Raw genomic sequence first — 72,089 nt, forward strand, 5'->3', positions numbered from 1 at the left:
TGGCCACCAGATGTCACTGTCTTGTCTGAGCACATGGGTTTGTGTTGTGATTGTTCCATGTGTTCCCCCGGCTGATTGTTTGACCCCGCCCTCCTTGTTATTCCCTAATTGTCTCAGCGTGTACACCTGGTGCCTCCTCGTTTGTCTCCTTTAAATGATCCCGGTGTTTGCAGTCCTGTTCGGCCACGTTGTCATATGTTCTTGGTGCAGTAAGTCTTGTGTGTTTCTAGTCCTTGTTTTTGCATTGCTCTGTCGGTCTGTTTTTCCCCTCGGGGTAATTTATGTTTCTGTTTTGTTTACTTTTATAATTAAAACCACCATTTCCCTGCACTTGAGTTCTCGCTTCATTTGCACTGCACGTATCATGACAGTAAAGGATATGTTTTTTTGTTTTTCTCATTAAAGTTTCATGTTTCTATCTTACGCCACATGTCCACTGATTCATTATTCAATTAACTGGACAGGTGATATGTGTTGTCACATGTGCTTTAGGTCAACCAAAATTGTCTCTTGTAGCGGTTACAAAAAGATTTTCCAAGTTCATAATTTAGACTTTAGTTAGAATTACTTTACAACGCATCACATAACTTAACAACTCATTACATTGAAATAACAGCTCAATGTAAGTTACATAAATTTGTTTCCAATGCACTTGGCAACAGCATGAATATGCATATTATCATGCTAGTAATACACTTGTAAAAATAATATATGACATAGACTTTGAGTACAATTATGCAGATAAAAACATTTCAAAAAGCATCAGTTCATTTCAGGAGATTATTATTTTCTTCCTGTCATTGCCTTTACTTATTAATAATCCTTTGGTCTGGATGGTCCTGTGGAGTTTTTTGCCTTCTTCTAGTCTGAATCATGTCCATATTCTTGACAGACTTGGCAAAAAGTTTGTCAACAGAATGTATTACAAGTTCGCTAGAAGGAGTTAACTATGGAAAGTAACATATAATCTATGTATGTAAAATAAATAAACCAAAGCTGATGTTAGTGCAGTCGCAGCTCTGGAGCTGTGTAGGTGAAGTCTTTAAAATTGTCCTGGTGGAAAGGATAAAGACTGTCCTCAATGGGTGTAAGACAGGGGTCCTCTTGAGTGAAGTCAGGGTCAAAATTGTTCACATCTTCAATAGAATCCTACAGAACAAAACAAAACATTATTTTTGACCAATATTCACACTTACCCAGTTCTGTTTTCTATTTGTTTATTATATAATATTTTATAATATATTTAACATTGTTTACACACACACACACACATATATATATATATGAAATGAAATATATTTCAAAGTTTTGTATTTTGCATTCTAGTTTGCTTTCTATTTAATTATTATATAATATTTTATATAATTTATTTAACATTGTTTACACAAACACACACATACACACACACACACACACACACATATATATATATATATATATATATATATATAAAATGAAATATATAAAATTCTAAAATGTTTGCGTAAATACAGAATCAGAATTAGCTTTATTGCCAGGTATGTTTGCACATACGAGGAACTTGTTTTAGTGTCAGTAGCTCCACAGTGTGACAGAATGACAGCGACAGGAGTCACAGGACAGGACACAGATAATAAAAAAATTATATACAAATATACAAAATGGACAATATGCAAAATAGCACAAACACAATATACAAAATAGACAATTCAATATGTACAGGTATGTTAGGTATAAATTTGAAATGTAATAAGTATGTGTGTTAAATAAAAAATAAAAAGTATGATAGTGTTGTGTGTTTCATGTTTATTGTTAAGAGTTCAAATGTTCATGAGATGGATTGCCTGAGGGAAGAAACTGTTCCTGTGTCTGGCTGTTCTGGTGCTCAAAGCTCTGTAGCGTTGCCCAGACGGCAACAGTTCAAAGAGGGAGTGTGCTGGATGTGAGGGGTCCAGAGTGATTTTACCAGCCCTTTTGCTCACTCTGGATGAGTACAGTTCTTGGAGACTGGGGAGGGTTGTACCAATGATTCACTCAGCAGTCCGGACTACCTTCTGTAGTCTTCTGTGGTCAGATTTGGTAGCTGAGCTGAACCAGACAGTTAATGAAGTGCAGAGGATGGATTCGATGATGGCGGAGTAGAACTGTTTCAGCAGCTCCTGTGGCAGGTTGTACTTCCTCAGCTGGCGAAGAAAGTACAACCTCTGCTGGGCCTTTTTGACAATAGAGTCAATGTGAATGTCCCACTTCAGGTCCTGAGAGATGGTGCTGCCCTGGAATCTGAATGACTCCACTGCAGGCACAGTGCTGTTCATGATGGTGAGTGGGGGGAGAGCAGGGGGGTTTCTCCTGAAGTCCATGATTGTAAGAGCCAATTCAATATGTCAATAATTTGTATATTATTATTGTTGCTTAGAGTATTTATTTGCATGTAATAAAGTGTAAATTTTTTAATTTTCTTTGAGAGGCAATATTGACATTTCCTATATATATGTTTTCGTATTATTTCTTATGTTTCTGATGTATAATTTTGGTTCTGTTTCTTTAACGGCCACGCACGTGTTGATACACAAGAAGTTTTTTTTTGTTTTGGTGCGGGCAGAGAAATAAGGGAGAAACAGTTTTCTTACCATCTTGCTGTCTGTATGGATAAAACTTGTGTTTAAGCGTTTAAGGGAATACAAGTTAAAGGTTTAACAAGTGTAATAGGACACAAGGTCCAACTGAATTTTTGTCATTTTATGTTTGTGACGAGTAAGAACCCATTTTCTCTGCCGCTGTATCGCCATTTAAGTGAATACAGGACTTTGCATCTACAATGATCATCTCCACTGTTTTGAGCGTGTTGAGGTCCAGGTTGTTAAGACTGCACCAGACAGCCAGCTCCTTAACCTCCTGTCTGCAAGCAGACTTGTCACCGTCCTGAACGAGGCCGATGACTGTGGTGTCATCTGCAAACTTCAGGAGCTTGACAGAGGGGTCTTTAGATGTGCACTCGTTGGTGTAGAGGGAGAAGAGCAGTGGGGAGATAATGCAGCCTTGAGGAGCTCCAGTGCTGATGGTGCGGGTGTTGGATGTGAATTTTCCCAGCTTCACTAGCTGCTGCCTGTCTGTCAGGAAGCTGTTGATTCACTGACAGACGGAGGTGGGGATAATAAGTCCCTGATCTGTCCAGGTATTGCATTATGTAATGCAGTCCCATGTTGACTGCATCATCCACAGACCTGTTTGCTCTGTAGACAAACTGCAGGGGGGCCCAGTTAGGGTCCTGTGATGTCCTTCAGTTAAGCCAAAAGCAGTTTTTCAAATGACTTCATGACCACAGATGTTAGAGCCACAGGTCTGTAGTCGTTAAATCCTGTAATCTTGGGTTTCTTTGGGACGGGGATGATGGTGGAGCGTTTGAAGCATGAGGGGACTTCGCACAGTTCCAGTGAGCTGTTGAAGATCTGTATGAAGATGGGGGCCAGCTGGTCAGCACAGGATTTCAGACAGGCTGGTGTCACACTGTCTGGGCCTGGTGCCTTCCTTCTCTTGTTCTTTTTGAAGATCTGGTGCACGCCATCTTCTCTTATCTGCAGTTCAGGTGTGGGCAAGAGGGGGGTTGCAGGAGGTGTGAATGGTGTTTTTTTTTAAACCTGCAGTAGAACTCATTCAGATCGTCTGCCAGTTGTTGATTCTCCACAGTGCTGGGGGATGGTGTCTTGTAATTGGTGATGTCTTTCAGACCTTTCCACATTGAAGCCATGTCACTGGAAGATAATTGGATCCTTAGCTTATCGGAATAATTCCTCTTTGCCACTCTGATCTCCTTTTCCAGTATGTATTTAGCCTGTTTATACAAGACTCTGTCCCCATTCCTGTAAGCATCTTCTTTGGCCTGACAGAGCTGTCTGAGTTTTGCAGTGAACCACGGTTTGTTGTTGTTATAAGTTAGATGAGTCTTGGTAGGAATGCACATATCCTCACAGAAACTGATATAAGATGTTACAGTCTCTGTGAGCTCGTCCAGATCGTTTGCAGCAGCTTCAAATCAGTAAGGTCGAGACAGGTTTGTAAAACCCGCTCTGTCTCATTAGTCCATCTCTTTACAGTCCTTAATACAGGTTTAACAGATTTAAGTTTCTGCCTGTAGGTTGGAATAAGATGAACCAAACAGTGATCAGAGAGTCCTAAAGCTGCCCGTGGAACAGAGTGATATGCATCCTTTATTGCTGTGTAACAGTGATCCAGTATATTACTGTCTCTGGTGGAACATGTAACATGATGTCTGTATTTTCCTGGGGTGGTGATGGCGCAGTGGATAAGACACATGCCTTTGGTGTGAGAGACCCGGGTTCGAATCCACTGTGAGACACCAATGTGTCCCTGAGCAAGACACTTAACCTAACCCCTAGTCGCTCCAGAGGCGTGCGACCTCTGTCATATATAGCAATTGTAAGTCACTTTGGATAAAAGCGTCAGCTAAATGTAAATGTAATGTAAATGTATTTTGGCAGTTCACGGGAGAGATTTACTTTATTAAAGCAACAAGATAGGTCCCTGTTCACCATCCGCAATGGGGAGGGCTAGAAGGAAGATAACCTGGGCTCTAAACAGAGTTGAGAGCACCTTCGGTACATAGCCACTGCACATCTGAAGAACGACTTACAGTCATTGAGTCCAAACTCAAGACAGGAAGCACTGACAGACAGGGCTTGCAAGTCACCTACTCGCTTGACGGACGCTAGGGCCAAAAGCAGAGCAGTTTTGAGAGTCATGACCCTTAAGCCGGCTGTTGAAGCGGTTCAAAGGGAGGGCCCTTGAGGGTCCCTAAGACTATGGACAAGTTCCAAGTTGGCATAGTCTTAGGGCAAGGAGGATTCAACCGCCGAGCGCCTCTAAGGAACTTAATGACCAAGTCAATTCTGCCAATAGTCCAACCAGCCTTGAGAAAATGATTCGCCGCGATGGCTGCCACATAGACCTTGAGCGTGGAAGGGGTGCACCTCTTATCCAGCAGCTCTTGTAGAAGGGTTAGCATGTGGGACACATCACATGAAACCGGATCTTGGTTATGTGCTGAACACCAGTCACTGAAGACTGATCACTTGAGGGTGTAGAGGCGTCGTGTAGATGGAGCTCTAGCCTCTTAAATGTATTAGTGACTCCCACTGGGAGTTGACTAGATTCCCGTCGAGCAGCCAGACATGAAGGCTCCACAGTTCTGGCTGGGGATGCCAAATCTTGCCCTGCGCTTGCGAGAGAATATCTCTCCTCAGTGGTATTGACCACGGTGCTGCAGACAGCAGCTGGATTATCTCTGGGAACCAGACTTGGTTCCTCCAGAGGGGGGCCACGAGGAGGAGAGAGCATTTTGTTTTCCTGATTCACCTGATAACCTGAGGTAGCAGGGCGATCGGAGGGAAGGCATACAGACGGGTGTTGGGCCAATCGTGGGCCAGAGCATCCAGCTGCTTTGAAAAATAAGTTGGGCAGTGACAGTTGTCTCCGGAGGCGAAGAGGTCGACCTCTGCCTTGCCGAAAACTAACCAAATCATCTGAACCGTCTGGGGATGTAGATTCCATTCCCCTGGAGCTACATTGTTCCTTGACAACATATCCGCTCCTTGGTTCAGTCTGCCCAGCACATGAACCGCTCATAGCGAGAGGAGTTCTTTCTGTGCCCAAAGCAGGAGACGTCGAGTCATCCTGTGAAGGGGGCATGACCTGAGGCCGCCTTGGTGCTTGATGTAGGCCACCACCGTTGTGTTGTCCTAGGACGAGATGCCCTTTTAAGGCTGGCAAGAAAGTCTTTAGGGCCAGACAAACAGCCATCATTTTGAGGCAGTTGATGTACAGGAGCCGCTTGTGGGTCGACCAGGAGCCGTACGCCAAGTTGCCCTCGTACAGAGCACCCCAGCCTGAGCTGGAGGCATCTGTCATGATCACCTTCCTTCTAGAGGTCGTCCACAACTGTATGCCTGATTGAAACAGGCGAGGAGTTGTCCAAGGGGCCATAGCTTTGAGGCAGCGATGGGTTACCTTGACATAAGCATGGCCCAGGCACCAGGCATGGGACGAAACGCGGGCTTTTAGCCAATATTGAAGGGGCACATGTGTAGCAGGCCCAGGAGAATAACTGAGGAGGCGCAGCCATGATTTCGAGGTAGTTGATATGAAAGCGTCGCTCGTGGGTCGACCAGGAGCCATTCACCGGGTTGCCATTTTTTTCTCCGAGGTAACTGGGAGAAGAGACACGCGAGAGTAGCGGGGCCATCTTCATTGAAGAAGGGGATCCGTGAGCGATGCAGGGACAAACTCACACTTTTGCCTGTGAAAGCGGCCTGTCTCAGTGAGCGCAGCCTCAGCGACGCACACACAAATCCGAAGCTGTCAGCGATCTGATATTGGTGACAGCATTCTTATTCTGATTCGCCTAGAGAGATTGAGCCGCTTGATGTAAGAGGGGAGTTAATCTCATTTGTAAAACACACACCAGTGGAAAAAGGTGTCGGGGGAGAATGAGCACGCGGGCTCTTGCCAGCGTGGGATCATTCAAACCTGGTTGCTCAGCTCCGTGACTGCACCGTTCCTTTCTCTGAGCTCGCTGAGAGAGGAGAAACGAGAGAGCGGGGCTGCCTCATTTAAGGTGATTCGCGAGTGGAGAAGAGCGAGACTCATGGTCATGCGTTTAAATGAGCATACAGTCTCTGCATGGGGGTTGCCCAGACAGGTGACACACTCACTGCCCGAGCCACACTCGTGACATTTGCAAAAACGTAGCAGAGAAATTGCTCAGGAATTGCTCTTACGAGCCGGATAGCCGCAGGGGAAGGCTTCACGCTTCTTCCGCTGCCGGGGGCTTTTTTCTACTTTTTTCCCCTGGAGCTACATTGCTTCGGCTACTTAATTGCAGAGTCAGCGAAGAGATGGTCTCGTCGCTGAAGGAGAAAATTCAGATGAACTGTAGCAGTTGGCTCTGCCCCTTCTGGCGGGCTTGGGCGCCATTGGTTTGTGGAGCTACACAAACGTTAACAAATCAGGCTTCAGTAACAGAGTAAACCCATAAGCAGTCGTCAAAAATGATGACACAACGGGAGTCATCTTTCAATAGGGAAGCCGAAAACGCCCGTGGTCATGTAAACGCGGTAACCCGTTTTCTTTTATTGGAGTAAGGTCATATATGGCTTAAGCATAAACTGGTCGTGACAGGTAGTTTTTGTCTCTTACTCCGATTTCGCACAGCATGTAAATGCACTTTCTGTCGTTTTATTGAAGTGTGCATGTGTGACAGGACAATGTTGCCAGATTGGGCGGGTTTCCGCATAACTTACTGATACAGGCAATTCACCCTAAATCCAGAAGGGGGCGCCCACAGTAATGTAACGCTGATTGATAACCGTCAACAGAAGAACAGCGAATGCCATGAGTTGCGCATTTGAAAACAAAGCCAGTGACCATATGCTGATTCTGAATGCGTCTCTCACATAGACTGACAAAGGAGTATACTTTAAAGGCTTGTGCACTCAACTATTGTGCTCATGTATCCTACCTCTCTCATTCGGCACAAATCCAAATATTCCATATTATTTCCATATTTGCGATGTAATGTATCTGAATACTAAACTATTATTTATTATGTAAATTATTGGCTTTGTACTTCAGAGGTGTTCCAACGGTGACACAGAGGCGCGCGCGCTGATGTTTGTATTTTATTTTGATAAAGCACCAACTTTAGCAATGCTGGAACTGATGTGTTTCGCGCGCGTGTGTGTGTGGTGTGATCACTTCAACTGTTTCCTTATACCAGCAGAATCAACTTTAAACACTTATTGTCTTAATAATGCATCACTGTATAAAGGTCTGCTTTTATTTGTGTACACTCACAACCGTATCGAACCGTGACCCCCGAAGCGAGGTACGTACCGAACCGTGACATCTGTGTACCGTGCCACCCCTGATATATATATATATATATATATATATATATATATATATATATATATGTGTGTGCGTAAATGAAATATATTATATAAAATTCTAAAATGTTTGCGTAAATACAATGGATACAACTAATAAAATTAACACCAACAACATTAATATTAACAAAAGATAACCTAGACTATTATTATTAATAATATTAAACGAGTCATAATTTATACTGTTTAATTGTAGTAGTTGAATGAAAATACATTATTTTATCAAATAAATTAAAATGAAATTAATTAAAAGAAATCAGAAAATAAAAACAGTTCTTGTATATTCAATATTAATAAAATCTCTATCAGTATCAGTCATGAATGGCACAATACAAATATGGCACAATAAACAGTATAAAACAGAAGTGGCGATGAAGGCTTACTATTCGAGGAGTGAAAGGTGGTACGATCTCTCGTCTGTTCAGCTTCTCCCAGTCCAGTCCTGTGAAGAACGGGTGTGCAGTGATGGCCTCTTCTCCTCCATCTCTATCCATGCAGCACAACCGACACGCTGGATCTCTGGTGAGTAACTGTGTAGAGAGTAAACAGAAATCTTCATCATCTATAGCTTTTGAACACAGTACTTGAAAAGTGCACTTGAGCTACAGTATCGTTCAAATAAATGCCACTTGGATTCTTATGCAAGAACATGACTATATTTTAACTCCAATAAGTCCAAATATTTTTAGGGGAAATTTGTGTTATACGGATAAACTAGAAGTGATATTTTGTTAAGAATTACTGGAAAAATACAACTTTGTCTTTTTACACTTTCACAATGGCCATATACCGGTCTAGAAAGTTTACTACCCACAATACTGCACAGATCACTGACTTAAGCCCTTGGAAAGGAGACAGAGTTATTAGGGATTTTACTCCATAATGCAAGAAGACCTCTTGCATTATGTTAATCCTTCTACCATGACACAGCTCTTTAACCCTTCATGGGGCACAATGGAGCTTATGTATTGAGGCACAATGACAGGGACAGTCTGTGATCCTGAGATCCTGGTTCTTTTGAGGGATGAAACAGCAGCCCACAGACTGTGCTCTCTGCAAAATATTAGCCTCATGTTTACTGGTGCTTACATAGGAACAGCTGGCCAAAACCCACAGAAAAGCCTCTCGGCTGCATTAACCAAGAAACAAGTTCACTTGGAGCTCTTAAATGAAGCCAGTTTTGAGTTTTTTTCTGGTGAGAAAAGCTGAAGACCAGTACAGAGTCATGTTTCAGCATGAAGGCGTTTGAGTAGTTTTGATATAAATGTTTTGGCAATGAGTGATCACAACAGAAGAGGAAGAGAGTTGTTTAATGAGACGTCACTGCCAGGAAAGTCACAGATTTCCCAACATAGCTGGCTGAGAGTCAATACACTGGGGTTGTGTCCTTAGTGTAAGAGTAAAGCAGTTTGTCTAGTAAAAGTCAGACAAATGTACTTGCTATGCAAAACAATGGATTTCATTAAATTAAAGTGACGTCTGTGAGTGTTTTACATTTGAAGTTATAATCTAGCTACAAGGCTTTTTTTGTGTAGTTGAGCTACAGACTTCATTGCTCTGGTTTTATTTTAATTTAGTATTTGCACTTTGCCAAACAGCCCTGGTTTCACACACAGTTAATGACATGTAGTCATAGACAAGGAGATGAGGAGATTATATTATTTCTGTGGAGACATGTAGAATATAAAATTAAATATTTGAAGGTTAAATACATGACTAATACCTCTGTCTTTTAAAATCCAATGCTGGATGAAGTCGAGCTACAATCGCATTAAGTCTGCTTTTTAAAGACGCAAACGTTTAATCTGACTGAAATTAAATTTTAAAGTGCATGTAAACAACCTTTGATTAATCAGTCTGATATTTTGACTGTAGATCAAGGCCGTTTCTCAATACCAAGTTCGCAGAGTCTGGACTTCCGTCCTTTCGAGTTTGGACTTGCCAAGTTCGACTCAGAAGAACGAACTCTCGAGGACGGGAGGACGAACTGAATTCTGGGTTATGGCCCGTATCAATTCAGCACAAGTCACCTCTCGATGCATCCTCGGTAAAAGGGGCGGATCAAGAACACATCCGGGGATTTGAACTGGACTTGGCTAGATGTGAACTTTGAATTGGAACAGTACTTGGCAGCGACTGATGACGTTTCACAAGTCCACAAGAACACAAGTACAGACAAGTACGCATATTGAGAAACGGCCCTAGACTCACTCCTCTAAGGATGTCCTCTGCCTCGTTGCTGAGCCAAGATGAATAACTGATCTCATCTTTGAGGATGCACTCAAACAGCTCGTCCTCAGTCTCTGCTTCAAATGGAGCGTGACCCGACAGCATCTCGTAAAGCAGCACACCCAGAGCCCACCAGTCCACTGATACGCCATACGGCTCATCCAGGATGATCTGAGAGAGACACAGCATAAAACAGCTATACAGGAAGAGAACACACTCCCACATATTAAGCACCATCTTCTTTTAAATGATCTTTTAGTGATGATCACCTCAGGTGCAATATAATCAGGAGTCCCACAGAAGGTACAAGTGAGTTTTCCTTCACGTATATCCTCTTTGCACATGCCAAAATCTGCCAGTTTGCAGTGGCCATCTCTGTCCAGGAGAATATTGTCCAGTTTGAGGTCCCTTTGATAGAAAAACAAAACAGGATGACATTTTTACCATGCTCTAGTAAGTGATCTTACATTAAACGCACTACTTGAAATCAAACTGAAGTTGAAGAATTAAAATATAAAACCACATAACAAAAATACTAAAACGTAAACTAAAATGGAAATGAAAACTGGAAATATAAAAATAAAAACGAAAATACTAAAATGATGTTAATAAAATAGCACAGGGTGTACCCATCAAGTAAGTGGTAATATAATTTACATATTTTCCTTGCACCTTGAATACATTTTAAATATATTATTTATTTATTTATTTTATGACTAAATACAGAAATCGTATGGATTTTCTTTACTTAATCTGTGTAATTCCGCTGAATTTATTTAAACATGTTAAAATGCATTCTATGCAACAGAGAATACTCTTACTGGTAGCTAAACGCTAAATGGACTGAAGGATTTGTTTAATTTTATGAATGACAGGTACTACAACTCATGCGTGCCTAAGAATTAAGTCATCAATAACAAATGGAACAGCCTGTAGTAGCACAAAAAAATGTAAACAAATATTGCAAACACATCATAAATAACAAACGGGGTTCACAGAGTTCAAATAGTATTATCGACACACAATGACAAAATGAGCATGTAGTGCAATTGCTTGCATGCTTGACACAAGGGTGAAGAGTGATCAGCACAAGAAGCAGCATTCAGTCTCCTGTCATCAGAGACGGAGAAGCAATATTGATCCCGTGGAAAAGAGAGTGACTGAATGTAAATTGGACTAACAGCTTGTTGTGGTCGAAAGAAATTTGGTCTGATTTCATTAGAACACAATTAACAGGAGACATTGAGAGGTGACCTCTTTACTTTGTTGTTAAAAGCGTGTGACTCTGCCGCATTACCTAGTAAACAACAGACTGTTTTAAAGCAAACGCTCTCATTCCATTACTCACTACTTCCTTCCGTGAGGGTATTAATGCATCAATATATGGGCAACACTGTTAATGATATAGGAATGTTTGTGTGAAACATTCATACAATCCTTCTACTTGAGAATAGTTGAATCAGTCAAATAATAAAGGAAATTTCCTTGCACATCTGGAAGGATATTGGCAGATAAGAAAAACATGAACTACTACGAAGAAAAAAGTACTGCTCCCTACCACTGCTTGGAAAGAAAATCAATATATATTGTGTTTCGGTCATATTAAGAAGCACAATTGTTTTCAACATTGATAATAATAAAAAATGTGTCTTGAATGGGAAATCAGCATTTTAGAGTGATTTCTGAAGGATCATGGATTTCTGAAGGATACTGGAAATTCAGCTAAATAAATTACATTTTTAAATATTTGTGTCTTGTTGTTTCATCTCAAACAATTTATACAAAGGTTATTCTTGTTTCATGAATCAAGTAAATGGCACAAATGGAAGAGAGGGAGAAAGACAAGCAAATCAAAGAGATATCTTTATTTGCTGTACTTTAGCCTAATGAACAAGAACAGAGACATGCAGAGCCTCACGCTTGCAGTGTCGGAGAGTTGGCACTGGCAAAAATAACAGCGTGGCAGACTCACCAGCCTGGCCATCAACCACAGCCCAAGTCTTCAGCTGGAGAACTGGCAGAAATATTTCAGGCTCTGTAAAAATGGACAAGTCTCTCATCTGACCAACCATCAATGACGTAACCGCATACTTTCTTCTCAACAACCCAAGTCTCTTGCAATGTTGCAACAAAAGTCTTCAAGCACCAACTATTCTGATAAAAAATAAATGGTTGCTTGGCACCGATAGCCTCGTGGTTAGTGTGCCGACATATAACACAACTGTGCTCACAGTGACCCGAGTTTGATTCCTGTCTCAAGTTCCTTTGATCCCACCCCCCTCTCTTCACTAATGCTTTCCTGTCTGCTCTCTACTGTCCTGTCAAATAAAGGCCATAATCCATAATAACACTTCTTCCAGTGAAAAAGTACATTACATGTTGTCCTCTCAATTCAAAATCCACTAACATATTTGTTCAGAAATTTGGACTGTGCTTGATCTGTGCATATTTCTCTCAATGTTATATATAGAGGACTCTCAAAAAATGGATTTGTTTATAAAAAAAACATACAGCTTTTCACTTAAGATTTGAATTGATGGACTGGAGTTATGAGGATTACTTGTGGATTATTGTGATGTTTTTTTAACTCTCATTCTGACGGCACCCATTCACTGCAGTGAATCCATTGGTGAGCAAGTAATGCTAGATTTCCCAAATCTGTTGAGATGAAGAAACAAACTCATCTACATCTTGGATGGCCTGAGGATGAATACATTTTTAGCAAATTTTCATTTTTTGTGTAAATTACAGTTGGGCAAAAAAGTATTTAGTCAGCCACCAATTGTGCAAGTTCTCCCACTTAAAAAGATGAGAGAGGCCTGTAATTTTCATCATAGGTACACTTCAACTATGAGAGACAGAATGGGGGGAAAGAATCCAGGAAATCACATTGTAGGATTTTTAATGAATTAATTGGTAAATTCCTCGGTAAAATAAGTATTTGGTCACCTACAAACAAGCAAGATTTCTGGCTCTCACAGACCTGTAACTTCTTCTTTAAGAGGCTCTTCTGTCCTCCACTCGTTACCTGTATTAATGGCACCTGTTTGAACTCGTTATCAGTATAAAAGACACCTGTCCACAACCTCAAACAGTCACACTCCAAACTTCACTATGGCCAAGACCAAAGAGCTGTCGAAGGACACCAGAAACAAAATTGTAGACCTGCACCAGGCTGGGAAGACTGAATCTGCAATAGGCCAGCAGCTTGGTGGGAAGAAATCAACTGTGGGAGCAATTATTAGAAAATGGAAGACATACAAGACCACTGATAATCTCCCTCGATCTGGGGCTCCACGCAAGATCTCACCCCGTGGGGTCAAAATGATCACAAGAACGGTGAGCAAAAATCCCAGAACCACACGGTGGGACCTAGTGAATGACCTGCAGAGAGCTGGGACCAAAGTAACAAAGGCTACCATCAGTAACACACTACGCCGCCAGGGACTCAAATCCTGCAGTGCCAGACGTGTCCCCCTGCTTAAGCCAGTACATGTCCGGGCCCGTCTGAAGTTTGCTAGAGAGCATTTGGATAATCCAGAAGAGGATTGGGAGAATGTCATATGGTCAGATGAAACCAAAATAGAACTTTTTGGTAAAAACTCAGCTCAGCTGAGTTGCATCCAAAGAACACCATACCTACTGTGAAGCATGGGGGTGGAAACATCATGCTTTGGGGCTGTTTTTCTGCAAAGGGACCAGGACGACTGATCCGTGTAAAGGAAAGAATGAATGGGGCCATGTATCATGAGATTGAGTGAAAACCTCCTTCCATCAGCAAGGGCATTGAAGATGAAACGTGGCTGGGTCTTTCAGCATGACAATGATCCCAAACGCACCGCCCGGGCAACGAAGGAGTGGCTTCGTAAGAAGCATTTGAAGGTCCTGGAGTGGCCTAGCCAGTCTCCAGATCTCAACCCCATAGAAAATCTTTGGAGGGAGTTGAAAGTCCTTGTTGCCCAGCGACAGCCCCAAATCATCACTGCTCTAGAGGAGATCTGCATGGAGGAATGGGCCAAAATACCAGCAACAGTGTGTGAAGACTTACAGAAAACGTTTGACCTCTGTTATTGCCAACAAAGGGTATATAACAAAGTATTGAGATTAACTTTTGTTATTGACCAAATACTTATTTTCCACCATAATTTGCAAATTAATTCATTAAAAATCCTACAATGTGATTTCCTTGATTCTTTCCCCCCCATTCTGTCTCTCATAGTTGAAGTGTACCTATGATGAAAATTACAGGCCTCTCTCGTCTTTTTAAGTAGGAGAACTTGCACAATTGGTGGCTGACTAAATACTTTTTTGCCCAACTGTATACCTTTAATTAAAAACAAATGAAAGCAACAATAGAAAGATCTTAATTTCTGATGCCCTTTTGGAGACCACGTATACTTTAGCAACAGTGGAACAGTTTGAGAGGTCAATAAACACTCTGCATTTGCAGTTTCTCCAAGCCTCCGGATAGAACCTGCTGAAGTGAGACTAAAACACTAAAGACATTAATGGACTCCTCGTTTCTGTCATGCACTGTCCGATGTTTTAGAATGAACCCGGTATAGTCCAGTCCTCAGATTAGAGCAGAGCCAGATTACACGGCATTACAGCTGCGTCCAATATAGGATCGGGGGTAAGTAAGGTAAAGTGGAGAGGAACAGCTTGATGACTCAGAGGTCTACGAATCGTTGTACTGCTGGATTATAAAAGAGCTGTGTTACAGGTGGTCCCGTAAAATTTATGCTGAAATGCTGTAATGGGCATGATGAAAATCATTTTTAATATATATTTGGAATAATCTCTGTGCATACTATATTGCACGTCGTAACAAACAAAATCATGTGATATACTCAGAGCAGTGCACAAGCCGCTCACGCTCTCTCTCTCTCCCTCCCTCGTGCTCTCGGTTTCCCCAAGTAAACAGCTTATGTAATAATAGCTCCACTGCATGCTGGGCAGGGCTGTAACATCAGATCAGGTCCTCACTCAAAATCTCCCCACAATCCTCTTGCACTACAACACTGCCATCTTTCCCAAGAGTCAATATCATTCCCCCCTTAAGCTTCACTTAACAGAAGCGTTATAATTACCCTAAAATAATTAAAGCCCAATAAAATCAAAAGGAAAGGCGAGAGTGGCCGTAAAAGGGGCCATACGATTGTAAAGATGAAAGGGGGTCAGCAGAGTTCGCAGGCATTCCTGTAAAGGTCCCGCAGGGAAGCTCGTAAATGCCACAAGCCTTATTTGAATGGGAAAGCAGTTTGTCAAATGTGTTTATATTTGGGCTTGGCTCTACAGGGGTGATCAGGAAGCTTACTCGGGTAGGCAAAGGTCATGTGATTACAGCCAGGAAGAGCACAATGTCCCGTCATGGAAAAGGAAGACTAAGACAGGGGCGGAGACTGTCTGTAAAATCTGTGTGTCAGTCAGGACATGCGCAGACAAGATTTCACAGGCGTGTCAAAGCAAATAACAGAGGGCAGTGGCATTGGAGTGTGAACATCTGCAGTATTTTCAGATGAACATTATGAATTTCAAATACTCTTTCTTTTTAAAAATAGGGAATTACATGTTTTATACATTAAACCAGTGAGGAAATTTAAAAATGATCCTCAGTATTCCTCACCTGTAAATGATGCCTTTGGAGTGAAGGAACATAAGGGCCGAAATAATCTCTGCGGCATAAAACCGTGCTCGTGGCTCATCAAAACGCCTGCACTTCTGGATGTGGAACATGAGGTCACCACCATTCACAAACTCCATGACAAAGAATAACCGCTCCTGAGAAATGAATAGCACAGGTTATACACATGGAAAAATAACATGGAAGAACATGTTATAAAAGTAAGGAAATGTATTATTTTACTCCCTCCAGCCTTTTTAAACTGGTAATAACTACAGTATGTGAACTTTGTTCTAAAACACAGTGATGAAATTAAAGTACAAAACACTGCCATTCAAAAGTTTGGGATCAGTAAATTTTTTTACGTTCAAGGCTGTATCTATTTGATCAAAAATACAGAAAAAAACGAACAGTTATTTTATTTTAATATACTTTGAAATATAATTTATTCCTGTGAAGCAAAAGTGAATCGTCAGCATCATTACTTCAATCTTCAATGTCACATGATCCTTCAGAAATAAGATTCAAGATTCAAGATTCAAGAGTTTTATTCGTCACATACACAATTATACAGAGTATAACCAGCAGTGAAATGTAGGTCAGGTCCGCTCCAAGGACAGTGCAATTATAAAGTATACAAATATTAAGAGAAGAAAAGTAGAAAAAAATAAGATAAAATAAAAAGAATACAATAAAAAGATAGATAAAAAAATATAAATATAAATGTGCAGGTCAGTATGTTGTTGACTTAAATAGTACTAAGAGGAATGTGCAAAAGAATGTGCAAAAAAGTTGTACAGGGTATATAATAGCAGCAATATGAGGTAGAGAAAAATTATGAATAGCTTATTGATATGGTGATATTTACATGGAGTCAAGTGATGTTATGACACAGAGTTAGAGTTTAGGAGCCTGATGGCCTGGGGGAAGAAGCTCCTCCTAAGTCTCTCAGTTTTTGCCATCAGGCTACGGAAGCGCTTACCAGAAGGAAGCAAAGTGAATAGCTGGTTACCAGGGTGATTTGAGTCCTTGATTATTTTGACAGCTCTATTTTTGCAGCGTTTGAGGTAGATGTCCTGCAGAGAGGGGAGAGCAGACCCTGAGATGCGCTCAGCTAAGCGCACAACTCTCTGTAGTGCTTTGCAGTCCTGATTGGAGCTGTTTCCATACCACACTGAGATGCACTGAGTCAATACACTTTCTATGGTTCCTGAATAGAAAGTTTTCAGGATTGCTGGTGAGACCCTGAATTTCCTCAGCTGTCGCAGATGGTACAGTCTTTGCCTGGCTTTCTTTACCTGAGTTTGGATGTGTGTAGTCCAAGTCAGGTTCTCGGAGATGTTTACACCGAGGTACTTGAAGCTACTCACCCTCTCCACAGGGGTCCCACTGATCATAAGAGGTGTGTAGGGCTGCTGCTGTCTCTTCCTGAAGTCCATGATCAGCTCTTTAGTTTTGCTCACATTCAGAGAGAGACAGTTGTCCTGGCACCATGATGTGAGTCTCTCTACCTCGTCCAAGTATGCGGTCTCATCGTTGTTGGAGATGAGGCCCAGAACCACAGTATCATCAGCGAATTTGACAATAGATGTGGAGCTGTGAGAGGACACGCAGTCATGCGTGTAGAGAGAGTAGAGCAGGGGACTCGGGACACAGCCCTGTGGGGCTCCTATGTTCAGAGTGATGGAGTTTGAGGTGAACTGGCCAACTTTCACCACTTGAGGTCTGCCGGTGAGGAAGTCTTGAATCCAGTCACATAGTGAGGAGTTTAGGCCGAGGTCTGAGAGTTTAGATGCCAGTTTGATGGGGACTATAGTGTTGAAAGCTGAGCTATAGTCAATGAATAGCAGCCTTACATAATTTCCATTGTTGCTATCCAAGTGTGTGAGGGAAGAGTGGAGAACGTGAGAAATGGCATCGTCCGTGGATCTGTTTGGGCGATAGGCAAACTGAAGAGGGTCCAGAGTATCAGGGATGGAGGAGCAAATGTGGCTCTTTACAAGTCTCTCAAAAACCTTCATGACTATAGATGTGAGGGCAACTGGGCGATAGTCATTCAGGCAAGAGGGTTTATTGTTCTTTGGCACAGGGATAATGATGGATTTTTTGAATGAGGTGGGAACCACGGCGGTAGCAAGGGACTCATTAAAGATAGAAGTGAACAAACCAGCGAGCTGATCGGCGCAGGACCTCAGAACACGGCCGGTTATCCCATCAGGTCCGGCTGCTTTCCTGACGTTCACTCTCTTTAGCGCCCTCCGAACCTCATCCTCCGACACGGTGATTACAGGATCATCGCTGCTCTGCCTGCTGCTTCCAGACGCGCTGGTCGGCAGAAACGCGCCACCGCCGTTGCCATCGAAGCGGCCGTAGAAGATGTTTAACTCGTCGGCCAGCAACGGATCTGCTCTCACCTCCGCGGAGGATTTGTTTCCGAAGTCACAGATGGTCCTCAGTCCCTGCCACATCCGTCGAGAGTCGTTGAGCTGGAAATGAGACTCAATTCTCTCTCTGTATCTGTGTTTGGCGGCTCTTACTGCGCGTCGGAGAGCATAGCACGATGCTTTGTACTCGCTCGTATTCCCAGACAGAAGAGCCTCATTGTAAGCGGCGGTGCGTGTGTTAACCGCGGCACGGATTGTTCTGTCCACCCACGGTTTCTGATTGGAGAATGTCCTTATCGTTATTGTTTCTGTAGCTTGCTCGGTTAGCGTGTTTACGAAGCTTAATGCTACATCCGTGAACTCGCTGACGTCAGAAGAACTCGCCCGGAACATGTCCCAGTCGACGTCATCAAGCGCCGCCTGCAGCATAGTCTCTGAGTGGGAGGACCAGCGCGTCACTACTCTCTGCACCGGAGGTTCCTGAACGAGCCTTTGTTTGTATCTCGGTGTTAGAAAGATGGCGGCATGGTCCGATTTGCCAAAAGCCGGTAGTGAGCGGGCTTTGTAGGCATCCTTGAACTGAGTGTAGCAATGATCCAGTGTGTTTGGTCCTCTAGTTGGACAGGATACATGTTGGTAAAAGTTCGGCATGACCTGCTTGAGGTTGGCTTTATAATATGCTTATAATAATTCTAATATGCTGATTTATAATTAATTTTTGAAACAGTTTAATATTTTTTAGGACCTGTGATACTTTTTTCATGATTCTTTGATAAATAAAAAGTTAAAAACAACAGCGTTTATTCAAAATAGATGTGTTAAATGGATAAAAAGTGATAGTAAAGACTAATATTGTTGGAAAAGATTTCTATTTTGAATAAATGCTGTTTTCTATTTTGAATATTTTTGAACAAATGTTGTTTTCATATTTTGAATAAATGCTTTTTAACTTTTTATTCATTAAGCAATCAAAGAAAAAACTATCACAGGTTCTAAAAATATTAAGCAGCACAACAGTTTCCAAACTGATAATAAATCAGTATTAGAATAATTTTTGAAGAATCGTGTGACACTGAAGATTGGAGTAAAGGCTGATAAAAAATTCAGCGTTGCGTCACAGAAATAAAAAATGTTTTAAAGTATTTTAAAATAGGAAAACAATATTAGAAATTGCAATAATATTTCACAATATCTTTTTCTGTATTTTTGATCAAATGGATACAGCCTTGATGAGCATAAGAAACTCCATTAAAAACATTAAATATCTTACTGGTCCCAATTTTTTGAATGACAGTACACAAATTTCTATATATAAACCTAAATATTTTTATATGTTTTATATATATATATATATATATATATATATATATATATATATATATATTTTTTTTTTTTTTTACATATGTATATATTTTAATTATATTATATATATTTTTTAAATATATAACATATAGTATATAATATAAAATACACTATCTTTCAAAACATCAGGGTATGTGAGATTTTATGTTTTTGAAAAAAGTATTTGGTCTTTGCTGCCTGAGGCTTCATTTGTTTGATACAGTAATAAATACTCTTTAAAAAAATCTATTTACTGTCCCTTTTGATCAATTTAAATTGTCCTTGCTGAATAGTAGGTGTCACGGTTCATGGGTCCGTGTGCTCATTCCTGTGTGCGTGTTATGTGTTTTGTGTGGTTGTCTGCTGCGTCTGGCAACCCCGCTTCCAAATCAGGTGTTTCACCTGCAGCTTATTACGCTGCCTATATCTGGGCCGCTCTTTCACGATCCTTTGTCAGTTTTTTGTCACCTCTGTTTGTTCTCTCCTTGGCTTCTAGTGTGTTTTCTGTGATCGTGTTCTGGCCCTGCGCGGGTTTTGTTCCCTCCGCGGCTGGACTTCTGTTTTCACGGACCTTTGCTCTACGAGCTAGGACGTCACTCTTGGATTATTTGAAACTGCTGTTGTTTCCACATTCTGAGAAGTCAATAAACTGTTTCTTCACTCGCAATTGGATCTGAGTCTTTGATTTCGTGACAGAACGAACTGACCAGAAAATGGATCCAGCGAATGCCGCTGAGCTAAGAAGCTTCTTAGAGAACAATAACGAAAGAATGACGGTGAGCACTGGCCGCGCCGTTCAAGCATTGGTGTCGCAGGTCTCTGAATTAACCTCCCAGTCTCAGCGTTTTAAGGTGGAGCCCACACAACAGCCCGCTGCGTACAATCCACCTGCTGTTCCAGATGTATCTCGTACCATCCACTCTGCTGAATCTCGGTTGCCGCCTCCCACTGTCTACTCTGGTGAGCCTCACTTGTGCCGTCCCTTTTTGACTAAATGCTCTTTGTACTTTTCTCTTCAGCCTTCATCATTTCCCACAGAGGAATCTAAAATAGCGTTTGCTATCACATTACTTTCTGGACTGGCCGCTCTCTGGGGCACTAAGGTCTGGGACAACAAGCACCAGTGTGTTTCCTCGTTCCAGACTTTCTCGAGTGAACTGAGAAAGGTTTTCGATCGAGCAGCATCCGGAAGAGAGGCGGCACGGATCTTGGCGGAGTTACGCCAGACTCACTGAACAGTTACAGATTATTCTATCGAGTTCCGTACCTTGGCAGCTGAATGCAGCTGGAACGCCGAGGCTCACTAGGACATGTTTTTGCACGGACTGGCTCCTCCTATCCAAAACGAAATCTATGCCCTGGATTTTCCCATCTCTTTGGATGGGCTTATTGACTTGGCTATCCGGGTGGACGCTAGGTTGTGGCGGCGAAGTCAGCACAGACCTCTTCTCTCGGCTACAGATCATCTGGACCGGTCTACATACAACCCCTATGAGGCACTTGACGAAGTCTCGGATTGTGAGCCCATGCAAATGGGACGGTCTCGTCTCTCTCCGGATGAGAGGGAGAGACGCCGAAGCCATGGATTATGTTTATACTGCGGGGAGGCGGGTCATATGGTTGCACAGTGTCCAGTAAAAGCTGGAGCCCGCCGGTAAGCAGGAGGTTACTGGCAGGCGGGTTTGCTATGGAAAAGACCTCCCGCACTGTTACCCATCTCCCGATCAAGATTCAGTGGGTCTCGGACATATACAGCTGTCAAGCTCTCATTGACTCAGGAGCTGAGGGTAATTTTTGGGATTTTACTCTGGCCCGTAAGCTTAAGGTTCCTGTATTTGTCCTTAAGAATCCCATTTCTGTCGTTGCCCTCAGCGGTCAATCATTGTCTCCTTTTACTCACACCACAGGATTGACTGGTCACCTCGGGCAATAATCAGTTCTCGGTCATCCCTGGTTGACTTTACACGACCCCCACATTAACTGGGGTCACGATTATGTCCTGGCCTGGCGTGATAAGTGTCACGCTTCTTGTCTGTTGTCTGCCTGTCCTTCTGTGTCTTGTTCTGTTTTTCAGGATGAGCATGGGGACCTGTCAAACGTGCCCAGTGAGTACCTCGACCTGAAGGAAGTGTTTTGTAGGTCTCGAGCTGCTTCTCTTCCTCCGCATCATCCCTATGACTGTGCTACAGACTTATTGCCAGGCACGTCTCCGCCTAAGGGCAGATTATACTCACTTTCCGCTCCGGAGAGGGAGGCCATGGAGAAATATATTTATGATTCTCTTGTTGCTAAGATCATCTGCCCCTCTTCGTCCCCGGCGGGTGCGGGGTTCTTTTTTGTGGAAAAGAAAGACAGTTCCCTGCATCCTTGCATCGACTATTGGGGACTGAACAGCATCACGGTAACCTTTGCCGTTGATGTCTTCTGCCTTCAAGCGTCTGCAGGGTGCATTGTTTTTCACGAAATTGGATCTCCGTAACGCTTACCATTTGGTCCGCATGAGAGAGGGGGATGAATGGAAGACCGCTTTTAATACCCCCAGTGGGCACTTTGAATATCTTGTTCTTCCGTTCGGTCTTTCAAATGCTCCCATGGTCTTTCAGGCACTCGTCAATGACGTGTTGAAAGATATGCTCGATCAGTTCATTTAGGTCTACCTGGATGACACATTGATTTTTTCTCACTCTCTCCAGGAACATATTCAGCACGTCAGTGCTTCAGAGGTTGTTAGAGAATGGGCTTTATGTCAAGGCGGAGACATAAAGACCTTTTTGGGGTACATCGACAAGGTTAAGGCTGTGGTGGATTGGCCAATCCCAGATTCTCGTAAGGCCCTGCAGAGGTTTCGGGACTTTGCCAATTTTTACCAGCGTTTTATTTGCAATTTTAGCCAGCTAGCTTCTCCTCTGACTGCCATAACCTCCACCAAGATTGCGTTCAGGTAGTCTAACGCAGCTGATGCTGCGTTCACCAAACTAAAAGGCTGCTTTGTTTCAGCCCCTATTATCGTCGCCCCTGATCCGTCACGTCAGTTTGTGGTGGAGGTTGACGCTTCAGAGGAGGGAGTTTTTGTTTCACAGAATCCGTCCTCCTGGAGCCAGCATCTCTCATGGGTTTAGTACGCACATAACTCTTTACCGGTATCGGCTACGGGCCTATCTCCGTTTGAGGGTAGCTTAGGGTACCAGCCACCTGTTTTCCCCAGTACGGAATCTGAGGTCACGGTTCCCTCCGCTCACGCTTTTGTCCAGAGGTGCCGTTGCACCTGGAGCAGAGCCAGACAGATTCTCCTCCGGGTGGGGGCGCACACCAAGGCCCAAGCCAATCGCCACCAGTCGAAGCCTCCCGTCTACGTCGTTGGTCAAAAAGTGTGGCTTTCATCTAAGAACATTCCTCTTCGCACCGTTTCTAATAAGCTTGCTCCAAAATTCATTGGCCCGTTTACTGTCACCAAGATCATTAGTCCGGTGGCAGTCCGCCTGAAACTTCCTCCAGCGTACAGGAGAGTTCATCCCGTCTTTCATGTTTCTGAATTAAAGCCTGTATTTAATCCTGCTATTAACCCGCCTGTCCCGGTTCCCCCATCACCGCGTCTCATAGATGGGGAACCTGTCTATTTGGTGAAACGTATTCTGGACTCAAGATGGAGGGGACGAGGATTTCAGTACTTGATGGACTGGGAAGGTTATGGGCCAGAGGAGAGGAGTTGGGTGCCTGCGAGAGACATACTAGATCACTCTCACGCGCTCTTAGGAGGAGGGGTACTGTCACGGTTCATGGGTCCGTGTGCTCATTCCTGTGTGCGTGTTATGTGTTTTGTGTGGTTGTCTGCCGCGTCTGGCAACCCGCTTCCTAATCACCTGCAGCTTATTTCGCTGTTTCTTCACTCGCGATTGGATCTGAGTCTTTGATTTCGTGACAAGTAGGCATTACTTTCTCTCTCTCTCTGTGTGTAGAGGTTTATATGGTTTATTAGGACACAAATGTGTATAATGACATAGGTATTACAATGTGACCATGGTTTATGAGGACACTTCCTGTGTCCTTGTAAACCAAATTACTTTAAAAAAAACAATAACATACAAAACAGTGTTTTTTGTTTTGTTTTTTTAAAATCTAAAAATGCAGGGGTAGGTTTAGGGTAAGGGAATAGAAAATACAGTTTGTACAATATTAAAACTATTATGTCTATGGAGAGTCCCGTAAACCTCATACAAATATGTATGAGAGAGAAAGTGAGAGAGAGAGTGATAGAACAATTTAGTGTTGTAGTGTTTGAGGTCAGGAAATGTACAATGTGTAAGTCATCTGAAATCTTGCATCACTTCCCTTTAGCTATCCTCCCACTTTCACTGAGTGTACTGGTATGCAGAAGATACTTCTCCTCAGCAGGAAGTGAATACTGTACTGCACAATGTTACTCTAAACGAGAGGCTCCATCTACTGTTTACATTTGATATATTGCAATAGTCATCATTCATTTTGATTATTTTTAAAAGATTTTTATTTTAAATTATGCTTCCAGAAAGGGCAGTAATCTTATTAAAACAAACTATAGTGTATATTAGTGAATAAGTAGCATCTGATATCACTTTCTGTAACTTTTTTTTACTGAATTGACTGCTATTCAGCTGTCAGATTTTTACCGCCAGGTAACATTCTCAGGTAACATGAAAAATACAATTTCAGAACACTAAAGGTAAAATCCAAGGCATTTAAGGAATTTAAACACATTTTGTTGATATTAAGTCAAGGGTTTTTTGTCAAATAGCATAGTGTTTCCTGGTTGAGTGAGGGACATTAAGTGTCTACATTCAACAAAACGTTTTTCCCGGTTTGTCAGTCAACATGGAAATCACAGTTACAGAAATGAGTCTGCTATGTCTAGCGTGATTTCATCTGGGCTCACATTACAGATTATCTACATGATAACACGTAAACACATCTAACACTGCATTGAGTTCACCCCTGACCAACTATGATCGGCATTTGCTCTGGTTGTTTCAGCTGTATGAGATGCATTCTAGATTCCTCTGTTGTCAAAGAATGTGCCTTCTAAGAATTAATTTCTATAATTCATACAGAGTTCAAAGTGCCCTAAAAGTAAAAATAAATCTGTAAAAAGAATCTGTAGTAACTTTCTGTACAGACATTAACTGTTACGTTACTGAACCTCAAAACACAACACAATGCAACGTGTAATTCAAAATATGGGTAAAACACTTGTAAAAAAAAAAAAAAAATTAAATGCAGAAAGTTACTACATGTTAACACAGTACACTGTACACAGACATTTCTTAAGAGTGCACTATAAAAACAAGTTGTAATGTCCAGAGCTCAATATTAGTCCAAAGAATTCTTGTAATTATTTATCTCTATACATGATACGAAATGCTATATAGCACCTTGAAACTATTTGTGGACTCTTACCGCAGTCTGAAAGCAGTAGTAGAGCTGTGTAAGAAATGGATGCTGGTGAGCCAGAGTCAGCACTCTCTGCTCAATCATGGTTGCTTCCACATCATCCTCTTGCAGAATGACATCCTTCTTCAGCATTTTTACAGCAAACACTCTGTGGTCACTTTTTAGACGAGCCAACATCACCTACGTACATACATATGCGATTATAGAATTCTGAGAGTTAAAAGTGCATGTCTGGTTTACAAGTACACTTTTAAAAATACAGGTTTCAAATGGGGTTTTGCAGCAATGCCACAGAACATTTTTCTTCTTAGTGTGACAACAGCTAAACTGGTAATAGAATAGACATAGTGAGACTTGATAAGAATCAAATGCTGCAAATGGTACTGTGATTTTATCATAAAATTCTGTCAGATAACTGTTGCAATGCTGCAAAACAAATAACTTTTCACCAAAGCAAGAATAGTAATGCACAGTGAGCAAATTACAAAACTTACAAGTCAATGCTTTTACAAATAATTGCAACTGCATTTAAAAAATGGTAACACTTTAGTATAGGGACCAATTCTCACTATTAACCAGTTGCTAATTAGCATGCCTATTATTAACATATTGGCTGTTTATTATAAAGCACATATTCTGCATGACCTACATCCCTAATTCTCCCAATACCTAAACTTAAAATAACTATCTTACTAACTATTAATTAATAAAGGCAAATGTCATAGTCATGTCATAATGGTTTGTTAATGGCGAGAATTTGACCTTAAAATAAAGTGGGACCAAAAACTGCTTAATTGTGACAAATTATATTCTCTACTGTCCATTGCTATCAATTATGTCAATTATTGCAATTCAAAATTATTTAGATGTCACTCCCGAAACTTTGCTGTACAATGTATGTAGCCTTTGGCCTTAGCTGCTCAAATAAAAATAATAAAAAATTAAATACAACTTTTATTCAAATTCTGAATGGATTATGTTTAGCCTACAGTGTGCAAATAGACAAAAAGCTGCCACTCACTTCAGTTCATCCCCATGCCACAAAATTTTATTTGATAGTTATAATAAATAAAGCAGATGAGAGGATTCGCGAGCATGCAAAACTCTGGAGTCTTAAAAAATCCAGAGTGTGAGCATTGAGTGAATTCTGACTAGCTTGAACACAATGGCCAATCAGAGGTGTTCAAGAAATCAACAGCTATATCTGTGATTGGCTACATTGCTCAACGCTACAAAAACATGTTGTAAACAAAACTTGTGACGCCGTCCAGAGCGCAAACACAAAAACACACTGGAGAGGTTGCCAAATCTGTATCCAATTAATATCCTATTATCATAGTTTTTACTGAACTGCTCTTGCTTTCATTTGAGTGTGCTTTTCACTGCGTGAGAAAATGATTGTGCCGCATCAGAGTGTGAAAACAGTGGTATTTGCATGAGTTTCACACTGAATGCATGAGAGTTGGCAGGCCTGCCAATATGTCTCACCTTGCCAAAGCTGCCTTTTCCCAAAACCTGCAAGAAACTGAAGTCTTCCAAATCAACTTTAACAGTATCTTCAGGCTCTTCAAACGTTGGCTGTACGCTATTAACTGAGTTCTGACCCTTTATTCCTGTCATGTGCAGAGAACTCTGTGGAAAAAAATGCAGATATGTAAACAAACACAAATGTGGAGAAATATCTCACATTAAAAAAATAAATGTGCATTTAACAAAACCAAACATTCCCTGATAAAGGAGGCTTTTTGAGACAGTTTTTATGACATTACCTGAGACTCATTTTTAGAAAGTGTGTTGAGCTCTGACAATTTGCTGGCCAGCTCAGCACTGTTCACCCCGCAGTTAAGTGCAACATTCTGTTCACAGCGTTTGTGGATGTTCATCTTGCAACCTGGATGAATTCACACCACACAGATGATAACAACAATCTTGCCCCTATTGCATTTCAATGTTTTTCAAGTCGAGTAAATATGTGCTTACTCTTGCATTGGAGTCCCTGTTTCATCAGGCCGTAAAGTAATGATCCACAGTGGTTACAGTATGTGGGAACTTTATAGTTGTGCTCTCCAAACTGATGGGGTAGGTTGATGCTAAAGCCCTGTCTTTCGCCCTGTACACAAAATAATATGTATGTGGGAAATTGATCCACAAGACAAAATTTTGTCATCACATATGCATTTACATACACACACTCTTACCTCATTTGAATCTTTCTTCATAAGTGTACACTCACTTACAACCAAATCATGACACCTCTTGTGAACCACACACGCACACACTAGAATAATGAGGCATAAAAGTGAATGTTGTTAATCCTTGTGCATGCAGTATGTTAAAACATATGGGGAAATTATCATTCCACTAATATTAGTAAACACACTTACCTTGACACTGATAACCTTGCTTTCCAAAAACACCCCTGGGGAATGATTATATACTTTTAACCACTTGGCATAACACATATTATGCTAGTCTGGTTTGTTGATTGTTTTATGCGGATGAAGGTGTGTTTTCAGTGCAAGTCTTACCAGATGAAGTTTTTGCAATGGCAGCAAAAAGTAGGCTGGGGAAGGAAGGTTGCCATAAACTTATGTCCATAGACTTGGTGGACCTTTCTTTTCTTCAAAGCGTTTTGTCTTTTTCTTGTAAATTTTTTATGGCGTCTCAGTCCATTCACAGCTTCATCTGTAATTCACGGTAACACTCAGTAAGCACAGTTAAATTGCTTACAAAATTAAGCATAAAGTTAAAACAAAGCGTTGTGGGTAAGTACTAGTTTAACTGTTATGATCCTTATAGATTTTTAATACAATAAAACTTGTGTATCAAGTATATGTATATTGTGTAAAAAGGGAGCTTGTGTATCATGTTGAAAAACAAAAATACAGCACAATCTTTGTTAAGAGACAAAAAATGGTGAACAAAACATTCCCTTCATCAAGAAAAATAGCACTCCAGGTTTCATTTATAGCTTAACTGACTACCATAAACGTTCTAATTAATAATTAGTAAATCTTCATAGCAGACAAACACAGAAACACACAATCAGCATAATTATATTAAAATTAAGAAACTATAATTACACACAATATAATTGATTTTTATACAATAATAATAAAAATAAACAGACATGGTTAAAAAATAAAATAAAAATATCTATAGTTATCAAAAACAGCTAACCATCTGTGAAGGAGCCGGTGAGAGTGATGGAGATATACACACTTCCCTCTGGTTCCAGATTCACCTGGAAGAAGATATACTCAGTGAGATAACACTTTAAAAGCTCACTAAAACTACTCTAAGTGCTGACAATATGGTAACATATCACTTCCTAACACTTAGCAGGCCTGGTGTCTGAAGGACATACTTTATTTCCTTAACAAACAAACTAAAAATATATATATATTTTTAAATCCTATACATTTTAAAATACTTTTTAGTTTACAGTGTAATTATATTGCATGTAAAAAAATATTGTGTTAGCATGAACACATAAATATTTAAGAAGTTAAAAAGCACCAGACTTTTAACTAAGCTGTTAACCCAGACATTAAAAGTGACACATTTAGGTAAATGGAAATGTTTTTAGAGTGAAGGATGTGGTTACCACTTAACATAAAATAAAAATGATGTGAGCTCTTATTACTATGAGTGAAAGCTTTTGGCTTAATGTGTGACACAACATAATTTAACATCTTATTTAACTTAACATCTTATTTAATCTTAATTTAACATCTTATCGTCACACTAACTTCTAGCACAGTCTTAGTCATTCTATCTTGCCATCTAAGTCATTCTCTCACTTATTATCATTTAGCTTGCCCTGCCATGTGGGAGGAATTCCTGTAACACGAGGCAAGACAAGGAAAGCAGGACGAGCTGGTTCAGGGAGTCAAGTCCACAGCACGCACCACCAAACCCAACAAGCGCTTCAGGGATCGGAAGGTTTAAGCATTGACCCAACCACTTCAATCGCATTTAAAAAGCATACAATTTAAAGAGACCAACCCAGCATCTGATAGTACACTTTTTAAAAAATATAAAACACACTATCACTAGGTTGTTAGTAAGCTGCACGAGAGATGGAAAGATAACTAGTATTTCCTTGACCAACTCTCAGCTGTGAAGCCGAAGCAGGGGTTTACCCACAAGCCAGTAGAAACGTTTGGGAGCTGGCTTTAAAATTACACTTCAGACCACGCAACAAAATGGAAATGCAAGATGTCAATTTAAGTTCTGATAACTATTGCAAGTCATCCATGTGGAGAACGTTAGATGTAAAACACAGAAGAGGTTATAAGGGGCAAAGAGAGGAATCCAGCTAGTTTGGTTGCACGTGAGTTTGGAAGCACGTCCTCCACAAACAGAGTGAGAGAACCACATTTGCAAAATAACCAGCACATTTTCTGCAACCTACAATGAAACTGTGACCATGAGGAATATTCTAAATCTCTAATACCATCCAAATAAGGCCTAATGTAAATACTAAAAATAATGGTATCATGTTCAGTGTCAAATTCCTGTAACCTTGAAAAATGTTAAAGTGTAATTTTTAAGCACGTTTTAGCATGAAACATAACATCCTCACCATTAGATTTCAAGACTTAAAAAAACTTCACAAGGTCTCATTTGATCTGATTTTATCACTTGGACCAAAGGAAAAGCAGAACATGAGTATATCAAACTGCACAACCGCAGTTACCCTACAGATGCAAGAAAATGTAACGCTCTGAAAGTTTCCGTGATGCATAGTGGGGTGCAACATGTGGTTTTGAGCACAGCCTAGTTATTGCACAAATGAAAGCAACAGGACCTTTTTACAAGAACCCTGATAGGCCTGTAGTCGGGAAAGACTAAAAGTGCAAAGAAAAGAGGTCAATGGTTTTCACATCTCTCTTACTTTGTATTTTGCGTTTTGTCTGTAAATTTTTATCAAAGTTTTTATATCAAATGTAAAGGATGTGAAATTTGGGATGGGGTAGTTGGGGGGTTTCCAAGAACATAGGCCAATTCTTCTCCTTCTTTTTATTATTTAAAAAAATAAAAATAAATTCAATATTTTTTTTACACAAAAGTAACAAAAAGTTTCACAACATTTCAATAAGTCAAAAAAGTACACAAAAAAAGAAAACACCTGTGCTAAAGGTAATCATAGCTGGCTGTTTTGCACTTTACATTTATAAAACAAATTATTTGTCATGTTATTATACATGTATAAATCAATATACCGCAAAAAAATATGATCATCAAAGTGTTGATCATATCAACATTTCCACCTCAAATTAGTTATTGTAAAACCCCTCAAATATTGGCCAGCAGCATTAAGTATACACTATGTTTAGTTTGCCCAGAAATGAAAATTCTATCATTTAAATTTCTCAACCTCAAGTTGTTCCAATCATACGAGTTTGTTTCTTCTGTTGGAAACAAAATATGGTATTTTAAGTAATGTTGCTAACCAGACAGTTGACGGTAGCCATTGACTTTCATAGTATTTTCCCCCTGAGATTCTATGGAAGTCAATGGCTACCGTCAACTGATTAGCAGAATTGACATTAATGGGTGTGCTATCTCTTTAACGCGGTCTATAAAACTAGTTTGACCAACTAGCAGTTAGCCAAGGGATAATAAATCTTACTATTCAGAATTAAATTAGACCAGCAGTCTACTTTTTACTAGTCTAAACAGTCAATGCAAATGGTCCTGATTCTGAAACTCACCCATCCTTCAAACGTTTGTCTTGTGTTTGACGACGTTATCAATTTCTCAAACTGAATTCTGTAATTGGCGACAAAATCGTCGTATCCTATAGGAGTGTTATGGAAAACAGCCAGCTCCAGCTCTTTGCCATTTGTGATGTATGGGCAAAAGTCATCATTGAAGGTTGGTTTGTTGGTCTTTGCTTTTGTGGCGGTCTGTCCAACTTTCACATTATCAACTTTAACAACGATATAAGGATCCAGGACGATTTTCTTATGAAAAGTGTGACGAGTTGAAAAAGTTGTTGGTTTTAAATCCACCGCCTCCCCAACACGGAGCCTCAAATATCCATTGAATTTCATATTGCAGCTCCAATGTTTAATATTCGATGCAAAAAAAAAAACAAACTATGAAATAAATCAAAACAAAACAGTCATATAGTAAAAGTTTCAGCTAACACGAACTCATAATAAAGAACAAAACAACACGTTCAAGGAAAAGTATAAATAAAGCAAGTCTTTTCGTAAGATAGTTTTGTATAAAAACTAAAAGAGCAAACCACAGAGAGCTGAGCTACCGTCCTCCGCAGGAAATCGTATTCTGTCTCTCTCTGTTGATCTGTATGAAGTCTACATCGACAAGCTTTCATGGGTGCATGCCTCATTCCGTGTTTGTGCCGTCATCTACTATAGAAACTATGCGAGCATAAGAAAGACAAAGCCGATGATCGGACACACCTGACTCTGTTCTTCCCTTACCAGCAAGTGACATGGGAATCCATTCATGCTGAATGAATCACTAGGGCTAGACTGCAGCAGGCTTTTCAGTTTCATTACTGTACACAGCTACTGGTTTAAGTGCTGTCAATCAAAAACTAACATGAGCCTTCATAACATGAACTGATCTAGGATTGTGCTTGTGTGATATATCAGCCAACACCAACTTTCCCAAGAAAACAGGGCGGAGAAAATGTTGATGTCCGCTAGAACTGCAGGAAAGTGAAAGTGAAAGAGAGAAATCATACGACGAAAAATATTAAAACATAGCACCTGTTTTGCCACCAGCCCTGCAATGTGAATGTCAGTAACTAAATCTAATATATAAAGTATAATAACTAATATATTATCATATCTAATAGATTTTCAAGTAATTTTTTATATCATAAAGTAATAATTTGATATGTGACCATTGACTGATGCACGAGAAACGACAATGATTCAATAATTTGATTGAAATTGGGTTGGTGAGGAGGAATGGCACTATTATTTTGAACTGCTAAATATTAATGTTTTCAATTTGACTACGTTTTAATTTTTATATATTTTTAATTTTTACTTTTTTAATTTTGACTTTTATTTTTAGCTTTCATTGTAATTTTAGTTTATATTTTAGTGATTTTGTTATGTGCTTTTGTCAGTTTAATGACATTATTTATCTCTGTTATGCACATTTCATATTTAATTATTTTAGTAATTCTACTTAAAATTATTTATTTCAGTTAGTTGCCAAGGCAACATTTTTTTTTTTTTTTTGTTAAAGTTTTTCATCGAATATTTATATTTTATTTCAGCTTCAACAAAACATAAGTAATAGTGCTATGCACAGTTTTCCAGAAGAGGTCAGTGTTACGTAACGCTGAATTGTGGCATCAAACATCACCTCTACCAGGGGCCAGTTGAATGAAAGATTTAGGACTAGGCCTACAAGTTAGTCATCTAATATTTTTCTTTTTTTTATTTGGTACATAAAAACGTAGATTAGACTAAGCTGGAAAAAATAAAATAAATAAAAATAATAAGTTGATTACACCTTGGCTCACTGCTAGCTGGTCAGACTTTTACGATAACATAGAGGTTAAGTTTATACAACTGGCCCCAGTTTAGGTTTAGAAGCTTCTAAAAAAGCTCCTCCGGGTCTTTACAGCCTGGCTTTGCAAATGCAAATTTATGTGATTTATAGAATTTAAACTTGCTATCTTGTATAGTTGTCAGAACACTTATTAATGGACTATTAGCAAGACTGCCTTGAAAATTATATTTTCACCATGACTAAATCACAGTTATAATTGCATTTATAAAAAAAATTGACAAGAGTGAATTATAATAATTACTATGCCCAATCATACATCTCTTCCATGAAATAGCCTTCACAGGTCCAGCTCCACAGGGGGGCCACCCAATTATAAGTTTGGCCCAGTCTGGCAACCACCTCCTTACCTCTTCCCCCAGCCATTCCAGCCCACTTTGTGAAATCACTTCTCTTGTGGTTACTGAAACAATAGCTGATGTATGCATCAAACAGTGGATGGTGTCAAGAGTTTTTGCTTTGTAATGTTATATTTTGGCCACTAGAGGTCCCTATTGTACGCTCATGTCTATCCTGTGCCTCTTGTAATTAGTGCTATTGATTTCACATGTGCCTCATTCTGGGATGTGTATTTAAGGGGATCACTTCCTTTGGTGCTTTGCTTGGTTATTGTTGTTCTCAGGCAGTTGCTGCCGTAAGTCTGCTCTAGCTTTAAGTTCTAATCTTAGGAAGCCTTTTTGGATTGTTCACCTGTGTTTATTTTTGTTGTTTTTGAGAGTATTTTTTGTCCTTTTGGAACAAGGATTTTTCTGTTTTGTGGCTCTCTTTAAGAAAAGGATCTTTGTACGTTTTTCACTGTTTTTGTTAATAAACTTGTCTGAGTTTAGAACGCGTCTGACTATTGGGTTCAACTCCCTTCTGTGGCTCAGTGGTGGAAACCTTGACTCTTGCACCAGAGACACAAGTTCGTATCCGGGCCCTGACAGGATAGTGCCTGTATAGATAAATAGTCTGTACACAAAGAGCACTAGATGTCACTGCAACTCAAGAAGTGCCCTTTGTTTAAAAATATGACACTGAACCTTCAAATGTGCACATGTAAAATATACTAAGAACCTAAACTAGACATTTTTATCATATAATGCTTGATAGGCATGTGTGTTTTTTTCATTTACACAATGCAAATTCAAACATCATCAATAAGAATAAATAAAGCCCCCAGAATATTTAATTTAGAAAGCTATGAAGCGTCATATCACTATTTCTTTTTTTCAGAGACACCACAGAAAAATACCTGCTGATGCATTGGAGGGAAATACAGTGTGAAAGATATGACATTAAACTAACAAACAAATAAGAAAAAATATGAAAACACAACACCTGCTTTGCCATCACAGCCCTGCAAATGTGAATGTCAGCAAGTGGGCTACTGAGTTTCTATATTGGCAGCCGAACGAGTCAGGCCTCAAACTGTGAATACCACCTCATTCATCATGCTCCATAAAGAACCCCAGGGAACACGTGCACATAACCACAGGCATAAAAATAGACACTGCAGATTTACAAAGCCTCTCTCAAACACCTTCATATACATATCCGGGCATATTGATCTGAGGAATCAACTATAGGTTTCTTAAGTGGCATAAGAGCAGACCGTTCAGACAGCTCATGCATGTTTTTTTTTTTTAATTGTGCCATATGGTGACTGAAACTAAACCCGATACTATGTCTATACTATTACTTACAAGAGGAATTCTCCAGTGTATTCACCTGCAAGCTGCCACCCAGTCTATAAAACTGTAACTGTAGTATATATTCTCCTCCCTCTCTCAACTACAATGACAACACATTATAAATGCCAACATGACTGACATTAGATAGTTGTGTGTGTCTAGTGGGTTGAAATAATTAATGCTACATGTAAAAACTTGTAGCATTGTTAACACTCTGTCCGTTGTATTGCAACAGGCTTTTAATTAACCCTGCATGTCATTCTTTTGTGGACAATGCTGCTTACACTTGCCACCTTCTATGTGTTTGAGGAGCATGACAGCAATTTCTGTCACACTACAACCTTTAGGCAATGGCTCACAGCATATCACATTAATAGGGAGCTTCTAATACAAAGTGGTCCCATTTTAAAGTTATCGACCTCTTCTACAAGCTCTTCACCAGGTCACCACAATTCACCGTTGAAGGAAGAAAAACAACATGTTAAGGATCCGATTTAGGAAATAATGTGGACACGTGTAACCCAAGCTCCCCGCTGCTCATTCAGATGATTGAGAGTGGCCAATAAAAGCTTTGTCTATTTTCTTCGGTTATTCCTTCAAGGGCAAATAAGCTTGTGCATGTGTACTGTATGTGAGAGAGAGAGAGGCAGAAAGAGAAAGGTATGATTAAATTAGAAATTATTATGAGATTTTGTGCTCAATCAATATACATATTTTGCAGACGCCAGGAAAGAGGTTCATGTCTTATGGACTTCTGCTTTTAGGACCCACACATACAAACACAGGCACACATGGTAAGCATGCTGGAAATGGAAACCAGTACTTTAGTAGTGAATTCTGTATCAATATCCATCTCAGTCTGTTTTCAACGTCTAAAGCAAGTGCTTAACTCGATTAAATTTATACTTTATAGCCTGTGTTAGCACACAGCCTAGACAATGTAGAACTGTACAACTCAAATCTTCTGTAGGATTTACCATAATAACTTATGTGGACACTCTTTGCAGGACTGTAAAGCTTTGGATACGCAAGGTCTGCCGGATGACAGACCTAAGTCTTTACCGTTAGCTACAATTTCCACGCTTGTGAGATGAAGCCATACGCCTGTGACTGTGGAACACGTGGGAAAAATTTTCCCACTAAACTCTAATTCAGCCCAGCTGTGTGGACACACCACTCTGAGGATGAAGCTTCAGCCACTGCTGAATTGATTCTCACCAGAGGGGAGAAACTGAGAGCAAAACGTAATTTTCTAAACCTGGATCTCAATAAGACTTTCCAGTGGATCCCCCATCCCACAAGCAGTGTTAATCTTAGTCTGGCTTTACAGTGATAGTTGGTGCTTGGTTTAGCGCTCTGCATTGGTTTGTTATTAAACAAACTGCAGTTTGCTGCATGTACTGTGAATGATTTAATGATTTGGTAAATAGACAATGCATGCTTTATAATAAGGTTAGTTAACGTCATAGCTAATTAAACAGCATCTCACAAGCAGGTTTGCTGTATTGAATATCACAAGAGAAGTCAGAACAGAAAGATAGTAAAAAAACTAAAATAGGCCTAACAAAGTGCAGTAAACGGAAAAAGTTTTTTTTTGCAGCAGCAGCAAACCAGTGTGTTTATGATTACGATAAAAAAAAATAATATATATAGATTAAAATACTATGATTACAAATATCCGGTTGCAATATGCAGTACAATGGACTGTTTTTGTACAGCTGAAATAACTGAAGGCGGCCCACACCAAAATGTCTGCATACACTAAAATAAGTTCAAATAAACAGTTCAATAAACAAAAAGCTTCTGTCACAAAAACAAATTTCTCGTATGTGTAAACATACCTGGCAATAAAGCTCATTTTGATTCTGATTCTGAAAAGTTAATATTGAATAAGTTACATTTTAATCACATTATTGACAGCTAAATAAAAAAATTGAAAGCTAACAAAGCCACATCAGAACATCAGAACCGCTCAGCATCTGGTGCGTTCCTGAATCCTGAATGAATCAGTGTTTTAAGTGAATCGATTGAATGAATGATTTAAATGATTCACTCGGTCGCCACCTATTAACATAACAATGTAACCTGCAGAAACAAAACCCACCACTAAACCACAAACTGATAGATAGTGACTGGTACACAGACAAGCAGCATTACTAGCAAAGGAGCAGGAGCAAGTATATTATTTAATGCTTAAAATATTTTTCTTGTATAGGCTACTCATCTAATCCCCATATGAAAGTTATGTGGACTTGTATTGCTGTATACGCACTAACCAACCTTTGATCGTACCCTATAGCAAAACCAAATTCTCTATGAAAACAAACACATCTAATCACAGTCACCTTTATACTACCAGGTCTCAAGATATACATCAACTTCACAAAGTAACAGCGGTTCACTATGAACCCCAGATGAAAAGGCACATTCCAGTGACAAATTCGTCACTGTTAAGGCGGGTAAGCAAGGTGCCTGTTGATTTGTGGTCAGTAAATTTGGCCAGGAGAGCAAGCCTGAGGGTGAATGGCTATTTCTGGGAAGATTGAGACCTACAGTTGAGGGACAAGTCTAAAATAATCTACGAGCTTGCTCCAAAATAAATAGTATTTTGAGACCTACACATAATCCAAAAAAATTCTAAATAAACAATATGGATTGAAGCCAAGACTCATTTTCCACATCTTTCTTCACAGCGTGGGCCAGCAGGTTCAGGAAATCTCTCGGAAAGCCATGAGTATTAGTATCCGGGCCTCGACCGGATGCCCCAAAGCTCAGGGTTCAAGCTTCATCCCGTTCTTCCCTCTCCCAGAGCTGAGGACGGGGAAGAGAAAGAAAAAAAAAATATGATGCAAGACAGAGTCAGATAAAATAAAACATAAATCTCCCAACATTTCTTTTGCATTGTTATATATTTTTAATTCACTTTGTTTGCTGTTATTGAGACCATACACATATTTTCATATTTACATGGCAATCCCCATGTACTCTATCCCTATCCTTCACATCATCCATGAGCCTTAAGCTTTCACAACACAGCACAGCGTCCCTCAGGGATGTTTTACTCCAGGTCTCGGCAAAGGTAATCCCGGCCTTAGACAAGTAGTCCTCTTACACTGTCCCATTCAAAAACAGCCCTCCCGCCCTGGCCTCTCCCTTTTTCCCCACCATCGGCAGGCCAGCTGTCACTGTAAACTGAGACGGGTGGACCCTCGCGAACAGCTCAGCCTCTGCCCAGCTGCCGCCTTGGATCTTATCAGCCACGGGACCATACAGCACAGACAATCTGGACCTAGTTTGTGTTTCAAGGCCATTCAAAATGACCTAAATGACATCAATAACACACTGGTGGTGGAAATGGGTCAAAAAAACATAGACTTGTGTGCATATCTGCATTTTTATATTAAAACTAATCTGAGACAAGCTATGAAGTTTAATTTAAATTTTAAAAAAAGTTTAATTTAAATTAAAATGCTCAAGCGCAGTAACAGCAGGAGTGAGACGTAAAAAAAATGGTCTAAAATATATTAAACAAAACTTCATAGTGTGTCTCAGATTAGATGTACAGTAACTTTAAAATGCAGATATACATTGGTTCAACAATCATAAGCAACAACATGAACACAACCCACAAGGACATTTCTTAAGAATTTTTTTTCAAAACTTCCTCATATGACTGATAATAAGATGACCTTTCAATTTAAAATCATGGGTCGCCAATAGGGATGTAACGTTAACGATTAACCGTGAGCCGATCGATTCAAATGTGTGACAATTCAAATCGGTTGAGATGCTAAACAAATCGCGATTCAATTAGGGTTAGGAGTTTATATGAATGTATGTCTTAGGGGAACTTACTGTCTTTAGAAAAGTTTAGATGGTATTTTTTATTTTCACCTTTCCTCAGTATAAAGCATATTAAAGTGCAGCGCTGCTTTATTTACAATCAGTGTGACTTTCTTTCTTTTCTGAAACACAAAAATGTTGGTAATATTTTGGTTACCATTAAAATCCATTTATATGGTAAGAAGAAATCCTTATGAATCCTTTCATATCTTTGTTTTTTATCATTACAACATAAGGGTGAGTAAATGATGACTAGTGTGAGTATTCATCATTTATGGTGAGTAAATGATGAATTTTCATTTTTGGGTCAATAATCCCTTTAGATATTTTCATCTATGAACATGGCATAGATGAATATGCCATGTTCATAGATATGATTATTTATATTATATATTATTAATCTTGGATATGATTATTTGAGCTTACGAACCCAAGTAATGTGGATACAAAAATGTATCATTGTTAGGTCCAGACATTTCTGGTATATCTGATTCCTCTAAATGACAGCAATGTCCTGATGTGATATCAAATGTATAAAACTTTCAGAGTGACCTACAGGTCTTCATCCTAGCAATGGAATTCATGACACACCAGCACCTCAAACAGCAGCCTCTTAATTAGAACAAATGCCTTCCCTCCAGGCTTTCTTGCAATAACAGTGGGACTGTAATTAAACTCATTTAGCTCATCAGCTTTAAAGTGGGTTAAGTGATGTTTACTCAATGTGGGCTAATTGTGTGGCAAATGGTAAGCTTGGTAGATGGAAGTGTAGGGGTGGGTTTGTTGTTGGATAGTTTGGGATAGGTCTGCAGTAAAGCTATTAGGGATTACCTGGGCTGATGGTGGCGGCCCTGAGGGGACGTGAGGGTTAAGAATTCAGAATCCACCCTATACAATCAGCAGGGGGCTTCAAAATCTCTTCCTTTTGAGAGCGCTCTAAAATTGTCTAGAGAGAGAGAGAGAAAAATATAAAATTTTATATATTCATTTATTTATATGTACTTATAAATAAGATCATTAAAAACTAACAATGTTAATAAATATTTTATATTTATAATAATAAAAATTAAAATTAAATATTAAAATGTTCATAAAATTAAATAAATATAATACATTTTTAATATTGAATTATATAAAATATAATAAAAAATAAATAAAATGATGTAATTTTTTTCTATGTATAAAAAAACAGATATCAGATTAAGCTCTCTAATGGTATCACTGGTAAACAGACTGATGTCAAACAATGCATTTCAGTGTCACTGTGGTTGGTAAAGAGTAGCTGGGTTGCTCTTTTTCTATCCAGGGAACAGTGACAGCTGTGGGGCCAACAGTGGGTCCGAGCTCCCCTGCAGCTGTCTTGTGTGCCTGGGGTGGAATGACTCAGTGATCCTCCTCTAACTGGACAGATCCGGACCAGCACAACACCTGCTCTTTCTGGCAAAGCACAGGCAGGCAAACCTTGGTATGGGGTTATTGTGCAAGAATTCCACAGGACAGGGTGGTTGTGGTGCCTTGTGTTCTACGAGACATTACATCTGATTACCTTTATCTGTGCATCGTTCAAACAGGAACCACAGATTAGGGATTCTTCTGAGTTATAAGGAGCAAAAAAGAAGAACAAGGGATTCTTGGAGCAGAGAGAACAATAGGTTAGAATGCCCTCTGTGCTCCGAAATTTGCAACGTTCAGTATTTTTTTCTTTCTGTTAGTCAGCAAATGAATCATATTATAAATTCTCATGACTGCAGACTTCCAACCAGTGTCCTTTTTCCCTCCCTTATTTCAAAGGCCCAAAAGAATTGACTGAATTCTCTTTGGTCACTGGATTTCTTTTCCATCTTTTTCCTTGACCTAACTGAGCTGATTCATCTCCATATCTCATTATCTACTATAAGAAGGGCTCTTTATGTAGAGTCAGCAGAATAACTGTAAAGCTTGCGGCCTTTAGGCTTCTGTTGGTGTCAACAAAGTATAATAAATGGCCTTTCATTTAGCTCCAAAGCACATAAAAGCTTCAAAGCTGTCCTCCATTTTTTGTTGCAGAAAACTTTATTTGTTGCAATGAAAAGTTGTGAAAATGATAGTAAAGATCTTGATTTGTAATCAACGGGTTTGTCGGCGGTATCTGAAATGTGTAGCAACTACTCGTCATTGGCAACTGGCTATGCGGTTGTACAATCAAAGAACCTCTATCACAACCTCTCCTTGGAGGATATATGTTATTAGTGTCGTTGACAGACAGAGATTCTGTAGGGCTACCATTCGCAAGGGAGTAAGAGGCTTAGCAATTGCTTTTTTGGGATTCTACTCTTGCCAGGTTTGAGGAAGTATGTGTTTAGAGCATTCATAAGGATTGCCCTCTGGAGCTTACTATCATTGACATGTGGGAATAGAGGGGCTACCATACTGCTGCCCTTCAGAAGGACAACTGAAAGAATTTGGAGAGGGAGGGAAGAGTATTGGGGAGAAGAAAATGCTGACAGGGTGATGCAGTAAGACGAAAACAGAATGGCACAGTGTAAATGGAGTTGGCACCGTACTGAGAGAGCAAAGAGATTCACAGTATCAACTAGCTGGCACATTTGCCCATGCAGCTTTGCAGCAGAAGTCAGTCGTCAAGCATCCAGAACAGCTTAAATACATGCTGAAAATCTCAAATAAACATCCTGACATCTGTTAATTGTGATTTGAGAATTCATAGTTTATTTATTATTTAAAAATAATATTATTTAAAATGTAATAAATAATTTGAAAATAAATGTTAAATAAAGGGGAAAAACTTGCATTGTTTGATTGGAACTAATATCTATTATCTTGGTCAATATCAATTACTTCTTACGAGAGAGTTATTCATGTCCAAATCAGCACTGGAGCTCCTCAGGGCTGCGTACTCTCCCCACTGCTCTTCTCCCTCTACACCAACGAATGCACATATAGGCCCCTCTGTCAAGCTCCTGAAGTTTGCAGACGACACCACAGTCATCGGCCTCATCCAGGATGGTGACGAGTCTGCTTACAGACAGGAGGTTAAGGAGCTGGCTGTCTGGTGCAGTCTTAACAACCTGGAGCTTAATGCGTTCAAAGCTGTGGAGATGATCATGAACTTCAGGAGAAACTCCCCTGCTCTCCCCCCACTCACCATCATGAACAGCACTGTGACTGCAGTGGAGTCATTCAGATTACTGGGCACCACCATCTCTCAGGATCTGAAGTGGGATATTCACATAGACTCCATTGTCAGAAAGGCCCAGCAGAGGTTGTACTTTCTTCGCCAGCTGAGGAAGTTCAATCTGCCACAGGAGCTGCTGAAACAGTTCTACTCCGCCATCATTGAATCCATCCTATGCACTTCAATAACTGTCTGGTTGAGCTCAGCTACCAAATCTGACCTCAGAAGACTACGGAGAGTAGTCCGGACTGCTGAGCGAATCATTGGTACAACCCTCCCCACTCTCCAAGAGCTGTACTTATCCAGAGTGAGCAAAAGGGCTGGTAAAATCACTCTGGACCCCTCACATCCAGCACACTCCCTCTTTGAACTGCTACCGTTTGGTTGACGCTACAGAGCTCTGAGAACCAGAACGACCAGACACAGGAACAGTTTCTGCCCTCAGGCAATCCATCTCATGAACACTCAACAATAAACATGGAACACACAACTATAATACATTATCCATTCACCACACTCACTAATTTTATTTTTATTTTCTCATTTCTAATTTGCAAATACTTGACCTGTACATACATAAATGTCTATATTATATATTGTGTTTTTGATGCTTTGTACATTGCCTATTTCGATATTGTATATTATTCTTTTATTATCTGTGTCCTGTCCTGTTGCTGTCTTTCTGTTGCACTGTGGAGCTTCTGTCACTACAACAAATTCCTTGTATGTGTAAACATACTTGGCCAATAAAGCTCATTCTGATCTGATTCTGATTCTGAAATGTGTTTTAGTGAAAAATTATGAATGAAATTATTGGTGACTGCATTAAAAGAAAATATTGAAAGTGACGTGACATGTGGCCAAGTATGGGAACCCATATTCGGAATTAGTGCTCTGCATTTATCCCATCCAAAGTGCACACACACAGCAGTGAACACACACACACACTGTGAACACACACCCGGACTACGGATCAGGAAAGTAGGCCAATGTCCCTTAGGAAATAAACATCCTTCAGTTATTCCCTAGACTCAACAAGCAAACAAAGTACAGAAGAAATAGCTTCAACAGGATATCAAATCTGGGTTTAATTGTTTAAATAAATCTAATAAGTATTTTCTTGGAAATGGGGTCTTGAACATTTTCACTTTACCAGACAAAAGAGTTCCCAGACATAAACTATAAAAACATTTTACGATAACGTTTAATTCAGCATTATTAGGTATCATGCATTTAAAAAATAATAATAATTTAATGTTAATTTACTATTAAAATATACTATTGTTCATTGCTAATTCATCTTAGTTCATTTTAGAATAAATAAATAAAAAGTTAAATATTTAACAGTAAAATTAAATATAAAATTACACATTATATTATATTATATTATATTAATTAAAAATGCAAAAATAGCCAAGATTAATAAATGCTGTAAAAGTATTGTTCATTATTCTTATCATAATACCTAATGCATCAACTAAAGAGTGAATTAACCCATGCAAAACTTATATATAAACATAAATGTAAATTTATATAAAAATGAATATTAGAAGAATGCTCAAACGCTGCTAACGGACTCCACATGCTTCACAAGAAACTGTGGGTTCACCTCATCCAAACCAGACACCAATATAACTACCAAACAACTGACCTTTGACCTCAAATTACACTAATACTTCCTGTGTTCGTTACAGCATATCTCCTATGTGAGGGAATTCTAAAACACACAGATATACTGCCAGGGGACTCTAAACACATATGAAGGAATACACCGGTGTATATGGAGATGCTGCCATGAAGGTAAGCAAAACTTAAAAGGAGATTATCTCTGAGAGGCCATCAGCGTATTGATTTGCTCAGAAGTTTTTTCAGAGCTTTAAGGCTATTTCCAGCTCAACGCGGGCGGTTGTCCTTCCTGGTTTGATCCCCTAGGCAACCAATGTGGTCATTCCTTCCAGAAAATGGAGAGCAATGTGTAACCAAACACCAACAGGGGCCCCAGAAAAACCAGTGTGTGTGTGTATGTGTGTGGGTAGGTGTGCATTATGGTTGAAAAGGGGAAAGTAAGCAAGATTTTTTGTTAGTTTTTTTAAAGGCATAATGTTTAGCATTTATCAGTTGTCATAAAGTAATGGCATTTATGTTTTTTTTTTTATCATTTGACAATATTTAACATTTAAATATAATAACATGAATATATAATTTTTTATACAATTTTATCTAATGGAATTATTTTCATAAATTAATCAAAATTATGTTAATTTAATTCTGTGCACTATAACATAAACCAACTCATTCATATTTACAACCACATAATCCACATAAATTTAATATTGGATTACAGCCATTGTAAAATTAACAGTGCTCAATTTTTCCTTGTTTCCACAATCTTCATCAGATTCAATTCTTCTTCCTCCCACTCTTCAGACTATTTTATGCACAATCATTTCACCTCCCTATCCATTCCCTCCTGCTCGAGTGTCTTTAATATTCTTTTCCCCTCCCCACGTTTGCCCTCCCTTTTTATTTCCCAACTCTCCCTCAGTATAATTTCCTTTCCACAGGCTTTGTTAGGCACCTTGAAACCTTAGCCGTTTCAAATAGCAACGTCTCTCAGCAGCAGGTCCTTGCTATAGCATTAGATGCAACTTGATCTGGGCCCTCAAGCAGAGCCTTGTTATTGGATAAATACAGGGCCTCCTGCCATGACCGATCTGTTCTACAGGGGGCACTAGAGGAGAGAAGATTCAAGAATAGCACAGATAGATACAGTTTTTATAGCTTTTTTAGGATCTTTTTGAAGCAAAACCGGTTGGTAGCTATCCATATAGCTACTTCGTCAAAGTGTAATTTAAAGTGGAATACGTTGACTGTCAGTCTAAACTGTAAAAGGGAGGACGAGCATCTCTATAGGAAGCGTCTTACTCAAACAAAGAGAGTATGTAGACCGGCCCCACATTAGCACACACTCTCTCAAGCTCCATTAGGGACATAATGAAGATACAAATCAATCTAATCCTATTGTGGAGACATTCCCTCCCACTCATCCACATAATCCCGCTGCAGTGAGGCTGAGTCCTGCTGGAATGCCGTGCTGAGAGAATACAGATCTCTTACTGAGATAATTAGCATTTCACAGCTCAGAATACCACTTGCCTCACTCTTAAAACGCAGACAATATAATCCACAAAAGATCATTTTCCAAACACATACAAAAACTATAATTATATACATATATTTCTAGATACGAGAGGGAAATTTAGGTTGTGATTGAAAGGAAAGAGTTGAGGTGACTGATGGGAAGTGATGAACACGAGAGTGACTTTTGGGGGCCAGGTCTACTCAGCAGGGCTGCTTCAGGTTCTGTTCCACATGTGTTCTGCATAAAGACTATCAAAGGCTGAGTCCCCCCCTGCGGCACAAGCCCGCCCTGCTGTAAAGAGCCATCAAACGAAAGTGTGACAGACTGAAGGGGCTGTAATGGGTATATGAGGGGCTGGAGAGAGTCCAGACACACATACACAAATTCAGGTCTGCATGAAGACATAAACTAGAGTTTTTCCTCTATTACAGTTACTGTGTCTCATGTAGACACACATCTAAATGAGAAAAAGACCAACTGACATATTGTTCGTGGTGCTTTTGAACAATCAATCAATGTGCTTGACTGTTATTGAAGGCTGGAAAATATGATTTACAGTTTGGATAAGTTGATGCTGGTTGCCTCAATTCAGAGATTCTGCAGATTTGAGGTGACTTACATTTTAGACACATAATTGTCATTACTTTGTCTATTTGTACTCCACCAATAAAAAAAGTTGCAAAAAAAAGTAACTCTGAGCAACACATTGGCCTGAATGATGAATAGGTAAATGATTCAGTAACTCACTGATTAACACAGAGGCCCTGTCACACAATTCATGTGCAATTACAGTCTTGTGGATGTACAATGGGTGTCCATGTCCATTAAGTTCACAAGACTGTAGGGCAGGGCTGTGCAAACTCTGTCCTGGAGTGCCGGTGTCCTGCAGAGTTTAGCGCTAACTTGCCTCAACACACTTGCCAGAAATTTTCTAGCATGCCTAGTAAGGCCTTGATTAGCTGGCTCAGGCGCGTTTAAGGTGTTTACATGAGTTGCTTTTAGAATATTCCTTTCATGTTCCCGTTTTACATGTTATAGTGCATCGATCGATTAATGGCACACGTCATTACGTCCCTGCGCGACGCCATCCGACATTCCTCCAGAATTTCACGTATCAACATACATTTTGTCTTCGTTATGATGCCATATACAGTTTTGGGTGTTTTATTTTTAATTTACTGAAAGCTTCAAGTGCAGTTCATTATTTTTCATGCTATATGTGCAAACAGACAACGGCATTGTTGAAGCCATGCTCTTTTGTTTGCCATCAAACGGTTGACCACTGCCGTGTGTATATCCTGACACAAAATGTGGTGAAAAGTCCTACACGACATGATTAAGGTGTATACACGTCTATACTGCACTTCAATAATGTGATTAATTTCATTCTTAATCAGAGTATTGTCTTAATCGTGTTAAAAACGGAATATTGATGTCCATGTAAACATATTCAGTGGCCCTCCAGGACTGAGTTTGGACACCCCTGCTGAAGGGTGTCCCATTTTAGGTTTAAGATAAGTGCTCATGACTGCCCCCTTTGGAGTTGTTATGCACTTGATAAGCATTTTTGCCGAGCCCTTCGCTTAAATCTGACAGTCAAAGCGGCATTATGTGTGGACTCGAGGAAGACTGCAAGGGCTTTTGTTGGGACAGGGCCAGCTGAACAAATCGGTTGAGTCAATGACTCCGTGACTCACTTAATTTTTCGCCACCTACTGGTGTAATGATGCAACATACAGAAAAAGTAACTGAAAAATCTGAAATGAATGCATTGTAAAAACATATATTGTGTATTTTTTATTTATACTCCATTAAGAACCGGAAAAGTATCTGGTAGCTGAGCTGTGTAGTCCGGCAGTCGTGTTGGCTCTACTGTGAGGGATGAGTGGCACACCTGCTGAGTAATCTGTCATTACAGCTGGGGAACAAATCTCAGCTGCCCACACCAATCATCCTCTCCTCTGCCCACCCCTGAATACCCCCAACATTCCTCACACAGCTCTGTTTTCAGACCACTCTGTGTACGTGTGTGTGTCAAAACACAGAGTATGCTGTCGTTTATGTGGCCATGTTCAATTTAGATTGGGGACTTACGTGAAAGCTGACATTACATAAGGACAATACATAAATGGGTATAAAAACCAACATCATAATTTTTGAAAGAAGCCTCTGCAACATCACCAAGACATTTATCTGATCAAAAATACAGTAATATTGTTAAATACAGAATACATTTAAATATTTTTTTTTTTAATATTTAAATATACTTTTAAATATAATTTATTCCTGTGATGACATCTTCAATGTCACATGATCCCTCAGAAATCATTCTAATGTGCTGATTTACTGCTCAAGAAACATTTATTATTCTCAGTGTTGAAGCAGTTGTGCTGCTTAATATTTATGTGAAAACTGTGATATATACAGTAATCATAGTGTGATGTGATATGGTTGGCAGAGACATATAAAGTGAATGAAACAGTTATCTTAGTGTACTGCATGTCTGCTCAAGTTTGCTGTGCCTATAGGCACTGACTTGACAACTGATAGATGGAGAAAATAATATACTTTACATCAAGACAAATGCAAAACCCAGCAGCTATCCTGGAACTACCATGAAATTTGTAACTTTTAAACTTGGTACCAGACAAAACAAATTAATTAATTGTCTCTGGCTTAAGTATGGGAGTCAAGTGTTTGATGTGTTATTGGTTAAACGTTCTGCATAAATACTGTTCCCTAACCAAGCATAAAGTGACATGTTTCCATACATGCATATCAAAAAATATTAAACATTGTTTTTTAATATGACCCTAGACCACAAAACCAGTCATAATGTCATACCCCTGGACGTTTTTGTTGTGTTTTTCATTCCCCATGTGCTCTGTGTGACCTCATTTCTGTCTCCTGTTGATCATTATGTTCAGGTGTGTCTCATCATTATCCTCATTTACGTTCCCCATAAAAGTTGCATTCTTTTCAGTGTTTCTTTGTCCCATCTCGTCGATGTATACGTGTGGTTTCTACCCTCCTGTATTGGAGTACCCCTATGTGGATTATTAAAGACTGTTTATTGTCATTCTTCATCTTCGTGCATTATTCCAGCACCACACCGTGACACATAAGGGTAAATTTTTCCGAAATTCAGATTTATACATCTGAAACTGAATAAATACGCTTTCCATTAATGCATGGTTTGCTAGGATAGGACAATATTTGGCCGAGACACAACTATTTGAAAATCTGGAATCTGTGGGTGCAAAAAAAATCTAAATATTGAGAAAATCGCCTTTAAAGTTGTTCAAATTAAGTTCTTAGCAAAGCAAATTACTAATCAAAAATTAAGTTGATATTTTTACAGTAGGAAATTCACAAAATATCTTCATGGAACATGATCTTTACTTAATGTCCTAATGATTTTTGGCATAAAAGAAAAATCTATCATTTTGACCCATTCAATGAATTTTTGGCTTTTGCTACAAATATCCCCCAACGACTTAAGACTTAAGGTTTTGTGGTCCAGGGTCACATATGCAGTTATGCAGGGCAGGAATTTGGACCAATGATATTTAATGAGGACATTTATAATGGAAGTGTCACAAACCAAGCTGGAGACAACAGGTAAGTGGAATAACAGGATGATTGATTGACAGGATCGCTGGGAAACAGGAACCAGGAACTAATGAGTACTTTGTTGGAGATTCGCAGGAAAATCGTCGGGAGTCCAAAAGGTGAGTATACACAGGAAGGTGCACACTGGGTCTGAGAATAGATCAGGGTATTTAACGGTAGACTGGGCGAGGACAAACTGTGGAAAGAGTGGTTTGTCTTGATTAGTGCAGGTGAGGGTGATCTGTAACCTGGAGACAGGGATCTGGTGTGTGTTGGAGCTGGTGACTGTGACAGTGATGAATACCTGACAATACGCCCCCCTCCGTAAGGCACGTCCTCGTGCCATACAACATCCATTGGGAAGGGGGGGTGGGCGCTCTGGAAGACTCAATGGACAGGGACATAGGGAAGGCTTCCAGGGTGGAGCCACGGCAGAGCAGGGGACTCGGGAGGCCATGGAGGGTCTGGAGACTCGGGAGGCCATGGCAGGAACGCCTCCGAGGCCGCGGCCCCTGCCCCGGCCTCTACAGCTGGAGCCATACTACCCCCCCAAAAAAAAATCCTTGTGGGAAGTGGAGGCTAGTTCTGGCTGGCGCTCTGGAGGAGCGGGCACAGGAGGACGCTTTCGACCAAGGATGAGGGTGGAGAGCAGACCCTTTCTCCTTATCCTCCTCCTTTGATTAGAGGTATTCGGGCCGGTGGGCTTGAGTCAGTGGAGGCTGGCGGGCTTAGCTTCTCCGCGGACTGCGGGCTTGAGTGTGCCGCAGACGGCGGCAGGCTGATTCTGGCTCGGGGCAGGACACTCTCCAGACACCGGAGGATCCCTTCCCTTCAGCTTGGTGTCTGGGAGGTCTACGGGACTATGGTAGTTGGCCCCGTGCCAGAACAGCAAGAGGATGGTGGCATCATTGAATGCTGTCGCCGCGGCAAGCCCGCAGAACTCCCGCGAATACTCCACCAGCGGGAGATCTCGGCAAGTATAGGTCTCTGCAGCAAAGTAATGGGAGTTACCAGATCGGGGCGTTTTTAGACCATGTGTCCTGATTGGCTGACGTCATAGTGATGGTAGGTTTAGGGGTGGGGTTAGGTAAAGGGGATCATTTTGTTTGTATGATTGAGAAACTCCCAGCAGTTTGAAAACACCCACAAATTCAGAAACGCCCTCTTTTACTCTGCAGAGACCTCAATCTCGATCTCGGCGGGCCAGGGCAATGATACGCTCACTTTCGGTTAAGGTCTGGTCTTCTGTCACAAACTGAGCTGGAGACAACAGTTAAGTGGAATAACAGGATGATTTATTGACAGGATCGTAGAGAAACGGGAGCCAGGAATGAGTACTTTGCTGGAGATTCGCAGGAAGATCGTTGGGAGTCCAAAAGTGAGTATACACAGGAAGATGCACACTGGGTCTGGGATCTGGTGTGTTTCGGAGCTGGTGACTGTCGGTGCATTCCAAACAGGATATATTGCCCTCCGAAGGGCACTTCATGCAACAATCATGGCCGCCATATTGAAGGGTTGTTCCAAACCGAAGTGCTCAAAACCAGCGACTTCAAAGGGTCCTACGGAATGAAGGATTTTGAAGGGTACAATTGATGGACACTTCGGGCTCCCATGATCCTTTGCGCAGATTCTTTGCATGATGACGGCGCCTCCGTGTGGGCACGGGATGATGACGCAGAAGGGCACTCAAGAAACAGTTGTTTGGTCCCCTACACCCTTCAACCCTTCGAAGCGCTCACTCCGGAGGGCAAACCCTTTGAAGGGATTAGGGCATAGGGATGAGCCCTTCCAAATGGAACGCAGGGTGTGACAGTAATGAATACTTGACAAGAAGAGCTTTCTGACATGGTTTTCTACTGATATTTTTTTTTCTTTATGCTATCGCTGAATGCTACAAAAGTTATATAGAGAACAAGTAATGACTAAAAGATCATCACATGATCACTGAGTTCACTGGTAGCTGGCTCTCATCGAAAACGAAAGACTTCCGGTTGCTTTGTCAAGACATTTCTGTCAATGCGAACACCTCCTCTTTAAGGATCAGTAGCTTTGAGCTTGTGATGCTTTGGTGTGAAACTTGATCTAGGAGTTCCCAACTGTGTTGAGTGCAATATACCGGGAGGGAAAACACTGAAAGGGACTTTATTCAAGAGGGAAAAGGATGAAAGTATTGAGGATACCTTGTTGAATGGTCAGGAAAAAAGTAAAAGAAGTTCAGAACAGGCAAAAAAGTCCAATGAATTTGTATGATTCCTGTTCCAACACTTGCCTCCATACACAATGTTCTATGAACATTTACAGCCCAGTAGACTGAGACTGCATTTTGTTAATATTAAAAAAACCTCACAAAAGAAAACATGGTATTTCCATGTGACTTACATATGGGTCCTAAAGAGAGAGTTGAGCCACTTGAGGCTCCCTCTGTTAGTGAAGCAAGGGCGTTAGCTAAACTAATAAACATTAAATTATTAATCATGACCTTTTCTAGCCACTCAGATTCCCAAAGGTCCATATGGAGGCTGGGCGGAGGCAGAACTTCCTGCTTTATCATCATGCAGCTTGGAGAGAGGGTGGGAGCGCACAAAACACTCATCACTGTTCTTCTCTTCTTCCTCTGATGATGAGAGATGATTTCCCGACAACTGCTCCTTGGTAAAACAAATGAACAGAAAATCTTCTGGGTATCACACCAATTAACCCGAAAAGGGGAAAATGTCTTTGGAATGTTTTCCTGATTGACAGTTAGTGCAGAGAAATCTGCGTCTCACCGAGGTGAAGTCATTTTCTTACGCTATGCCAACAGCAAGAGCAAGATCGCTTGCTGTTTCTTTCTCTCGCTCACTCACTTGCTGTCAGCGTTTGAGGTTTAATTCTGCACTGCAAACTCTCACAATCCTCCTGTGTTTTTTTTGTTTCTCCCTTAATACACCACATGGTGCCTACTGCCAAGATATGTGAAGGAAAACATTCACTCACGCTGCGAAAATCAGATCTCAGCAAATGAGAATATATGAGTCAGAGCACTCAGATACATTTTGCACCACTTATCGATGTGAATAAATTGCATATGACTATATAAACATAATGGATTTCCAATTCTAACGTAGGCTCAAAACTTTGAGGATCAATCCTAATCTTCAGCAGTGACTCATCTATGGACTATTATTATTTGAACAATTTGACATCTGATTGATATTTTTACCTTTAGATTATCTTTTCCATTTGTATCTATTCAGCAAGAAAGCATTAAATTGATCAAACGTGACAGTTAAGACTATTAAATTCATACAGATTTTTGTTTTTGTTTTGATGTTTATATTCATGCAGTGATATTTGATCAGATACTATTATGTTTTTTTTAATAGTATGAATTCGTTTTTATATTTTATTATAATTTTTTTATTAGTTTTATGTTTATATAGGCTAGTTTTTAAATATTTTAATTAAATTTTAGTTTTAGTTATTTTAGTACATTTATTTAAATGAAAATTACAAATGTTGCATTGACAACTACCCAAAATAAAATGTTTATTTTTTTATTTATTTTAGTTCATGCATTTTTTATTTTATTTCAAATAAAAAATAAAATATTTTTATGGTTTTAACCTTGTATTCATCAAAGAATTCTGATAAAAGTATCATTTTGTGTTTTCACAAAATATAAAGCATTTCATGTTTTCAACATGAATAATAATAATGTTTTTTTTTTTTACCAAAACAAATTATTATATTTATTTTTGATCAAATAAATGCGTCCTTGATGAGTATGTGAGCATATTTTTAAAAAAACTTATCGACCCCAAACTTTTGAACAGTACTGCATGCAAAAGACAAAAATTTGACTCTTCCATCAGGAAACTTTAACACTGTTCCATTTCTGATGTTAATTTTAGGAGGTATAAACTTGTTTATAATTGGGAAAAAACTAACCACTAACTTTTTTCTTTTTAACTGCTTGAAGGACCTGTATAGTGTTGTCCCTGTATAATAAACAAAGAGTTGAGTAATGGCAGCTGGCCTGGCCACATCCACGGTTCAAGTTCCATATTCACACTGTAATATGCTGGGTGATTTATGATGAGCCGATGTAGGTCTCCTGCAGCTGGCTTATAAAAACCTGACAGCAAAAAACATGCCTAAGTAAAGAAAAGAGTGAGTCTGTGAATGTGTATGTGTGTGTGTGTGTGTGTGTGAGAGAGAGAGAGAGAGAGAGAGAGAGGCTAAAGTAGTGGAGGCAGGGATAATGGCAAATAGTAATGGCAAGAGAGCACTCACTCTCCAGTTCTCTAATGACCGTTTCTCATCCTTCTGGAGAATAATATTGATCACAGACAAATGAGCAGGCCAGATTAAAGTTGTCATGAGGACATAGATGGAAAAAATAGGACACATGAAGAACAACGACTTTACAAGAGGAATTCTGTGTGTGTTGTATAAGTCATGTTCAGTCATGTGTTTGGGGTTGACAGCATTGTCCGTTAAATGCTCCAGCAACTATTTTTACAAAAACAATGGCACATGCACCCATAGAAAAAAAAAAATCTTAAAAGTGCATTGTCTAATTTCCACATCATAAATACCAATGGCATTGTGAAAATAACTAATAACTTTACATAATTTCTGAAGAAAATGCAAGTGATGCAAAAGGCACTGTCAGGGTGTTATGGGTTGCTTGGTGTTTCTATGGGTTCAAAATGTGTATATCTAAACACTTAATATATATATATATATATATATATATATATATATATATATATATATATATATATATATATATATATATATATATATTCTATTTATAATAGTAAAAAATGCTGTTCCTCAGAAATTATTAAACATAAATCTTGAAAAAAATCATGGCTTCCACAAAAATATTAATCAGGGCAAATGTTTTCAACACTGATATGTCACAAGAAAATAAAAGACTTCTTTCAAAGTCTACATTTTCACTGTCATGCCTCAGAAACCATTGCCAATCAATCAGCAGCTGCTGATTTGTTGTTAACAATGCTTGAATTCACAGATGTTACCAAACCAAAAGTCAAATTAAGCAGAACTCTCCTTTAGTCAATATTATCACCGTAGGAGGTTCTGTCAAACAGCACGCCAGCTTTGCTTATGTAAACATGTAGCAGACTGATGAAGAGTAATCATCTTCATGGGGAGCAGGCACTCATCCATAACTAGTTTAATGTGGGTATGATCACTACGTGACTGACGAGAATCAAGAAAGATGATTCAAAGATCAACCTGAAGTTCAACCTGAAATGCAAGTCTGATATATGGTGTTTTTTAAAGCTATTTATGATGATGGGCCTGTTTAATTGGACTACATCATAACAACCAAAGACCTAATTTGAAAAATGAGAGGCATGGATTATTCCAAATATGAGTTCTTTTCTCCAAGCGAGAAGACGGAAGCCAAGAAAAACCCATTTTCTCAAGCATTGCTTTAACAATAATGCCTGATAATGACATGCTTGATGGGGAGATGCAGGATTAAATACCTGTGAAAGGTGGAAAGATGCCAGAGGGTGGGATATATCAACAATACAGCGAAGGGAGCCAACTATGCCAAGAGCTAAAACCCTGACGGAGCAGACTTCACACCTGCAAACTCTCCACAGCAGCCCCTATGCAAACACTGCAAGCTCAGGGAGAATGAGATAGTCAACAGCTGATAAGATAAGACAAGACATTTCCCACATTGATGGGGCTAGAAGGAAAACTACTGTGCGAGGTGATCATATGCTTAATGAATTTTGAGAGGTCTTTCCTCATCAATATACTGAACTATTCACTTTTTTGCTTTTACACCTCATTCACTTGATCTTTTTTATTCTGTCTTTTTTAAAAGCCTGGATGTCAGCAAAGCATTAGATTTAAAAACACAGCCTAAGACAAAGTCCACTACTTAAGCTCCCTCACTGAGCAACACTGTTTAGAAGTAATTACAAAAAACAACAAAACCTCAGAGTGGCCGTTATCCATTGTGAGGTTGTATGTACACAGCCTGTACATTTGTGTGTGTGAGTGGTAGAAGGCTTGACATTTATTCACATATCCAATAACAATAACCATGAAATGAAGTATCTAATCAAAACCATAAAATTAAGTATCTAATCAATCTTTTTTATTATTATTATTATTACTAGTACTTTATTACTATTAATACTACTACCATATTATTCACAATAACATTATTCATTAATGTATTTTTTCCAGAACAGTTCAGAGAAAGCATCTTAACTTAAATCCTATTAACAATAACATAATATAATTAATATATGATTAATACAATTAATTAATATTAAAATAAACAGCACTGTAGAGCAAAAATTGGTAAGTGAAATCATGGCTGTAAGTCATGTAAGTAAGGCTGTAATCGGTGTTTGGATATTGATTTATTCAGCAGTAAACTTCTGAGTGTGTGTGTGTGTGTGTGTGTGTGTGTGACCCTCCTTTGTTGTTGACAGTACACAAGGTTAAGACACACCCTGGACAGAGAGGCCTGGGAATGGAAGATTTGTTGGCAATACAAAATATTGCATAGTCATCACAGATGAGAGACTACAATATACTAGTGACATATTTGTCATTTTAACGTTTCAGCTATATTTGTTGCCATTAGTAACGTCACTGAATTTGACAATGAATGTATGTCATATATCATTACAGTGTTCAAAGGCATAATCTTAACATCTTATCTGCGGCTGTTCATATTCATTGGTGGAATCTGATATGGCTGAACACTATACTATACTATAGTGACTATAGGACTGATTAGGTGATTTTCCCTTTCACTGACTCACAACAGTGGTTTTTGTGTGACCTCTAACTTCACGCCTTTCTATTTGCAGATAAGACAGTTGAAATTGCATTTAATTATATTTATTAAGAGACAATAAGTGATGACAGACGGCAGGACCCTTGCCAAAAGGTAGCAAGACTCTTAACTTGATATACGGAGTGCAAGATTAGCTGTTGATGATTAGCTGCAACAACCTAAAAGGCAATATGACTGAAACAAAAAAACAAAAAGCACATTCTTCAAGGCTATGGCTTGTCCCACTGTCAATCATTCTTAGAAGGCTGAAGTCAGTTTTTACCCTCCTGCAGAAAGTGACAACTAGATTAAACACATGTATGCGTGCCGCAAAGACCTAGAGGTCAGAACATTCATCTGATGGTATTTACTGGTAGAGATTGCCAGCAGGTTTTGACAAGACACTTATTTCTTTAGAAATCAATTTAAGTGGTGGAAAATGTAACACCTACAAAGCGCCTACGCAATATATTTGATACCAATCAGTCAGCCATGGTGGTCATCATCACCTTGACAACATGATAAAAGTTCTGAGAGACAGTTTCCGCAGTGGGGCGGCTCACCTTAAATAAGTGTATTTACCCTTGTGGCATTCCAAGTATCTGTTTATTTCCTTGTCTGTCAGAACTACCCATTGAACAGGTCCTGAGCATACAGAGATGCACACACTAATGCAAACATACTCCTGCTAATGCACATACCACGCACACTCTTAAAGCCGTTCACACCAAGGATGATAACTATATTAGCGTCCGTAACAACGGACAATATCTTTCTGTTTATTATAAGTCTGCCACTTTAAATGCTCGAGCTGGATTCTGATTGGCTGTCAATGTATTTATTGTTCATCAGCTGGAAAAAATCATATTATTATGATATAATATTCCAGTGATATTGTTCTTGTGTTGTTACCATTATGGCCGTGAAATGTCCAATTCTCATTGAATTCAAGCACAGTCACACGAAGAACGATAATCAAAAAGATAACTAACTATATTAACGTCTACATCATGATAATGTTCAGTTTAAGCAAGAGCGCAGTTTTGTCGCCTGCTGCTTTACATTCACAAGCTCTTTAAACAAGGGTGGATTTTAATTGGCTGTTAATGTTTTTAACATTCATCAGCTGGAAAAAAATATTTCCGGAAGTTATTCCAACAATGTCATTTCTCTGTGTTGCTATCACCATAACTGCTTTGGATTTCCCTATTCTCGTAAAGTTAAGGTCCTTTACACCAAGAACAATAACTAAACCGTAACAATAACAATATTAGTATCCACAACAACAAATGATAATGCTCTGTTTATTATAAGTGAGAGTGCAGTTATAGCGTCTAGCTCTTTAAATGTCGGTTGAATGCTGATTGGCTTTAAAAGTTTTTATTGTTCATCAGCTGGAAAAATTGTTCTTAAACTGTCTTTACAAAACAGTTTTAAACTGCAAACTGCATTTTAAGCAGCCTAGAAACGCAAACTTTTGAAAACAGGTTGTAAAGTGCAAGTTTTTAAAAATGATACCGTTACCGTCTCCATGTAAGTTAAGAAAATGCTAATTTGTGAAAACGGTATTGTCATCCACATGTGTATTACCTGTTCACTCTATAGATATTTGTATGTGTGCAGGTGCGTATTGTTTCTTTTACAAAGTGACATCACCAGGTACTGGCCTGGCATGCATAATTCAGCATTTTTTGTAATTTTCATGGATCTGTATAAAAGGGACCCCTTTTGACAATGTTGTCGTCTGTACACAAAATGTTTCAAAAATGCAAAGGAGAATTTTTCTGTTTTAGTAAAATTGCTATTGTGTAAATGTACCCTGATTTCAAACAACATTGTTCCCCTGCGTCATTATCATTATAGCTGTGGTGTGGACTTCCATAGAAATATAATTAAAACATCCTTTGTGTGAACAAGCTTTGACTAATGATTTCAAAATATCCAACGACTACATCAAAGTGTCTGTTGACTCTGGCATTCTTATTAAACCTTCATAACCATCAGGACACTCAGCCGTAAACTTACAGCCATGATGAGATCATTTCTGGTGAAGTGAGGAAGCTGAACTCTGTTCAAACTGTGAAGCAAGTTAAATTGATCATTTTTAAAGACAAGCATATCTGAAGATGCTGTGCCAAACCTCTGTCAGAAGAAATAAAAAATGCTTGCGCTGGCTCGTTTTGCTTACATTCCATCCTAAACTCAGCATTACAGTCAAATCAAGGCCATTTTATCCTACGTTTAGCAAGCATTGATCAAACAGATAACCATTCACTGCGTAGTGCGAACAAACTGAAAAACTCCCCTTTGTAAGACTGGTAAAACCAGACATGGGGGAAACTAAAAGACGTGCACAAACATATGCACAAAGAACATAGGCAAACACACGCTCATACAAATGCACACATCAGCTCACTCACAGACCATCACCTTCATAAAAACTATAAAAGGTCACCTAACCCACTCCCTCATATTTTGCTGATATTCCTAAGTCATCATCAATGATATACTGTCCATCCCTCCTGAAGAATAGCCCCCATTGTAGCCTGGGCAGGGGCAGGTGCTTAGTGGGAGCCCCCCCAGGCCACAGGTTTAGATGTATTGGGAACATATGGAGGGAAGGGTGGATGTTGCAAAGAGGTTGGGGTGGGTTGCTTCTGTGCATTTGCAGTGCCACAAAGGATTCATTCATGGCCATAGTGCTGCACATGTGGAGATGCCACAAGCAATGAAACAGACAGCGGGTGGTGACCATATTTTAGACAAATAGGGATCCACTCTCTATACCTTGACATCAAGAACATAAAAAGTTGTTCATCAAATGATGAACATATCTAAACCCCCTAAGGAGCTTTGACATTTTGATGAGTCTGGCATAAATAATATAAATAAAAGCAATAATATAAAATGCATTTTAAAAGAATAAAATACAATATAACATAATATTAAAAATAAAATAATCCACCTAAGAAGTTTTGACATTATGATCAATCTGATATAAAAAATAAAAAAAATACATAAAAGCAATAATAAATAAATAAACAATACAAAATAATAATAAATATTAACAATATAAATAAATATTTATTATATTATATATAAATATATAGAGAGAAAATATAAAATAATAATAATAATAACAAATAATTAAATACAATTTATTAATTAATCGCTGAATGAATCAATGAATGAATGAAGGAATGAGTCTTCATTCCTTTTGTCTCTCTCTGCTTGGTATATTTTGGCTGAAGCATTGTGATGGATTTGGTTGCATGTGTTTTGGATCATCTGCTGAAGCTCCAGGTATATTGAGGATTTAAATTGGCAGGATGACAAACTTATCATCCCGCTCTTGCACAAGGATTCAACCAGGAAAATCTTCACAAGCCACCCAAGAAGCCAGTGTCCAGAAACTAACAATAGGAATGAAGCAAAAAAAAAAGCAGTGAAAAGCATGTAAAACAAAAATCATGTAAAAATTTAGGAGTGTTCACATATATATGCAGCTCTGTTGACATTGATTGACTGTAATGAAACGCTTCATATCACAAAATTTCATCATACCCTGATTACAGATAACATGAAATTAGAAAAATTTAAGTTTGTATAGCTACAACAAACTTACAAAACTTGACAAAGTGCAAATGACGATGCTTTAGAATATTCAGCCCACAACAACAGGCAACACTTCACCTAATCTAAACTGGGAATCTAAGGGATAAAGGCAATAATGTGGCCATTTTACAGCTGTGCTCTCCCAAGGTTACATAGAGGTCTTATCCTGATGTTTGTAACACACAATAACACAGCTTCATGACCGCTCTCATCATTACATAGTCCATTCCTGATATGGCTGAAGATAGACATAGTTTACTACCTTTCCCCAGGGACAGGCATGGGCTTCTAAAATCACTGACCAGTATAAAGTCTGATACCTACGTACCTACGTGCCACCATCATACCAAAGAGCATGTGAATGCAGGGTCGTGCCCAGAGCGGCTGCCAGGTATTCTGTTTATACTGGGTTTAATTTTAGGGATGCAATCATGTCAAGCTTCCCTTTGCTTTTTGTGAGAGGTTTCTGGGGCCTCCTCTCAGCTGTTGCGGTTGCTGGCTCCCATTCAGACCTTCGGTTTCCAGTAAACAGCATGACAAACTGAAAAAAAGAGTGCAATCAAGAGGCAGATTGTCAGTGCCTGTCTGACAAATGGACAGACATAAACAGTTGGAAGAGTCGCAGTGCTACATCTGAGATTCAGAAAATCTGCTTCTTATACCTGCAAACAATAGATGACTAACTAGCTTTGCATTTAGCTATTATTTCGTTGTTGGAGGTGAAGCTTTCTAGATAATAATGGTTCATCTCTCCAAAACATACATGATGAAATTAAGCAATGAATTGGCTCGGACAAAAATGTCAAATAGAAGAGTGTTGCAGCACATTTAGTCTAAGTCACTGAAACTTATTAAACTTTGATATAATATTCCCATATGTATCTGCTATAAACTATAAATATAAAAATTAACTCAAAACTGTGTAAATTAATGTCAAGTACAAAGAGAGGTGTTGTAACACCCTACCCCAATACCTGTTTAAAATCTTGTGTATAAATGGACATTTTTACCATCATTTCACTTTTAAATAATTTAAACATTTAAATAATAATAATAATAATAATAATAATAATAATAATAATAGTAAATAGTTCAGCAAATAAAATATATAAAAACATGAAGCAGGCTAAAAATGTTAAAACATTAAATTTTGTGTGTGTGTGTCTGAATCATACTTGCGGCTGAAGCAAATATAGACAAGTAAAATGGAAAATGTTACAACCCTCCCCATCTGCTCATGATATTTGTATTTTAAACATATGGATGAAAGCCAGTAAAAGCTGGATACTTTATATCACTAAACAAGACATCATCTGCTTATTCATTCATGATCATCATGACATTAATTTTACTCTTGTATATATCAAAGATTGTTTTCAACTGTAAATCCTTCATATTTGACATAGTGCCTTATAACTTCGACTATCGCCTCTGGAAGGTGATGGTCATGCAATGATCTCAATTAGCATACAATTTGTCATTTAAAAAAAATTATACTGTTCTCTTCAAGAGAAGGCATGTTTTGGTAATTTCTTAGAGTATCTACTGAGTGATGACACAAGGAAGCAACTATTTTGTACATTTGAAAATGTGAAATCTCGTGCGTGTATTGTGTACGTGTGGACGTAGTGCAGCCCGCATTACCTTTCGCAGGTACCCGCGTTCCTACTGCACGCTTGATGGACGTTCCCAGCGCAAACATTTGTCTTCACATCCCAGTCGCTCCTCCCCGCAGGGGCAGAGCGGCGAATCAAAACGCGCTCAGGACTTGGACTCCTTTCCAACGTGGGCTGTGGAGTTAAACTTGTGGTGGAACGGGGGACGCCAGATATTATCCACATCACACAGCGGCCAGATACCTGATCGTGCTTGGATGGAGGGGCGAAACCCGATCGCCTGATGTGCTGCCTGAAACCCAGAGGAGTGACTTATCAGGACGCGCTCAAAATGTCTTCTTCCTCAAGCAAGGTCATTAGTGCCGATGAGATCAAGAGGGAGAATCGTGGGAGTGTCAAGCTGTCAGTGCTGGACCCCGCGGAGTTGCCGATGGAGAGTGCCGAACTTTTGAACTGCTCACCGGCCTCCCTGGCCTTCTCCCCCGAGCAGGTCGCATGCGTCTGCGAAGCGCTGCTGCAGGGTGGGAACGTGGAGCGCCTGGCCAGGTTCCTCTGGTCACTGCCGCAGAGTGACCTGCTGCGGGGGAACGAGAGCATCCTGAAAGCGCAAGCGATAGTCGCGTTCCACCAGGCCCGCTACCAAGAGCTCTACTGCATTCTGGAGAACCACAGTTTCAGTCCGTCAAACCACTCGCCTCTGCAGGATATGTGGTACAAGGCGCGCTACATCGAAGCGGAGAAGGCGCGGGGCAGACCGCTGGGTGCCGTGGACAAGTATCGCTTACGCAGGAAATATCCGCTGCCTCGGACTATCTGGGACGGAGAGGAGACCGTGTATTGTTTCAAAGAGAGGTCTAGGAACGCGCTGAAGGATATGTACAAGCGGAACCGGTACCCATCTCCAGCCGAGAAACGAAATCTGGCCAAAATGACAGGACTTTCTCTGACGCAGGTCAGCAACTGGTTCAAAAACAGGAGGCAGAGAGACAGAAATCCATCCGAGGCGCAGTCAAAAAGGTAAGCCGCAGTAATATTTAAGTCGTTAATCGAGAGCGGAAAACGTATGATGGAATTCGCGAGAGCGACTGGAGGACACGTTTCACCATGTTTTGAAATACGAAGCTTTGAACGCTTCAATGATGTGCAGTTTTGAAGAACGTGGAGACCGTGACGCGTTTACTCTTAAAAATAAAAGGTTCTTCACTGGTTCATCAAAGAAAGCCTACTTATTTAAAGCCCTTTTGGCTTCTTGAGTTGGTTATGGTACTTTAAAAATTAAAAAGTTTATGATGCGCTGTAGATCGTTCAGATGAGTCTAGACATTTTTTAAAAAGTAGCCTACATTTTTTGAAGTATAAAAACGCTATTTGAACAAGTTATTCATTCCCACATTTTGAGTTATTAGTTCACCTCAAGCCTCTTTTAACGATGTAGACATTTCATAAATGGGCAGATTTTATTTAAAAGGTCACATTTTAATTTTAATTGGTTAAGCAAAACAAAAGACCTGACAAACATTTTAACATGCATGTTGCTGCTTTCAAATACAACCTCAACAGACCCTAGGTTTACTTTAGATATGATCAGTCATTACATTACCATAGCCATTGTCTATGTTTGTTTCTGTATTTTAAAGCCATTGTCCCACCCTGATAATCAGTCAGAGAGATCTGCACTCAATCTCCTGACGTGGCCAAAATCCTATTCACAGCTTGAGGCATCTGAGGCAGATAAGAAGTATTTGTAAACTTTTGCTTGCAGATCGTTCAGAGTTTCAAACTGAGGTGGACATACCCCTTAACCATTATGCCCGCAAAATGCTGCTTTTATCATAAATAATAAATCTTGAGTCTCGTAAATAAGGGAGGTCAGGCTTTTCCGTCAGCGTCAAGAGTAAGCGCTGCTTTGATGTTGCACTGTCAGACCCTGACAAAGATAATTACTCATTGTTTGAACAAAGATGTCCATGAACTCCTTATGGGAGCTCTCTGGACGAGAAAAGACCAACGGCTTGTAGTGTCAAAAAGATCTTTGTATAGATGCGGCTTGGCTGCTCGAGCGATGCACCCGCAGCTGTCATAGTCTGTAAAGAGACCCACCAAATGCCTCCAAGAGCTCAGATCCTTTTATCTGATTTTTGACCCCCGGGGGCAAGAGGTACACTTTACAATGATGACTGAGATATTTACAGAAAATTATTTTTATTATAGGGGTCTGCTTTTAGAAGCTCACAAGAGGTCGACTTTAACTATTTGTGATTGCAATGTGCTTTAAAGATGGACAATTGGTTTAAAAAGTTTATTTCCTAAAGTGTTTCAACACAAGTGCATATAATGCTACTGATAGAACAGTGAGTGGCATGCCTTAGTACACACTTTCTTCATCGTGAAATTCCAAAGTATTTTTAATTCACTGATTATGAGAGAAACAAATAAACTGAGAAATCAATTGGAAATGTATTTATTAATTTTTTTGACAGATTTAAAGTACACGAGTTTACCAGTTTACCAGATAGATTTTCAAATGATTATGGGCATTTTAATACTGTTAGTAAATTAAGTTAAAGTTCTTCAATTAATATGTAGCAATCTGCAACAATTCAAAATGAACAAACCAAATTCATAAGACTGCAAATTGTTGATGGCTTTGTAGAAAAGCAGGATCTCATGCCAAACACAATTGTTTAGCACCAAAGCAATAAATAAACCATTGGTCTGTTTCTTAAAAAATGGTTATTTTTTCAGTGAGTCAGATGGCAATCACAGTACAGAAGATGAGTCCAGTAAAGGCCAGGAGGACTTGTCACCACGTCCCCTCTCCAGTGGCTCCTCTAGCTCAGTCGCACACGGAACAGTCCCCCCTATGGTTTACTCGGATGGAGGAACAACCGTCATCCAACAAATTGGAGATGTCAAAATGCCTTCACACATAGCTGGTGGAATGAGTTTTAACGGTGATCTAGCAAGCATGAATGCTCACTACATCAACGGTGGAGCCTACGTTCAGTCACACAGTAGCAATGCTCTCCTGAATGGACTTGGCACCACGAGTGGTCATTTCCTGACCTTTGATCCCCAGAGGGTCTCCCATCACAATCAGGAGAGGCTGTTAGGTGGGTCTTCTGTGTCTTATGCTCCGTTCTCAATGGGGGTTTCTGAAACTGCTTCTGGAAAGCTGGAGGCCATGCATACTTTGGTTTCCAGTGCTGAAGATGGAGTAATTTCTTCAGTGGTCTCCTTCGCTTCGGCCCCCTCCACTCCATCCACTACCTCAGGAGGCCTTCATCTCAGCAGTTACAGTGTGGTCAATCTCCCTGGAAGTGAAACCACCATGGGGCTTCCTCCTTTAATGCTGCCCCCATCCACAACATCATCCACTCACGGTAGGAGGCCATTTATTAAATATATTGAGACAGTTCACCCAAAAATCTGTCAGAATTCGCTAACTTTCATGTTCTTCCAAACTTGAACACAAAAGAAGATATTTTGTGCATATAATAAATGCCATTGGGGTTCAATGTTGTTTTGGATGCCATTAACTTTTATTGTATGGGCTTTTGTCAGCATACAGATTTGGAACAACATGAGAGTAATTAATGACCAAATTTTTAATTTTTGGGTTCTTTCTTTCTGTAAATTGGGTATATACATAATGTTTTCCTTACACTTCCAGTTCAAAATGGCTGATTTGTGCCTCTGCATCTCAAGAATATGTCTTTGAAGATACAATAACAACAATATCTAAAGTAGTCCGAGCACTTCTAGTGAGCTCATGAGAGCCAGAGTAATTACATCATCACTTTGGAGAATACTGTGAACGAACATTTATGTGGTTAAGCTTGCCAAAAGTGACAGCAGAGCTCAGTGCAAAAGAGCAGAGGTTTTGCAAGAAAGCCTTGTGTGAGTCACGGGCAGTTGGAGTGCATTGTGGGTGAAGTTGTGAGAGGCATGTGGGGGTCCAGGTCAACTGGCTAGAGAAAAACCAAACGCAGTCTCTCAACACGGTCCCCACCTCCCCTCCATGGCCCTAACCACTCACTAATGGTTCTTTCCATGAATATTTTATGGCCACATCAATAACAGCAAGGCTAGCTGCGTTCCGCTCCTCTCTCGCTCGTCTGTTTTATCCTTTAATATGCAGTTTACGAGCCACATAAAAACAAACCCACCCCTGGCTGAACTTTTTATTTAGAAGGAAAACAGTTGAGCCCAAACGATCCAGCAAGAAAAAGACGATATTAAAATAGCTTAGCCAAAACCCTGTTTCCTTGTGCCCATAATTTTCAGGGTAATTCAATAAAACATGTCTTCATAAAAACACAAAGTTTGATCTCCAGTGCCTCACAAATACAAAGAAACAATAGAAATTTCCTTGCAGCACCATTTTGTCGATGAAGTCAAAACTTGCGAGATATTGTTTCAGATTTTTCTTCTGCATAGTCGTCCAGATGAAAAAAGAGGACTGAGTAAACCGTATAAGTCAGATGGAAAGAAAATATATATCCTGACCCCCTCTATACAACAACCCCCTCCCACAAGCAATGTCTGCGGGAAGCTAAAGAAAACTTGTAGAAAACTTGGTTCTAGTTTCAGAAAGTGAGCGAGTATGAAGCGGGAGAGGGGGGTTTGGGCGCTGTGATTATTTATCAGACATTTGTGCAAGCCTAATGGAAGAAAAGTGTCTGGCCAAAAGCCAGAGGCTGTCACTGCAAGAGACATGTGCCAAGAACCACATTCTAGAGTTACAAGGAAATCATAGCAAGTCTAACCGCACACAGAAAATGAAAAAGGTGTTTCATTTTACAGTTCACTAGAAAAGTTCTGAAAAGTTCTGAAGAAAAGAAGCAAGAGAGGTACAGAGAGATATTGACCAAAAGAATGAAATAAAGGAAAAAGAGAGGGACAGAAGCAAACCTCTTGAGATAGCAACGAATGAGTCCTATCTGGATAAACAGATCACAACTTCACGCTCTGTCCTTTCTCTCTCATCCATTCTCTATTGAGTTGTTACAAGCAGCTATTGCCAACTAAAAGAAAAGAACATTGTATTAAACTGGGAAGGGTTGATGTACCGGCCAAAGTGTTTAGGGTTACCCTGAAGTACAGCACTCTAGTCTCTGCTTTCTAATGATTTAATTATTATGTTTCTACATAATATGAAATATAACATAGCTACCCTTTGTGAGAAAATAGCCTCTAAAGATTATAAACTTAGATTTTTTGACAGAATTAGATGTATTCAACATACAAAAAATATGATTTAATTATTATGTTTATGCATAATACGAAATATAATACATTAGCTCCCCTTTCTGAGAAAATAGACTCTAAAGATTACAAACTTACATTTTTGACAGAACTAGATGTATTCAGACATACATAAAATAATTCATTCATCAATGAGATGTTATGTAAAATATAATGCATTTGTAATACTTAATAAATAATATACCAAAGCAATATTTTGCAGTATGCTCTTCTCTTAAATAATTTTTTTCTTGCTAACTACTAGCTATGGACACTTAGTGACTTTCCTGAGGAAACATGTGTGACTTTTTTTATTGACCTCTTCCGTGGTTGAAACACTGATTGAGCTATTACATGAGAGATTGTATATTTCAGTAAGTTGTTTCAACATAACTTCTGATGTTCATTCATGTTTATTTAGTGCTATAAGGTTTAGTAAAGCGGAAGAGCAGTTCACATGTGCTCCGTGCTGCAGTTTGAGACAGATACAGTGATCAGTTAAGTTACATTTAAGAGCTTCAAAACAGACATTTACTGTTTAAAATTTTGTGAACTGTCAGAAATTGAAATCTGAGACTTTGTCATAAACAACATAATGTGCATTTGAAAACAATACATATCAAAGTTCAAGTTTATTTTCTTTTTTTAATTGCTTTAATTGCATATATTTAATAATTTATGAAGCTTACCAGACATGTAGAGCTACCTTTACTGAACTGGATCTTCTCTTTTACCTCCCATACAGGCTCTGCTCCTTTGGGGAACGTGGTCAGTGACTCTTCTCAACACTCGAGCCAAACCCTGCTTTACACCCAGACTGTGAAGCAGGAGCCTTTGGATGTGTCTGGAAGCTACACGTATCCTTCTGAAATGCCCCTGGACCAATGCAGCAACCTGGGCTACACAGCCTCCCTTTTCCTGTCTTCTTCTTCTACCGGTGGTTCACTTCCCCCTACCGTCACAGCCACGGTCACCTCTGCCCTCCCCGGCACCGAGGTACACCACACTCTGAATCAAGCTGGACGTGGCCTTCAAGAGGACAGTGTAGCCCTGTCTTCAGACTACAGGTCTCAAGATGTCCAGTTGCCCAACAGCCTGCAAGTTGTGTCTAGGGCAGGAGAAGGCCCGATCGGGGTTGTTTGTGGGGATCTGGACATGGAAGGGAAAGAGCTGGCCAAGCTGCAGACTGTACAGATGGATGATGATGGAAGTGACCTATGATGATATCATTAGCAACGAAGAGCTGCATTTCACTGGTTTTGTCGCACCGCATCGTGCCCTTACAGACCCTGTAAGCACAAATCATTTTCAAATGAACGCTGATGATGGATATAAAATGCGAACAGTGCCTTCCTGTCCTCAGATATCCCAACTTGCACTAAGAGGGCTACTGAATGTACCAGGCAATGCACTGACCTTCTGAAGATTATTTACATGCACTGTCTTTACTCTCACCTCATAAAAAATGTACGAAAAGACCAGTTAAAAAGCACAAATGAGCTCTGAATCAAAAAATGCAGTTTTATAGTGATTGTTTTCTTTTAACAAGATTTTATTGAAGCACAGATGCGTTTTTTGTTGTTGTTGTTGTTTATGCTCTTTTGTATTTAAATTCTTTGAGTGTGACGATGCAAATTTGATAAAAGTTATTTTGTTATGTTGGACTTTTATGTTACAGAATTTTTTATTCAAACTCTCTTTCTACGCTTCCCAATGTGGACTTTTAAGTATATAATCTTGACCATTAGTGCAACTGGTCACATGTGCCTTCCTCATAAACTGTTAATATACTAGGAGGCTAGGATAGAAAACAAGCCTTTTTTTTGCAAGAATTTATCAGGAATAACTGTACGAGTACGAGTGTTTGTTTTCGTTTATTTGTGTTACAACTGTTTTACAATGATTTGGATGTGTTTTTAATTTCCTTTAGCATTAGAAAATACCTGGCACTGAATTCTGTGAGCTTTGTAGGGCAAGATAAATATTCATAAGGTGCAGTCACATTTACAGTAGTGCAGCAAATTTATATAAGCAAATTTAAATTCAAATTGGGAAATTTGAGGGAGAAAAATTCCTCACACCGATTTCGCAACAACAAGCTGCTTGGTTTGAAAGTGACTTCTGTGTGAGCTGTGCATAATATACAAATTTGCATCTTTTCAGCCATGAAATTTTGCTAATGTGACCGCACCTTTACACCAAACATGAGCTCTGTACATACTGCAAGAACCACAAGAAACCTTAAAACGTCAGTCCTGCTTGAAAGAAACCTATTTTTCTAAACCCTTCCACCCTATTAAATATTTATATTTGTACATATATAATGAGTGATCCGAGGGTTGTCTATGTCACTGACACCGGTGTTTCACATTAGAGTCCTAAGCCTGATAATTCAATAAGTAAATGGAATGACATCACTTTCAATGAATCATCTCTTATTGGAAGCACCAGGTAAGTCAGCTATATGTTTTTAACCAATGGTAGGCGTGAAGTCTGTCTAAAGGACATCCAAGACTCTATCTATTTAACCAGATCAGGCTACAACTTGGACCCCCTGGATGGCTGGCGGTGATCTCAGACATTACTAATGCATGGACGAACACATATGCAGCATGGTGGAGATCAAGCTTGTGTTCTCACCAGGGGCGTCCTCTGTGATCTCTAGCCAAAGCCTGGCAGCTGAATAAGCCCCTGCTCACTCTTAAAGTGTCATATGGTACCTGTCACGACATTACTCAAAGTAAAGGTCATCCAAAAAGCCAGAGTATACGAGGAGAAGTCACATATCCTTATTAGATTTCCTGAACCGTCCTCACATGATCTAGCAGGAATAGACTTTTGGCTCGAACTCTATGGCAAAATGCAGGCTCATCATTGGTAGATTATGAAAGAGTGATAAAAGATATATACTCTCTTCAAACAGGACATTCTCTGTTCTTCCATATCTAGATATTGTAGTGCATAATGCAATAAGACAGAAGGTAATTAAATTAATGAGACAAGTATTTATGCAAACTATGATTGCTCATAAAAGTGTGAAAGTAGGAGACAAAGTCAGTTTACTGGCGTGGGAACATTTCCTTCTCTTGACACACTGTTGTCTACACCAGTCTGTGTGCGTCAGCACTAATTGAATGGTGCCCAGGTAGGATTTGCTCCCTCGCACAAAGGAGGAGACAAAAAAGCACATTGGGTAAAGAATCTATTGTTACCTGCCCAAAGGTGACCCTGTCGCCTAGGGCACCAGATTAGATGATTGCCAGGTATCAGATGGCGCCTCCTGGAATACTGAAGGGTAAGAAAGCACTATTGTCTGGGGCTTTGAGCAAAGAACTGGTGGGCGCAAGAAAGAGGGACATGTGTGTTTCATGTCCCTTATTTCCCCTTGGCAGACTATATGTTACTGTGCGTTTCATGGGAAGCGGTGTTATGTTGCTTTTTTGTATTATTTAAATACAAAATACGTCACTCCATCTCCTTGTACTGTGAATAGGATGGTTTATTGGGTGACCTTAAAGCGCTTTTCATCCTTTATAACAAAAGGCACCGAAGAGAAGAAAAACCCCTTCTTTTTAATTCGCTCTCCAGTTTCACCAAAAGAATGTAAAGTACAGGGAACGGTCATTCAGTGTGAATGAAGTAAACAAAATATTACATATGAGAGAATCACATCCAAATCATAATTTATTTTAATCGTTTAGCAGATATGAAGGAAGTAATAATAGATTCACACTCCACAAGACAGCAATTTTCGGTGTGTGTTTTTAAAAACAGTGAAGATGTTCATAAATCCTGGAAAAGACAGCCCATAAAAAAGGAGGAACCCTGCAGAAGTGGGCTTATTAAAGAACCTGACCCCTGACTTTTTCTGGAGGTTTCAAAGTGTGACATGTAGTGAAGCACAGCAGACTGTGAAGCACATGTAACCGGACCCTCGTGCCCACTGCGCCACAGCACTATACACTGTGCTAATGTGAGGTCAAGGGGCAACTGGGTCTGAGACCCACCACTTCTGTACACCCCCTTTTAAATCAAGAGAACAAAAAACTTAGGGAGCTATGTTTAAGTTTTTATTAATGAAAATACTGAGTTTTTGCAAGACAGGTTTGTGCACATCCATTATCACGGTCATTGTAAAAAATAAAAATAAAAAAAAGACTTAGAGATTATATAAATATTTATTAGTATTTAAAATATTTACATATTTATTGCAAAAAGTTAATGACAATATATTTGTGTTAATATTATTCTTTTACTTAAAACATTCAAACCAGCAGGGGACAGTGCTGCATGACTTCAATGTTAATAGTCCATTAAATGTAAGGGATGCTCATAAACCATTTTTAAATGCTGTATTGAGAGCTTTCTGGTCTAGGTCTTCTGTGTCTCAGGAGCAAAATATAGAAATGAATGCTGAAGAGGGTTGTGGTGTAGTGAAAGCAAAGACTTGATAACACCAAAAGCACAACTCAAAATAAAATACTAATGCAAAGAAAAAAACTTGTTCTATTACAAGCTGTCATGAAGACAACTTGTGGAGCTACTTCTTGAGGCAAATTTCTGAAATAACTGTATGGAACTGATCAGTATCAGTGATGTTTCTGATTAGAATGAGGAAAAGACAATAACAAAGTGACAAAAAAAAAATGATGTTCATATCATAAGTGTCCAGTATCTATGTCATACTGATACCCAGCAAAAACACCTTCTTATTTATTTATTATTTCATTATAGTGTTTGGGGCTTAATAAACATATGACAAAAATAACTGTTGTAAGAAAAAAAGATATTTATAATGATATAATATAATGATTTATCCACAATTTGTGAAGACATTGGTTATAAAAAAAAAAAAAAAAAAAAATTGCATTCACAACCTTACACAATGTTTTTTTTTTAATTATAATTACATGTTTTTAGCAGCAACTGGTAATACAAATAACACCGAAAGAAGTTTCATAGAAGTATCTTATTTCATAGGAACATTTTTTAAATAGTAGGCTATGTAATTAATCTGTAGTGTCTCCCCAGGAGATGATAACACACACACACACACACACAGACACACACACAGTCCTAATGTCCTCTGCTGAGGACACAAGAAAAAAAATCAATGTCTTTCTTGTTCAGTAAATTAAACTCTGCTTAGAAAACAAGAAACAATCTGAAAAAAGTTCAAAAAGATAATGTTAAAATAATATACGGGTTCTCATTATCAGGTTTTCATATTTTTATAAACCAGAAGAGGAAGGTGCAATGGCCTAAGTCACAAATATTTGGTATCTCTGAAAAGCCCGTGATAACATCTTTAAGATGTGCAGTCACATTTAAGCATGCATAATCTCAGGGAAATGCACAAAAACTCATGTTCTCAAGAATTGCTGGTTCCCAGGAGAATATTGCTAATAAATAATGACTTTATACAGAATAGACCTTAAAGCCAACATTATTCATGAAATATTTGCATCATAAATTGAATGATGGTGAACTGTGAAAGACCATTCATTTATATTAACAATCCAGTATCATTATGCATTAGGGGGGGGGGGGGGGGGGGGGACTTGTAATCATGGGGCATTTTTGAGATTTCTGCAGTTGACTCAGGGATTGTTACCTTCATTATGTCAGATCAGCAATGTCATGTAACTTACCATATCACAACATAAAGGAAAATATACAGCGTACAAAGTATTAGTGTTCCATTACCCAGTGTCCCTCTTTTTTTTTACCCAGATTACCTTCATTCACCCTATGATTGAATTAAATATACAAGTCCTTTAAGCTGCAACCTTCTTTCATTCTCTTGTTACACCAAGATTTGCGAGTTGCTTTTATTTATTTATTTGCAATCAGTTTTTGTCAACTCTTTGGATTACTCTGATGTTAATCTGTAATGGCGCTTTAATAGAACGTGCATGTTAAAAATCTTTCTCTCAAACTGCTAAAAAATAAGAATAACCTGTTTTCGAACGAAATTATTTCTGGTTTAATATTGCGTTCTGTATTTGAGCTATTCCTTTAATACGTCTGGAGAGTTATGGACATGACTGAAACATACTTTAAGAGAATGACCTCATTGTTATCCAATGTATAGCCTACCGTGATGTCTTTTTGAGGGAAGCAGTTTATGGTGTGTTTACCATTGGTATGTGTGCAGGAGTTAGCGTCGACCTTGCCAACCCTCGCCTTTAGGCCATAAAAGAGCACATCTTGAAATGATCAGGGCCTGAGAACGGGCACGGCCTTTCGATTTCTGAGGTTTAAGGAGGGGGCGCGCCGCAATGTGGTGGAGACATTACGACAACCCGAGATCCGTCAATCACAGGCCCGTGTGCTGTTACACTGAAGCTGATACTTGACCCTACTGACGAAGAGACCTAAATGTCGTTAAATTCAATAAAGTCACATACAGCACTGGAAAATTGGTTCCGAATTGGGAACCACCGTTACAAACTTAAGAAACTTCATTTAATCCAATAAGAAATAAAGTGATACATAAGTCAAAATAATAAGACATATTCGCATGACCGTTAATAAAATAAAAATATATAGGCCTATATATATATACAGCAAGGCCATTTTGTAAGATATGTGCTCTTATTTAATTGTGTAAAAAGAGACAACAAAAAAATAAACCTTAAAGGTGAACAAATTACACAAATTGGGGATTTTCTAAAAAGGAAATTTAGTATTTTAAAACAATTCATAAGTCCAGAAAATTATTTGTGGTAGAACTTTAGCTTTGAATTTTTTTTTGGCCTTGGGTGATCTTTCGGGACAGATGGATGGGGCAGCTTTCATTAGCCTGCTCCTCTCTGACCCTTCAGAGACAGT

General features: G+C 39.4%; 2 protein-coding genes across 2 annotated transcripts; one reads left to right on the forward strand and one right to left on the reverse strand.

The window, feature by feature from the left end:
• Window positions 1-534: 534 nt before the first annotated feature.
• Window positions 535-31,568, reverse strand: LOC306879831 (protein kinase C eta type-like). The gene is made up of 14 exons (XM_079433033.1): window positions 30,662-31,568; window positions 28,122-28,185; window positions 27,470-27,626; window positions 27,326-27,360; window positions 27,140-27,219; window positions 26,922-27,051; window positions 26,711-26,832; window positions 26,430-26,573; window positions 24,948-25,121; window positions 15,796-15,950; window positions 10,439-10,577; window positions 10,152-10,340; window positions 8,324-8,470; window positions 535-1,149 (listed from the first exon to the last, which is right to left on the reverse strand). Exons 1-14 carry the CDS (start codon window positions 31,001-31,003, stop codon window positions 1,003-1,005), a joined length of 2,025 nt encoding a protein of 674 aa, XP_079289159.1. The 5' UTR covers window positions 31,004-31,568; the 3' UTR covers window positions 535-1,002.
• Window positions 31,569-60,187: 28,619 nt separating this feature from the next.
• On the forward strand, window positions 60,188-67,577 carry LOC306880280 (homeobox protein SIX4-like). The gene is made up of 3 exons (XM_079433723.1): window positions 60,188-61,026; window positions 62,754-63,391; window positions 66,001-67,577. The coding sequence occupies exons 1-3, from the start codon at window positions 60,293-60,295 to the stop codon at window positions 66,474-66,476; spliced, it is 1,848 nt and encodes a 615-aa protein (XP_079289849.1). The 5' UTR covers window positions 60,188-60,292; the 3' UTR covers window positions 66,477-67,577.
• Window positions 67,578-72,089: the final 4,512 nt, after the last annotated feature.

This window comes from Barbus barbus (assembly GCF_936440315.1).
Source record: "Barbus barbus genome assembly, chromosome: 14".
NCBI lineage: Eukaryota > Metazoa > Chordata > Actinopteri > Cypriniformes > Cyprinidae > Barbus > Barbus barbus.

Excerpts from the sequence above, each read along its gene's own strand:
- LOC306879831 (XM_079433033.1), bottom strand. The coding sequence starts at position 31,003 with ATGAAATTCAATGGATATTTGAGGCTCCGTGTTGGGGAGGCGGTGGAT. Across the intron at positions 26,833-26,921 it reads ACAGGGACTCCAATGCAAGA|GTTGCAAGATGAACATCCAC; the intron begins GTAAGCACATAT and ends GAATTCATCCAG. Across the intron at positions 26,574-26,710 it reads TTTCTAAAAATGAGTCTCAG|AGTTCTCTGCACATGACAGG; the intron begins GTAATGTCATAA and ends TTTTTTCCACAG.
- LOC306880280 (XM_079433723.1), top strand. The coding sequence starts at position 60,293 with ATGTGCTGCCTGAAACCCAGAGGAGTGACTTATCAGGACGCGCTCAAA. Across the intron at positions 61,027-62,753 it reads TCCGAGGCGCAGTCAAAAAG|TGAGTCAGATGGCAATCACA; the intron begins GTAAGCCGCAGT and ends TTATTTTTTCAG. Across the intron at positions 63,392-66,000 it reads CACAACATCATCCACTCACG|GCTCTGCTCCTTTGGGGAAC; the intron begins GTAGGAGGCCAT and ends CCTCCCATACAG.